The 72,089-nt window shown below is 32.2% G+C and overlaps 2 protein-coding genes, 3 non-coding genes and 1 pseudogene across 5 annotated transcripts in view; 3 read left to right on the plus strand and 3 right to left on the minus strand.

Annotated features, from left to right (window-relative positions):
• LOC114189743 (uncharacterized) overlaps positions 1-1,408 on the plus strand; it is a gene marked incomplete at its 5' end in the record, with an annotated part of 1,671 nt that extends 263 nt beyond the window's left edge. Inside the window, 2 exons of the mRNA XM_028078417.2 lie at positions 1-5; positions 624-1,408. The exon at positions 1-5 is cut by the window's left edge and continues 263 nt beyond it. Of these exons, the coding sequence (XP_027934218.1) occupies positions 1-5; positions 624-1,228 (610 nt within the window). The remainder of the gene's footprint in view (positions 6-623) is intronic.
• Positions 1,409-16,001: 14,593 nt separating this feature from the next.
• TRNAK-UUU (transfer RNA lysine (anticodon UUU)) lies at positions 16,002-16,074 on the minus strand. Its single transcript has one exon. It is a non-coding gene; the product is annotated as a tRNA-Lys (tRNA).
• A 4,378-nt stretch (positions 16,075-20,452) lies between these two features.
• Positions 20,453-20,525, minus strand: TRNAK-UUU (transfer RNA lysine (anticodon UUU)). The gene has a single exon. It is a non-coding gene; the product is annotated as a tRNA-Lys (tRNA).
• A 2,664-nt stretch (positions 20,526-23,189) lies between these two features.
• Positions 23,190-23,411, minus strand: LOC114165468 (small nucleolar RNA U3). Its single transcript, XR_003599715.1, has one exon. It is a non-coding gene; the product is annotated as a small nucleolar RNA U3 (small nucleolar RNA).
• Positions 23,412-30,143: 6,732 nt separating this feature from the next.
• Positions 30,144-32,912, plus strand: LOC114185653 (cytochrome b-c1 complex subunit Rieske-4, mitochondrial-like). Its single transcript, XM_028073517.2, has 2 exons — positions 30,144-30,425; positions 31,963-32,912. Exons 1-2 carry the CDS (start codon positions 30,254-30,256, stop codon positions 32,604-32,606), a joined length of 816 nt encoding a protein of 271 aa, XP_027929318.1. The 5' UTR covers positions 30,144-30,253; the 3' UTR covers positions 32,607-32,912.
• Positions 32,913-70,244: 37,332 nt separating this feature from the next.
• LOC114162158 (phloretin 4'-O-glucosyltransferase pseudogene) lies at positions 70,245-71,803 on the plus strand (annotated as a pseudogene).
• The last annotated feature ends 286 nt before the right edge of the window (positions 71,804-72,089 follow it).

A 72,089-nucleotide genomic window follows, 5' to 3' on the forward strand; every position in this document is an offset into this window, starting at 1 on the left:
TCAAGGTAAAAAATTTGCCAGGTTCATGCACTATCTTTATATTTTTCAATTTATATATTCATCTATGTCATACTATGCAACCCTATTTGTCAAAGATTTCACCAGGATCACTTTCTGTTCTCCTTTTTCAACTCCACACATATCTATATAGAAGTAGATTCTACAGAGATCTACTTATTTAAATGGGGTTTCAAAATATTTATGATTTTTTTTTTTGGCATCACTAGCACGAGTGCAATTTCCAAATCTGAATTGAAAAACAGAAAAAGAAAAATGAGGACATGTATGTCTTCTCTTTTTCTAAAAGGGTTGTTGGTTTGATGCACATGTAAAATATGTGTTTTAAACTTGCAAAGATAAACCAGTTGAAATGACACTCTCTAACACTCTCTTTATGTATCGATCTTGATCCCTTGAATGTTATTCTACAAGGTTGGTGTGGTGTGTATGTTGTTATAATGATTGTGGGGACAAAGAGTTAGGTATTTTCAGTGAGCAATATTTTCCATTGGTGCTTTAATTTGTTAGGGTGGCTGTGTTTTGGTAAATGAGAAATTGGACGAAACGAAAAGAAAAGTGTGTGTGTGTGCCTAACCAAAGCATTGTTGTGCAATAATTGAAAGGGAGAAAAAGACACTATCGTGGAGTTCGGCAGAGACCGTGGGGGAAATGGGCTGCCGAAATCCGCGACCCTAAAAAGGCTGCTAGAGTGTGGCTTGGCACGTTTGACACGGCAGAGGCTGCAGCTGCTGCTTATGATGCTGCTGCTTTGAAGTTCAAAGGATCCAAAGCAAAGCTCAATTTCCCTGAACACCTTCTTCTTGCTTCAATACCACCTTCTTCACCTTCATCTTCACCTTCACCTCAAACTATTAACACCAATAACAGTTATTATGCTTCTTTTTCTTCACCTCTTGCACCTCATGCACCAACACCATCACCACCACCACCACTTTATCAACCACAACCCTTACCATCACAGGAAGAAGCGTTTCCAAACCTAATGCAGTACGCACAGCTTCTTTGGAGTAGGGACGATGATGATCTACAACGTGTTGCTTCAGGCCTTCACCATGACTCTTTCTACGATTCCAGTTCTTCAACTTTGTTCTCTTCCTCCTCCACTTCTTCTGTTGTGACTGAATCTGATCAACGGATTGGAGGTGACACCAGTGGCTTCAAGGATTCTTGCTTTTCTAGAGGGAGTGATTTTCATGCCAAGAATTGAACACAATGCTGTGCTGTGTGTTCAAAACCTAGCTGCTTTTTCTGTCTATTGGTTTCATAATTCAAATAATGGTTCTTTTACTTCAGGTAAACTCACATTTTCACATCAGAAGTGTCAGTAAAGGAGTCATATATATGTTTCTGATATTATATTATATTATATTATATATGTTCTTACAAACCATGGTTGGTAAATTGATTAGTGTGTGTTTTTAAGTTTATCTGTTACAGGCATAATTATTATCATGTTTCTGACCAGATAACTATATGTATAACTATTTCAATTATAAAACTTGGTTTTTCAGTTATTTATTAGATATGATACTTATATAATAATTTCTACAACATTAGTTTTCTGTTTATATACTCACATAGAAATTGACACCTAAAGAAGAAATAATAATATAAAAGTATATTGTATGAATTTCTGTAAAACATATATTTCTCTTCCTTTTTTAGGCCAATGGTTATAAAATTAATGGAAAAGTATTCACACTGAAATTATAGAGAAAAAAGAAACACTGATATCATTAGTTGTTGTATTAAAAAATGAGTTAAATGTGTTTTTTGTCCTTAAGTTTGAGTAAATTTTGAAATTGGTTTCTCTTCAAAATTTTATACCAATTTATTCGTTCATCTTTTGAAATATGTAAATTTAGTTTTTCTTACCAAATTTTATTATATTTATTTGACATTTTAAACGTATTTTATGATAATATTTGAGTTAATATTGAAACAAAAATGTGTCAAACAGTGTAAACAATTCAAATACTATCATGAAATGCACTTGAAATGTCAGATAAACTTAACAAAATTTGGTTAAAATGACTGAATTCACGTATTTTTAAAGATGAATGACTAAATTAGTCAAAATTTTTGAAGAGATACTAATTCTAAATTTCATTGAAATTTGAGAGATCAAAAGCATATTTAACCCTTAAAAAATGTTTGTCGTTTAAAATAAGTTCACTGATCTATACAAATTGATTATATGGATTATCATCATAAAACTTCATTTTTTATAAACAAAAAACATTATTAAAAGAGTTAAAATGTGTAGTTAATCAAGTATTTGAGTATGATATCAATAAGTTTTTTGAGAAAAATAATTGAAATGATATGAGTGGATATATATATATATATATATATATATATATATATATATATATATATATATATATACACACGTGTGTGTGCAATGAATTTTTTTTGTCATACTTGGAATCGTAAATATTATAATTATTTATTCATGAATTTCTTTGTATTGTTTGCAGCCATATATCCCTGGGCATGATCCAACTATACATATAAAATTTCAAAATGAAAGAAAAAAAAAAGAAAGAAAACACGCAAATAAAGACTGTGAAAGGCCAAAACGAAAGTGACTCAATCTTTTGATAAATTTTACGCACACCTTTTTCAATATGAGTATTGCGTACATATGTATCATATAAATAAGATTCAAATAAATTGATTTCATTCAATAGTAATATATATATATATATATATATATATATATTAATATTATGATATATTTAATTTCTGTATGTGTGTGTTTTACGATTCTCTCAGCAATGTAGAACAAAAATTGGGTATGTTTAATTATGATATATTTAATTTAAATTAATTACGTGTTGATATGTCTTTACTTTTTCATCTCACACACTTTCTCATTTTGAAAGAATCAAATTTAAAGCTTACGTACTTTATTCAAATTCTTCACGATATCATGATAATTAGGTGATGAAAATGAAATTTTACAATAAAAATGAGATTCTTTTTCAAAGAGCTGTAATAGTTAAGTAAAATATTAAAAAATAAAGATATCAATCCCGATTATTGTGGCATTATACTTTTATTTTTACATCCTTTAGGAAAAATAGTTCTGTTTATCGAGACACGGCTCCTTTCAATTAGCAGCCTTTAATTTTGATCCAAAATTAATTCAGATTCATTACAAAGAAAACACATGGAGGTGAGTGACTTGGTGCATTGAATATTGTTTTTATCTAAATTTAGTTTATAGCACACGTTTATTAATAGTTTCGATTACTTGTTACGATTTCATCCCACATTGTTGGTAATGATTGTTGAGAGAAAAGTTAGGTGTTTGGCCTGTTCAACAAAATCAATCGTGTGATATCATTGGGGCAGGTAAGGTATGGGTAGTAGCTCTCTCGTACCTTACCTGCTGGATAAACATATATTCGTCGGGATATTCATTGTGTGGGTATCCACTTATTTTCTTTATATCCACGGGTATTTGCAAAATTATTTGAAAAATAAATATTTAATCATAAATTCAAATAAAATAAAATACATCACTGTCATAAATTTTAAATAAAGTTCAAATAAACTCAAGTTGATACAAGTCCAAATAATTGTAAAAGTAAATATAAAATGACGTTCAACACAATGGAAATTCTTTAATTAGTGCTTTGATCAACAAATTCACTTTCTCCGATTAGTTCCTGAAAAATAAACAAAATAACCAAATAATAAACCTCAATCGTCACATGCCAAGTATTCTTATTATGATTCCATCATTTGACAACAAGCATACCATAAACGTCATTGTCTATATAAGGTTTGATATATATGTCCAATTTCAAAGAAAGGAAAGAGAAGAATGTCATGGGGGTGTAAGTTTAGCAGGTACAGTATCCATGGACAGAGGCGGAACTACCTTAGGACAAAGGGGAGCCATGACCCCCCAGTTTTTTTATAATTATATAATTTATTATATAATTTTAAATATATATTTTAAAAATTTAATGTTTTTAATATTATATATATATATATATATATATGATATTCTAATTTTTTTTATATATTTATATTAATATATTAGAATTTTTTTTATTATCCAAATTTATTTTTTAATTTGACCTTTTGAATATTTTTTAAATAAAAATAATTATTTTCTTAATATTATTTTTAAACTATCATTTATTTAATTTAACCATCTTTTTATTTAATAATTTTTTTAACTTAAAATTAATTATAGTAAAATTATAAAAATTATTTATATTTAATTTTAATAATTATAATAATAACAATAATTATAATTTTATTATTTTTTATTGTCTTAAAAATAAATATATTATTTTTACTAGTTTATATAAAAGATTTAGGATTACTCTTTTGATTTTTATTTTAGTTTAAAAAATATCAAATTGGTCCTCTAATCCTTTTTTTTTTAGTTTCAATTTGATCATGATTTTTGAAAAAAATAATGCTTCTTGGTCTTCTTTTTTTTGTTAAATTTCTTAAATTGGATTGTGATTTTTTCATAAAAGTTAAAGTTGTGAATAATGATGGTTTTCTTTGTTGATGTAATTGACATAAAATCTAGTGTCAATTTTGATGAAATATCCTTACTTCGTTTCAAGAAATTTAACGAAAATGATCAAATTACATTAATTTTTAAAAAATCGAAACAAATTTGAGACTAAAAGACTAGATAACCAATATGATATTTTTGAATGAAAAACTGGACGAAAAGAATAATTCAACCAAAATTTTGGCACTCTCAAAGTATTAGCCAAAGATCCGCCATTGTCCACGGGTACGGATACTATGATACCCGTACTCGTCCCGTTAACATGCGGGTATCAAAAATACTTGTACCCGCTGGTAGTGGGTATCCATTTTTAATATCCATTTTCCACCCGTTGCGAGTTTTATTCGCAGATACCCACGGATACGGATTTTTTTGACATCTCTAGTGATGTCTACCTCTAATAAACTGGACTTTTGGAAATGTAATTTCTACAACTGTTATCCTATTAAGGATATTGTGGAGCTTCAAAGCTTCCTTAGATATTTTTTCCTTAAAAAATATTGTATTTGATATAAATTTCATTATAAACTCTTTTAATTTAATCTTTTTGACTCAGAATATTTCATACAATATTTTTTTAATCAAGTTTCAAATAATTAATATCAAAATATTCGACTTGTAATTTCTTAAATATTAAGAAGAGACTCTTCTAATTGAAAGATTGGTATCATATTTTAAAATAGGTGAAAAGTTAAGTCAGTGTTACTTCCTTCTAACTTAAATAATCTATTATTATTTTATTCTTCATAATTATATTTGAAAATAAAAAAATAGGACTAAAAATTTAACTATCAAAATCTATTTATTAACAGACATAATTACTAAAAGAAAAATCTATGACAATTAAGTAACAATTAAAAATGTGTTATGAAAGAATATAACAGTTATCTTCTTCTTCTATGTTCATACCAAAATTATTATATAACCAAAAGACTCATGAGATAAAAAAAATATGAATACAATATTTCACCATCAAGTGGGAAAAGAAAGAAGAAGAGGTGAACACAAAAAGTAAGTAACTTAAAAGAAAAGAAAAAAGAAAAAAAAATCTTAGTAAATTTTTTATTGTTTATTGTATTTAATTTTATGTTTTACCATTTATTAATATTAAATTATTCACTTTATTAATCCGTATAATTTAATTATCACAAAGTTCTATGTTATCACAAAAAATCTATTATACATAGGTAAAAATTTTAAAATTTGTGTATGGGGAAGCGGGCCATGGTCCCCTTGAATCCTAATGAAGATCTGTCCTTGAAAATATCAATGATACATAAGCTTAATCTACATGAGGAATTGATACCACCTTTCGTATTGTTATTCATCAAAGGGACAAGCTTACCTGAATCCTATGTCAGGAAAATTTTCAATACAGGAACCATAAAGTACTTGTATGAGCTGCTCACCAAGACTAACCATCGGCTCTAATACCACTAATGAGTTTTTAGGATCATCAAGGAAGAAAAAATAATACCAATGATACCTGAGCTCAATCCATATAAGGGATTATCCTCACCTTCAACCCAAATTTTAAGACAATAGATGTATGAGTCTTCTACCTTATATAGTGCTAAACTTTCTCATTTCTATCTAATGTAGATTGATATTTGGATTAGTAAATAGTTGATGAGTTTCTTTTAGCATAATAAGATATTTTGACTAATCACAGCCAAGGTACCCTTTCACGTACATGGCCCAACCGGATACATGTCAACCTTGTTGGACGACATGTACTCGAACCATACCAACAAGTCAAGTCAGCATAACTATCATCCAAAGAAGGTAAATCACAAGTTAATTAACTTAGTCTGATTAGTAGGTAATTAGGTCAACTAAACCAAAACCCAACTAGGTAAGACCCATGAATCCTAGTATAAGAGGTACATTTTACGAAGTACACATTTACGTTTTTCTCTGACATTGATTCCCTAACACCTTAAACTAACTTTGACATCTAAGTGTCTTTTGCAGGCACCCCCTTCTGTTTTGTAACTTTAGTAGACGAGTCCCCTTTGGAGTCGAGTTCGTGGACACATGAAGTTGTTTAGGAGACTTTATAGAGTATACTTCAACCTCATAAGAACACTCATCGTGGGGCCGACATATATTTTGTAAAGAGGAAGTTGTGAAGATTCGAAGATTTAGGAGATAGTGTCCACCAGGAGAAAAATAGTGGAAGCAAGAGGAGTTGGACCCTTCATTGACTTGGTCGCTACACTAGAAGCCTATACAAAAATGCAACAGGAGTTCCTTGACTATACAAAACGCTGAAGAGATTGAGGCCTTAAAGGATGAAAATGCAAGATTGAAGAGGAGGATCAAGATCGAGAACCAGGTAAGGGAAAGGAGTTAACTGTCTACGTGGGGTCGAGGATCCTATCCAAGGGAACAACCCCTAATGAAACGAGGAGGAAAGTGAATACAACTCAATCCCAGGATTAGGGGTGTGACCAACAATTCATCAGCAACAAGAAACAGTTGTAGGCATCCTTTCATTGACTGCATCACCAAAACTCATCTTCCCAAATAATGAAAGCCCCATAGTTTGTTATGACGACACCTTAGACCAAATTATCATATCAATTTCTGAAGAAAAATATATTATCATTCTTTACTTTTGGAACTAAACATATGATGTAATATTTGGATTTTTGTTCTCATATGAGGTTTGACAACGTTTTAATTTGTCGGGTGTTCGCTTGAGACTTACAATTGTCAATATACCTATTTTTTTAAGTTTAATATTAAAAAATAATTTATCATAATTAAATCAAAAATTCAAAGACACAATTACTAAAAAAAGACTTATGATAATTAAGCCAATTAAAAACGGTTATAAAAAATGTGTACAATATGTGATCAACCCAAAAGACAATAAGAAAGAAAATCAAACATATCTTATTAAATATTTGTATTCTTTAGTATACTTTATTTTATATTTTATTATTTATTAACATTAAATATTGTGTTATAAGAACTAAAAATATATCTAATTTAATTTTCATCAATTATCAATATATACACTACATATAATTTAAATTTTTTTAAAAATTTTAGTTTTAAATATACAAATATATTAATTTTAAAAATTTCAAAAAATGTTATGGGAGCCATGGCCCCCTCGAGTCCCTTAAAAGATCCATCATTGCTTCCAACATCTTTGAGAGCTTGCCATAGTCTCGGTGGTTGATGCTTGAGTGACTAGACGTCACTTGAGTGCCTTTAAAGGTAAGTGTAATACTCTCTCATTTTATCTTCTAACTCCACTAGGGCAAAAATAACTTTTCGTGACGTTTTATTATATAGGTTATTATCCACCCAAATAATAAGTGATGTAATACAGAGTTGTAAATATTATAAGACTTTCTATGCCGGTTACCACTAGACCCAAAATAGAAAATGGGTGTGGTAACAATTTCTTAATAAAGTAAAAGACTTTCTACGCTGGTTATATCTAGAACCGACATAAAAAATTGGAACAACAACAATTTTATAATAAATGAGAAGACTTTCTATGCTGGTTAGACCTATAACTGGCATAGAAAGTGGGAGGGCAACATTTTTATAATATATTATAACAAAAAATTCCTTTAGTCTTTCATAGTTCACTCTCTCACCATTTCGAAAAATTTTCCCTTTTTATTTTTTTTCCTTCTTGCCATGACCAACCTAATTAAGAATTAAATCTCTGACGAAGCCCTTAACCCTAGCATCATCGAACAATGCCAATCAAAGGACCTATCACCACCGCACAAGTCACCACCTACCATTTTCCAATCTCCCTAAACTGAAACCCTAACCCTACCCAATCTCGATCCTCAATTTTCCAACCCTAACCAAGATCATGATTCTATGATGTGTGACCCGATTCCTATAGTCACCTTTACGATACAGAGCCTAATGATCAAAGCCCAATGCCCGTGACGCCACCACCGGAGGAGGCGGTACCACCACACGACACTCAGCCAAGAAGAAGAAAGTGGGTAACAAGAGGACCATGAAGGAGAGAAAATGTAACATCGTAGTCGGGTATTATTATTTAAATAAATAAAATTAGAAATAATAATAGCTCGGCAAATTAATAGATACTCTTTCCTAAAGCGCGGGAAAATCTAAAATTTATTAAATTCACCATAATTCAAAATTTAAACTAAATGTTAATGATTTTGATTCTCATCATATGTTCTCAATTGTTTGTGGCTTTACCATTGTTCTCTTCTTGTTAAATGTGTTGTGCCTTCTACATGATCTCATTCATCTTCCATTTTGGAGTACTTTCTTGATATCAGATGCGATTTCTCCTTCATGAGGATTACATTAGTGGATTGTTCTTAATGCTTCATTTGATGTTTCCTATTGTGGCATAAATTTTTGTAACATAATGCTTTTGGGACCGCATAAGTTGCATAATGTTGGTAGACGAAATACACGACTTTTAACTTAGCAAGAGTGACCAACATGTCTTTCAAGCAACAAAAAACGCAATTCATCTTTTCAATGATGAATTATAATTATCATTTCTTGTCCTCTCCCATTATAATGGAAAATCCTAAAAGCTTACCTAGATTGGAAGGAAGCAAACGAAATATATTTGAAGCATTAAGTTTTAGATCAAGATATCTGGAAGAAAGAAAGAACGAAACTTCTTAGTTTCATTAAAAACCCTTTATTTTCCATACGTGGTTTAATAAAGATCAATTATTGTGCTTTGATGGAAACGGGACAGAACTAACTAGTGAACAAAAAGGTAAAAAATGCTACTTATTTAAATAATGAAAAAAAAGAACTAAGTGAGTGAACGGACACATGTGGAACCCTCAATGAGCTTCTTACTTTGTGGCTTGCCAAATAAAAGCTAAACCACAAAAAGAAGAAGTACTTCAACTCCACTGTGTGGCCCCTAAAATTTTGAGTTGAATATTTGAAATTGTTTTTAGTATTTGAAAAAAAAAATGCCTTTTGTTTTTCAAAATTTAAAAAGTATAACTTATAATTTTATAAAAATTAACTTTTTTTTCAAACATAAATAATCTAAGAGCTATTCTACCATATATTTTATATCAGCTTATAGTACAAAGAAAAGATTGAGTAATATGGTGGCTGATAGTGGCAGCAGAAACCTGTCTGACGTTGAACTCCGATGCATAAGCGTGGGATTGAGGGCACTAAGCGACATGCATGCGACTTCAGAAGTGCAATAATTAATAAGCTATGTACTAGAATCTGATTCATTGCTGAAAATGAATGCTAGCTACGTTATCTGCTTTCGGCTCCATCATCGTCAATTTTTGCGGCTATCATGTTATTCTCTTTTCCCTTTGTCTCCTCCACTTTCTTACACCGTTTTTCCTTCCATACCATCTAATATTCACAAATTTAATTAACTCAACTTACAAAATTTATAACAGTGGATATATTTTGTGGTCACTAAATTTTAAACCGATATAATTTGGTTCTCAAATGAATAAATATAGTTATTTAATTAAATTGTGTTAAATCTGTTTGATGTGTCAAGTGATGTTTTGAAATAACATTTAAATTGTTTATACTGTTTGATACACTTTAGTTCAAATATCAGTGTAAAACACCGTTTGACATGTTAATAAAATAAAAATTTTTGAATTAAAAATGATTATATTTATTCATTTTTAAAGTTTAAAGACCAAACTATATCATAATTTCGAAGAGAGACAAATTTTAATTATTATGTTAAGGATTGAAAACATATTTAATCTTATATTCATTTATACAATATAAATCGATCATATTAGATGTTATTAGATGAAGTAGAATACAAATTCTTACAAAAGTATGTGTATCTTTGTGTGACTGGATATTTATAAATGATGTAATAGTAATTAGATTACATTATAAAAAAAAAAAAACTAAAAGTTCTAATACCATATTAAAAATATTAATAAATAAATATTAAATTTAACTCAATTTGATGATATAAAATTAATTTATAAAATGAATTTTATATATATTTATATATTATAAATTAATTTTACCTCTGATCTATGTAAAATATTTTACATTATATTTTCCTTCTCTTTCTTGTCACCAACAAAGGGATTATTTTATTAAGTTTTACTATTCATTTCTCATAGCCAGCATTCGAGGTTCATGAGGGTGAAAAGTTTAGAAGAATTCTCGGTTTGGTCCTGAGATGGGAAAGCTTGTTGAAGAAATCTTGAACGGATACTCATGACCTAGATGTTTTGTTGGACTCCATTTTATATAATAAAGAAGTGCCTTTAATTAATCCTCGTTTAATAAAAGATTTAATCAAGTCTCTCTCAATTTTAAACATGTAAAAGTATAGTCCTTTCATGCTTTAGTCCATTTTTAAAATTGTAAGATTATGCCATTTTTGTTTGTTAAAATTTTATTATGTGTAAACTAAAATCATGAGTTTTTTTTTTTTTTACTTATTTAATAAATAATGATGATGTCATATCAAATCATCATATACTATTAAGAAAATTAAAAAGCTTAATTAATTTTTTATATTAATAATGAGAAAAAATAAAATATATAAATACATAATGAAACTAACACACTAAGTAAATCATTTGTGATGTTACCAACTCACTGGACCCTAAATTATGTACATTTACAAGTGTATAAATTTAAGGCTCCTAAAACAAAAGTAAATGTAAATATAAATATTCACGTAATGAGGAATTTAATTAAAACACATTAATAATGTAAATTTTTATTTATTTTTTTAATTATTTTGATTTTTTTGTTTTATTCTCGAAATATTTAATAAAGTCTCTCGATTTAAAAGTGGTAAAAATATAACCCTTTTTTTGAAGGTTCAATTAATTCTTAAAATTGAAACAAAGTGATATTTTTGTTTGTTAGAATTGACGTGATTAGTCTTCTTATAAACTGTGACCAGGTGTTGCACAAAAAATATATATTATGTATAAACTAAAATTGTTCATTTTCGTTTTCTAATGATTTTCTACTTATTAAATAGACAGTGATGACATTTTACCTTTTTAAAATTAAAAAAATTATTAAACTTTTTTATTAATAATTAAATTGAATAAAATAAGTAAATATGAAACGAAAATAATAAGTAAAGTCATTTTTTTTTTTATTTTGCTACCTCATTAAACACATATCATTTTAGTTTTAAACACATACAAAAACATTTGAAACGTTTTAAAATGGTTTAATTATTCGGATGGTACCCACCACTTTGGTACAGATGTGTCAATCTGGTACCCGCTTTTAAACAAGTGTTAGTTGCATCCCAACTTTTGAAAAAATGTTTCAATTAAGTATCTTTCAGACGGAGTTGACTAACGTCGTTAATGACGTACCACGTGTTAGTTTGTGGGTTTTTTTTGTTTTTTTTATTTTTTTGATTTTTTTTGATTTTTTTTGATTTTTTGAAAAAAATAAAATGCCACTTGTCAGGTCCCTGTGTGTGACACGTGGCATTGTTAGTGTCACGTGGCATTGCAATGCCACGTGTCAATGTCACTATCATATGTCATTGTGTTGATTTCGATATAGTTTCCATATATGTCTTTTTGTTTCAATTTAGTACCTATTTATGTGTATCTGATTCAATTTTGACCTAATTTTTTTTAATAATTAAAATTCATTTTTTATAAAATTAAAAGTAATTAAGTATAAAATTTTTACAAAAATTAAGTATTTGATATTTATATTAAAATTTTGTGGTAAAATTCATTTTATTAAGTCATTTTTAATAAAAAAATTTAATATAACATTCATACAAATAGAAATTTTGGTTTAAAATTAGTAAGAGACAATATTGTTATATTTTGGAAAAAATAATAATTAACAAAACATGAGTACTTAATAAAAAAGTAATTAATAAAGTAATATGTTAAAATGTCATTTTTAATAAAAAAATATTAGTAAAACATTTATACAAATAATAAATTTGGTCTGAAATTAAGGAAACAATATAAATATTAGTTCTTAATTTTGTAAACATATTTATACTTAATTAGTTTTAATCTTATAAAAAATGGATTACAAAAATATTTTAATTATTACAAAAATTGGGACTAAATTGAATCAGATACACATAAGTATGTACTTTACTAAATTGAAACAAAAAGACATATATAGGGACTAAATCGAAATCAACACAATGACATCTGATAGTGACACTGACACTTGGCATTGCAATGTCATGTGGTACTGACAATGTCACGTGTCACACAAGGGACTTGACACGTGGCATTTTTTTTTTTTTCAAAAAATTAAAAAAAATTAAAAAAACCACAGACTGACTAGTGGCACATCGTTAACGATGTTAGTCAACTATGTCTGAAAGGGACCTAATTGAAGCACTTTTTCAAAAATTGGGATGCAGTTGACACTTTTTTAAAGGTGGGTACCATATTGACATACCTATTGACATACCTGTACCAAAGTGGGTACCATCCGAGTAATTAAACCTTTCAAAATTTACTAAATTTATCGTTCAAACAACACACTTTCTGTTCCAACTACAGTAAACACTCGCTTAATTGGGATACACACACTTATGAAATTTTAAGAGTTGTATTACAATATGAAATATTATGGATCACATAATTACGACATGGAATATTATGAGTGTTGAAAATTTGTAGAGATTATAAAAATATGAGAGATATAAGATATATGATAAGAGATATCTTACAAAAAGAACTTATTATTTTATTTTATTCATATACTTTATATATATATATATATATATATATATATATATATATATATATATATATATATATATATATACTCAGATAAATAATTTTGTGACTTTATTTTCAAAAAAAATTACATAAAGTCATTTGAGTTTTAAATCTCTTACATTTTATTTTATATATATATATATATATATATATATATATATAATAAAATGTAATAGAATACAAACTCAAATGACTTTATATAAATTTTTTTGAAAATAAAGTCACAACATTATTTATCTGAGAAATCTTCCTTTTCAAATGTGAATTTAGACGGGATGCGGACTTAAACGAGTGTTTAGTGTATTATTTGTAGAGTGGGTCAAAAAATTTATTTGAATCTATTGCAAAACATCTCTTTACTGATATATGTTTTTCCTTCTCTTACTTCTTTTAATGATTTTTTTATTTAAATATAACAGACTTTTTGTTCTTGAGTTTGTTGGAATGGTCCAAAAGTAGGGGTGACAAAACAGGCCAGTCCGACCCGTTTTGGCATGGCCTGCCAAAAATTAGAGCTGTCAAAATGGGTCGCCCAGCCCGACCCCACTCGACCCACCACGAGTTGGCCACTTAGTGGACCAACCCAACCCGGCTTACTTATAAACGAGCCGAAAAACTTCGAACCCGACCCGACCCACCACGGATTGGTGGGTTAAACGGGTCGGCTCACTAGACCACTTAATTAAAATAAAATATAATTTTTTTTCTTAAGTCATAAATTATAATTCGGATTAAAATTTAAATAAACTTCAATATAATCTAAGTACAATCCAAAATGATGTTAAACACCAATACAAACCAAAACTAAAAAAAATTACTATCTAAGATTAAAGCATTCTTGTTACTTATCCAACTATAATATTAGAGTCTTGAATGGATAAATCCACAACATTTTCATATCTTGAAGCATCTTCTTTATCCCCATCCATTTGGAGTTGAAGCTAGGTTTCCATTTGCCAACCCACTAATGTGTTTGGTTAAAATAAAATAGCCTAACATTGCAAAGCCCAACATAATGTGTGTGACCATACGGGTTGGTGGGCCAACCCGGCTCACCACGAGTTCAACCAATTGAGCCGGGTTCTTGGTGGGTAGGGTCAAAAATTGACCCGTACTGACATTTGTAAAAAAAATTCAACCCAACCCAGCCCAAACATGTGGTGGGCCGGGCTGGCCCACAAGTTCTGACCCACTTTGACGGCTCTACCAAAAACGGGCCAAGTCGGGTTGGTCCACCACTAGCAAATGGGTTGGATACTGTAACCCGTCCTGCCTCAGGACGGGTTGACGGGCTGGGTCGCCACTTTTTTTTAATTTTCTTTTAACTTTTTTTAAATTTTTGTTTATAAATTATATATATATATATATATTTGTTTATATAATATAAAAAATTATATTTTTAATTATTTTTAATTCTAAACATAGGGGTTGGCAAGCTAGGCTGACCGAACTATAGCGGGTTAGCAAGTTGAAAACTCCACCCCGACTCATTCTTTTCTTGGTAAGTTGGCGGATTGACTTGGCGGGCCTGACCCACTTCCTATCCAAAAGTTTATCCAGATCTACTACAAAATATCTCTTTAATAGTGATAAATATTTTTTTCTTTTCTTATTTCTTTTAATGACTTTCCTACTTATATAAAGAATGTTTTCTTTGATATCTTCTATTATGTATTTATAGAACGATACTATTTTTTACATAATAAGGATGTATGTAACTTCTTCAAAATGTTATCTTTGAAAAGTGATTGAAGGACCATAAGTTAAAAGTAAGAGAATTAATTTTAACATGTATAAAATAATTATGATAACTTTAATATATTTATAATATAATAATTATCTTATTAGAAACTTATGTATTAAAGTTATTTTATAAATTGCATGAGTCAATATTAAATTAAAAATAATCTAACATTCCTCCACATGATCATATAATGATTTAGAGATTAAAGAATAAACTTAATGTTTACACTATATATATATATATATATATATATATATATATATATATATATATATATATATATTTTTGAACTTATCAAGTTATTATCCTTTGTTTAATTATGTCAGAAAGATGTATCGGGATATGGATTTCCTTGAGTCCACACATCCAACAAAATCTGAATTTGAATAGTCAGTCACTTCAAAGTGATATGACCTTTTACATGTAATCCTTTGTGTCTTGCAAATGCATAAGAACTCTCTTTGCAAATTTCCAGTTTTATATTCCAGGATTCCTTTAATATTGATCCAACCTTGCTATGGCAAAACTAATTTCTGATCGAATACATGTTTGAGCATACTTTAAACTCTCAATTACTGGATGCCCAAGGAAGAGATCTCATTTCATTCCAAATAAATTTTGAGACATTGCATTTGATTAAATTGGACACTTTTTGTATCGGAGCAATGTCGTCCTTCTTTTTAATTGGAACTAAATTTATTATTTACATAAATATTGATATTTGATTTAAAGTTGACTTTTTATTAAATATTTCTGGAATTATTTTTAAACCATTTAAATGGTTTGATTTCATTTAAATTAATTAGTTTTAATGTTATGAAAAAATATGGATTAATAATATATTTTAATTTTAAATACTTATTCTATTTTGTAAATGAAAGTTAAATTTATTCAATAAATATAATATACAATAATGTATATAATAAGGGACGTAAAAAAAATTCGTACTTGTCGCCGTCTGTGGGAATCGAACCCATGACCACATGGTTAAAAGCCATGCGCTCTACCAGCTGAGCTAAGACGGCTTGTTTTTTATAAATTTAGATTTTATTTTATCACGAAAAGTAATTATTAATTATTTACAATTTTGGAATTTCTCTTTAATTTTAAATTTTTTAAACTAATTATTTTCTTCTATATTTTTTTAGTTAAAGAATACTTAAATATGATGGGTTTTTCACCAATTTGGGTTAATTTGCTATTGAAAGTATGTTTCTAGGTCAAGTTTTAAAAAATTACGTTTAGGACTAAGTCATGCCTTGTTAGCGTGACTTCATTGTGAATAAGTTGTCACCACCATTGACAATTTTTGACATGTGGTGTTGAAGTCATGAGAGCACATGATGACTTTTGGGTAACTACCGAAGTCGTGGGATGAAATGCGACTTCCGTTCTGATTAAATATAATTAATTATACCCTTAATCAAAGTCGTGGAAGGTTTGGACAACTTTTGCTTAAGCTAAAGTTGTGCTTGGGTTGAGTGACTTCTTCCAAAAGCAAGCTTCTAAAGTCGCACAAGGGTTGAACGACATCTTCCAAAAATAAATTATATTGAAGTTGTGCAATGGTTTGACGATTTCTACAAAAATGACTTGTGCATATGAAGTTGTGAGAGCACATGACAACTTTTGTGTAACTATTGGAGTTGTTGGGATGAAAGACGACTTCCATTAAGATTAAATGAAATTATCATACCCTTAATCAAAGTCATAGAAGATTTAGGCGACTTCTGTTTAAGCTAATGTCATGTTTGGGTTGAGTGACTTCTTCCAAAAGCAAGTTTTTTAAAGTTGTACAAGGTAGATTGTCAAAATGGGTCACCTGGCCCAACCCACCACGAGTTGGCCACTTAGTGAGTCAATCCAATATGGCTCACTTATTAGCAAGCGAAAAAAATTCAAACCCGACCCAATCCATAACAGGTTGGTGGATTAAATAGGTTAGCTTACTGACTCACTTAATTAAAAGTAAATACAATTTTTTTATGCAGTCCAAAAAAATACTAAATTATAATTTTGATTAAAATATAAATAAACTTCAATACAATCAATCCTAAATGATATTAAACTCTGAATACAAACCAAAATCACAAAAATACAAATTACTATCTAACAACAAATTACAAACAACTCAACACTACCCAAATGCAAATTGCATAATAATAAAAAACACTTATGTGACCCTTTATCTGCGGGTTGGAACCAACCTGATTCACTACAAATTTAACCTGAATGAGTCAGATTTTTTGTGGGTTGGGTAAAAAATTAACTCGTACTAAAATTTGTAAAAAAATTTCAATCCAACAAGACATAAACATATAGTAGGCCAAGTTGACCCACGATTCTAACCCATTTTGATAGTTTAATATAATGGTTGATGACATCTTCCAAAAATAAATTACACTGAAATTGCAAAAATGAGTTATACTTAGTTACACTCAATTGTGCGATGATTTGGCAACTTCTTCAAAACTATTAAAATAAAAAATTATTTTACAAAATAAATTAAATAAATTTATAACATAAAGAAATTAAAAAAGTTGAAGTCGTATGATTCAAGTGTAACACCCCATTTAATTTATAAGCGAAATTAAATGTAGTGTCGCATGAAATAACATACAAGCGCAGCCCGAGAGTTTGAAACTAAGCTCCCAACGATCCATGGCACACCACGATGCCCAAAAGAAAACGGGATAAAGAGTTAACTAAAAGTATATAAATCTAAAACCATCTATTTCGTGGGTTGCAGCCCTAGATGAACTCATACAGAAAATATAAACTAGTCTAGGCGGAATCTCCATTTCCTTGCTGACCTCTGGAACCTCGCCCATCTGCTCCCATCAATTAAATTGATAATCATCGCAAGAAAGAAGAACCACATACAAGACAACCATACAATAAACAGGGTAAGCTAGAGCCAACAACATTTTTATCATACAGTCAAGATATATTTCTCACCATTCAATATCCAAACATCAACCAAGCATGTTATGACTCTCAATCAATACACTACGACTCGACTTGACTCATCCGGATACATATAACTTGGTCGGATTTAGCGGATGCTTGCACTTGTGGTGGATACCTCTGCTCACCCCCGAGCTGCTCACCCCCGAGCTATGTGTTACAAGTGTTACAATGAGTCAAATTTCCCTCACCACAAGGTTAGCCCTTGATGAATTTCAGGTCTCCTACTACTCTCACCACAGGAGTCAGTCCGCTCTAGGTGAGACTAACTGACTCCTCAGAGTGTCAGGATGCAACCTTACCTTAAATCCTTACCTAGCTATACAGATGGGGCACCACCATGAACACCCACTAACAGGGGCCATGGAATTACGTCCCGACCACTGAAGCGCGACCCTGAAAGTCTCACCTAGAGACCCCAAGGAATTATGCACTGACACAGACAAAATACAATCATACAATCAGATAATATTCGTTATGCAAAGTTACCCTCATTATATCAACCTTTAAAGTCGTTACCTTTAAATCTCCATATCCAACCCATTCCAACTTATCATAACCCATTCATGTACACAGAGTCCAACTCATCTCATTATCATGCCACTTTAACAACACCAATCTTATTTAGTTCACATGTCAATACTCATACCAAACCCATCATTTAAAATTCATGAATCGTGCTACGCATACATCGCACTCCATTATATACATGTCCCTCATCACAACATTTATACCCAACCAAAATAGATCATCCAGCAATAAACACACATCCAAACAAAGCGCTGTCTCGCTCAGACTGAGGGGTCTCGCTCAGGCGAGCTCCCCCTTCGCCTAGGCGAGGGCGCGAGAAGGGAGCAGAAGCACTCGCAGGATCTCGTTTAGGCGAGACCCATCTCGTTTGAGCGAGATGCTCGCTCGCTCAAAATCACAATGGGTCGCCTGGGCGACCATTCGTGGAAAAAGGGCTTAGGTGAGCCTCTGTTAATCTCGCCTAGGCGAGACCAGCTCGCTTGGGCGAGTTTATCAGTGTCCGCCACTATTTTCACCTGCAACAGATGCGAAGACATACCACAAGCAACAATCCCACTGTATCATACATCCATATCAACAGGCAAACACAAAAAACTCACCAACCACATAAAATAGCAGACTCGCACCAAACAAATAGGAGGGTTCTAGCTTCCCTTACCTGGAAATAAGCTAGCAAAACGACCTGACACGCCCTCGATATCGAACGCACGAGCACAACAGCTCAAGGAACGCACGGACGAGCTGAAAATATAGCGGAACAGAAGCATGATCTGGGTCACTTGGAACCCTAGCTGGGAAAAGAATGAAATGAACAATAGAGACGAGTTTGGGCTAGCCACAGTACTTACATGGAGTAGGAATCAACTTCGAACTAGCTTGAAGACGACAGGAACCTAACCCTAGCAGAGCGTATTTTTGGCGCACGGGGAAGATGACGGCTACGTTTCTGAAAGTGAAAGAGAGTGTGGAATTAGGACAACGTGAAAGGCTTTTATCTTATGGACCGACCTTTAGGCCCATTACTGTAGGGCAGCCCCTTAAAAGGGAGCAGAAAAATAAAAGGAGGCCTTACATCAAGTATTGCTTTATCATAAAAAAAAAATAATAAAAAAGTTATAATTAAGACATACGACTCCATTCTTTTTTATTCTGTAAATTTATTCATTTTATTTCATATAAACAAATTTCTGGTCTTTAAAAGTAAGATTTTTTTTTCAATACATATCATGTTATTTTAAATTTTTTATATAAATATATATTTTTTAAAAATTTTTCAATTTGATTAATTGGTTTTTAATTTCTTTTATGTCTTTTTAAAATTTTTTATAACTATATATTTAAATTTTGATATATTGCTTTATTAATTTAAAATTTTTATATATCTTTAATATTTTAATTTTTTTTTGAATAATTTGATTAGAAAGAATTTAAATATTTTATGTATTTTTAAAATTTTATATAATATCTATTTAAATTTTGATATATTGGTTTTATTAATTTAAAACTTTTAGACATCTTTAATATTTTAATTTTTTTGAATAATTTGATCAGAAAGAATTTAAATATTTTAGAGTTTTATATAACTTTTTTTTTTATTTTGAGATATTTTTTGATAGTTTGATTAATAAACAAAAAAAATAGTTGTTTATTACTTTTTTAAGGTTTTTTATGTAAACCTTTTATGTAATTTTTTTTAATAATTTGGTTATTAAATTTTATACGTATTCTTATTTAATATTTTTAAAAAATATAATATTTCTATATTTGAGAAAAAAATTATTACAATAAAAATGTATTAATATAAGACAAATAAATTTACAGTAAAAGTAATTGAAAACGTTTGCATTTTAATAGATTGGAAGAAGTGGTTAAAATATAGTCAATTTAAATTAAAAAAATCAGAATCGCCGTCTGTGGGAATCGAACCCACGACCACGTGGTTAAAAGCCACGCGCTCTACCAGCTGAGCTAAGACGGCTTCTCTTATTTATTGTAAATTTAATATATCCAAACAATTAGGTTTGGAAAAAATTCATAGAAAGTACACAAAATTTACGGTGTTCGTAATTCCAGAATTTTATATGCTGCGTTTTGCTAATTATAACGATACTTATTTCATTTTCTCCAGTAAGAAAAATGTGTTCTGGAGTGGGAATATGAACTAAAATGCATTTTAAGTTGGAAAATAAAGGATGGCCATTCATATGTTATTTTATATGCTCATAGAAACAAAGATAGGAAATAATAGGTCAGTATTTAGAAATTTCAACAAATTTAGTCAAATTTTACATTTAAGCTATAATAAAGTAATTCATCTAATTTTTATTTTTATTTTTAATATTTGATTTATAGGTTTGTTAGCTAAAGTTTAATGACAAGACAATTTCAATATTTTACTATATAATAATTTATTTAAAGGGTAAATATATTCTTTTTTCGTAAATTATTGTCGAAAATTATATTTCATTTTTAAATTAAAGTATGTATATATTTTGTTTCTATATTTTATGAAATAAATGTAAAACATTTTTGACAACAAAGATCAATAAATTATTTTTTATGTGGCAAACAAAGTTTCACAGTGGATTATAATAAAATGTTCACATATTTGTATGTAAAATGTATGTGGTGACATGTTTGTACTTAGAAATTGTATATTTGTTTGTCTCATTATTGTAGGGTGGTTTCATATTGTTTTGAAATCAAAGATTGAAAGGAAGTCCACACAAAGAAAGGTTTTCATGTTACTGCTCTGTGTGTTGTCGTTGTTTGTCTAATGTATTGGATTGTTGTTGTTGCTATAGAATAAAAGTGACATTGGTGGTGTAATTTTATTTTGTACATTTTTCCACTAGGTTTGGGCAATCTAGGTTAATTTTTCTTTTTTCTTCGTCCCATTTTCAAAAATTGGGACTTTTTATGAAGAGTCATAATTACAATTTAAGATTATTGTTTGCTTGTTTGGAATTACATTTCATTGAAAATTTATGAATGATAATAATGTTAGTTTTTTGTTTTTGTTGTTTGGGTATTTTGTTTAGTTTAAATGAAATTTTGAATAAAATTATAGAAGATTGATTCTCTTTAACATTTCATCATATATTAAGAAGGTCTCTAGTGTTGCATTATGCGGGAGGTGGAAAACATGTTTTGTACAGAGTGGATTTTCATATGTGATCGTATTTTGAAGTAGTGAGGATAATGAGAGAGTTTTGCCCATATAATTAAGGATGTTATAGAATTGGCAAACTACGTACAATATAATAAAGAAGAAGAAAATTATGTTGGATACTTTGTCACGGAAGCTCAAACAATTGAGTTTTTTTTAAGGTAATACAATTAGCAAAGTGAATGTAATAAGAATGATGATGTAGCTTGTAATGTAGTACTTGTCACCAACATGGTCACAATCTTAGACGTTGCAAAAATGAGACAAAAAAGACTACGTTGGTAATAAACCCCTAACCAGTCATAATAATCATGTTATTTTTTACAAATACTATATGTTATTTTCTACAATATATGTAGGAGAAAAAGAACACTCCAAAAACTAGAGTTATAATGACAAGTATGTACAAGGAAATCGATGAAAATCAATGGAGATTTTGGAGGTTGATTTGGTTATAAAATTGAAAGGATAAAATTAGATTTAAAAAGAAAATGGGAGTGTATGAGGAAAATATGTGCATACAATAAGTAAAAAACTTTTGAAATTATAGAAATACAGAAAGAAATGATCTCTTCCGTAATGTGTTTTCTAAAAACCTCCTCCAAATCCAAGATATGAAAGACAATCCACAACTATTAAAACAAAACAACCGATTCATATCTTCTCCACGTACCTAAAGTTAATGAACTTTAAATCACTATTACTATTATTAAAGCTAGTCAAAATACTTCTACTTAGACTATTGGTGGAGAAATATCACGGAAGAAAACTGTGAACAAGGAGGAGATGCTTTAAAATAAAATTCCAAGAAGTAAAATGAACATTTCAAAACTTATAGATGTATATTTAGCAATTATGGAGGTGCAAGAAGTAAACAAATTCTTGTGTGTTTGCATAAATAGCGTAATTTACAAAAAAATGGTAAGGTGAGTAGTATTGATAGGGGTGCATATTGAAATTATGTGGGTAAAATAAGAAAAGCCCCATCCTGAAGCACCATGATCTGTATAGTAAATAAAGTGATATTGCTTTTATTATATGTTTAGAATTAGTGGACATTATGAGTTTTGATTGCTTTTATTCTATAGTAACAAAATTGGTTGTGCTGCATTAAATTCATGTTCTTTATTATATGTTTATAAATTAATATTTATTTCATTATCAATTTCTTATTTATTAGTTTTATATCTTAAATCTGACATTTTTCCTAAATGATGGGGAGGATATTTTTAGTAAAGTTTTGTCTAAAAATCTTATTTACCCATCTAATTAAAAGAAGTTTTAATAAAAATTTATTTTTAAACCAAAGTTTTGGAGGAAAAATTAATATTTATTATGTATTTATTGTTGTCGTAGAATATAAGAAATAAAAAATATATAAATAAAAAAGTAATCAAGAGATGACAGACTTGGGTGTCCTGTATCGGAAAAACAAAACTCTAAAATATTCCAAAAATTAAAATTATTTTGAGGAATCTGTCAGACAACTCTGTGACCATTCCAAGCCATTGCCGACCAGGAACGATCCTCTAAAGCTGAAGAGTTTCCTAATCCAAGGAGAAGGTCATCTAGCCGTTAATCACGCTCTGATCACAGAGTGATGGCTCATCCACCAGATTTCAGTTCCTGTCTCCTTAGAACTTAAGGATGCAGAGGTACGAGCCTATAGAACAGATCCTGTTCAAGTAAGGTCGTATCCAGAGCTCTTTCGCAGTGGTTTATAAACTTGTGTAATTTTCAAAAAGTTTCCGATGTGGGACAAACTGGCTTTCCGAAATGCAGATTGTTGAGGCAAACATGACGCATTGCTTGGGTGCAGTGATGTGTGTGTGCTGAAATATTTTATTGATAACTTCTCTCGAAACTACATGCCATCATCTCTATATACTAAAATTATCAGTTTATGAAACATTGAAATCACTTAAACGTTTCTAATGTTTCCCATCATCATATATCTTTTATATTTGTTCATCTGTGAAAGTATGCACTTGCTTGTTTAAGGATAATGATTCATGACTAGTAATTAACCTTAGCTATTCTGAAAACAATCTCAAATCATGGAATAAAAGTGTGAATAGGAACCATGTGCTTATGCAAAAACAGTTATTGAATCAGAATGAAACTTTTGTTGCAGGTGCTTGTAGAATCAGGGATTTCTTATTTGTTTAATATTTTAATGTTTACTCATTGGAACTAAGACATTATAATTGTTGCAGAATGAAATGTACATTGGCCAAATCAGCCACATTGGTTCTTTCCTAAGCATGAGATAGTAGTTTATTTTGGGGTTAGTTTGGTGGCATAACTTTAAAAACGGAATCCAAACTCACGGATTATTTCTGCTTGAAAATTTCTATAGAAAACTGATAAACCTATATCATTCACCCTTAGTTTTAACGATATGGTAAAGTTACATGGTTTTTTCTACTTATTATTACTCTTTCTAGCATCGTATATATGAAGCTTATATTTTAGATTTCAAACAACCGCAGATTCTGTCGCAGCTCAATTTTTGCTGAAACATATACACTCTCGGATGAGGAGTGCTGCTTTTCATTTAGTTGGGATCCTCAAGTCTTCGATCTGGCTCTTCAAAGTCCAATTTGTTTCAAATCTTTAATTTCCACTCATATAACCCTCAAATCACATTTGGTACTTTGTACTGGATTGTACAATTACCTGGTTCAGTTATTGCACATGTCTTGCTGAAACTGTAAAAGTTTAACTCAGTTTTATGGAAAAATTGTGACTCAAAGTTGTTCCAATTAAAATCTTCATTTTCTATATGATTTTAAATCTTTTATATTTTTAAAGTGAGTGTTTAGATTTAATATTCATCTCAATTTACTCTTTGTTTTTTTACTTGTATTTTCAATACATGGTCTTTGGGGTGGACAAAAAATCCAATTTTTATAATTTAATTCACTTTTTCTCTGATCCAATTCATTTAATATCCATTTTATTAAAAATCTAATCCATTTAAAATCCATTTTATTGGATATAGATTTCAATCTGATCTACATTTTATATATTTTATGGATTGGATATTCATTCTCTAAATCTAGATTTTCAAAATGGATAATCCAAAATATCCAATCCAAATTTTCAATTTATATTTTTTGTTAAGTTAAAGTTCGAGACGGACTAGTCCAAATTTAGTCGTATTTGACTGAGTTGGCGTGATCCTATATGAATTTTGGCCGAATTCAGTCAAGTCAGTCCCGGTCGAAATTTAGCCCAACCGGTCCTGGACAAAATTTGGAAGTATTCGGTCGAGTTGACCCCAACCCAAATTTGACTGCATTAGGCTGAGTCGACCCAGAATTATTTTACTGTATTCGGCCGAGACAACCCTAACCAAAAATTGGCCATATTCAACCGAGTTGGTCCCGACCGACGAATTTAGTTGAGTCAACCCTAACCGAAATTTGAATGATCAGACCCTGGCCCAAATGTGGCCATATTTGGCCAAGTCGACTTTGGTCAAAATTAGGTCGTATTAGGCAAAATCGGCCTTGGCCGAAATTCGGCCAAATCCAATCAAGTTGATCTCGACTGAAATTTTGCCGAGTCGACCCTGGCCCAAATTTGGTCACGTCGTCCCCGACCGAAATTCGTTTGAATTTGGTCGAATCGACCCTAGCTAAAATTCGGCCGAGTCGACCCCAGCCAAAATTTGGCCGAATTTGACCATGTCGAGCTCGACCAAAATTTGGTCGGCCCCGACCAAAAGTCAGCCGAGTCCGTACCATGTTGAAATTTGGCCTCGTTGGCCCCGACAAAAAAACTGCCAAATTCTATGGTGTCGGGCATATGGACACAAGTTTTAAAAAATTTAATTTAAATTTATTTTATGAAAAATAAATTTTGGATTTTGAACTTGATCCACATATTTGGATATGGATTTAAACTTGATCCAAATATTTGGATTTGAACTTTAAAAAATTTTAATCTACTTTTTATAAAAAAAATGGATTTGGATCGAAAATCTAATCCAATTATTTAGATCCAAAATGGATGTGGATTGGATCATTAAAAATCCAATCCATGATCACCCCTAATCACATTTTTTTTTTCAAATTTTTCTCTGTCATTAATCTTCAACTTATCATTCTCTTCTTCTCTTCTTCTCTTCCTCAATTGTCTTTTTCATCTTCACTTTTGTCGTTGCCTCTTGTCGCAACCGGAATCGCGACGGGAAGGCGAACCGAAAAAGAAAACGAGTTTAAAAAAGATTTGGAGTCGCCACCATAGTTATTCTGGAAAACCATGGAAAACCATAAAAATAAAATAAGCCTACGAAAAACCAGATTTTTGGATCCGGGAGTCGGTTACGCGTAGAGAAGGTGTTAGCACCCTACAACGCCCGCCCGAAGGCGGTACCTTTAATTAGAAATGCAAAAGTTGATGTGGTTTTCAAAATATTGATTTTCCCCAAAAATAATGAGACAAAAATAATACTAAAAAGAAACAAAAAAAACATTTTTTTAAATTTTTTGGGCCCGACAAGGATTTGACCTTGGTCCTACGTATTCTCATTAAAAATGAGAAATCAGGGTTACGTAGTTCTTTAAAAAGATATTTGAAAAAAACAATTGAGAAAAAAGGTTTGATTTTTTGGAAGTGAACCTGACAAGGACTGACCTTGCTCCTACGTATCTCACAGTGGAGAATCAAGGATCACGTAGTTCTTAAAAAAAGACTTTTTGCTTGAAAATGTTGATATTTTTGTACTTTGAAAATTTTGTATATTTTTTTTGGTATTTTTGAATTACTTGAAAATATGTGTCATACGACGCGAGCGGTCGAACAGACACTAAAAGGGAAATGAAATTATTTTTGGTATTTTTTAGAAAACAAGTGTCACACGATGCGGGCGACCGGACAGACACTGAAAGAGAAAGAAAATTATTTTTGTTTTTTTGAAAATGAGTGTCACACGGTGCGGGCGACCGGACAGACACAATAAAACAAAAGAGAATATTTTCATTTTTTACATTTTTTTTCTATTTTTTTGTAATTTTTATAATTTAAAAAAAATTGTTTTCTCTTTTCTTTGGAGGGAAAAAAAATAATAATAGATAAATAACAAAAAGAAAGGATAAAATAAAATTTAATAACAAAAAGGACAAAAGTGAAAGAAAAATAATAATAATAATAATAGGATACATAAGTAACGTGTGAGGTGCATGAAGTAAACATAAAACATAGGCCCAAAACAAGATAAACATGAATAGGGGTGCAAGGTTATCAATTATGGTGGTACACAAAGTAAAACATGAAACAAGGGTGGTAGAGGTGCGAGGTTAGTAAAATCAGGGGGTACTCGTAGATAAAATTAAAACAGGGGTGTGAGGTAAAGGAAAAGGGGGTGCGCAGAGTAAAGTATGGAACAAGTTAGGCAGGGGTGCGAGGTTAGTAAATATCAGGGGTACTCGCAGCAAAAATTAAAACAGGGGTGCAAGATAAAGGAAAAAAAGGGGTGCACAGAGTAAGACCTAAAACAATACACAGAAGGGTGAGAATATTAAAAATGGTGGTGCAAGAAGTTAATGGGAGCAGATTTAAACCTAAACCCAAAAATAACTCTTAAACATAGAAAGCAAAACCCTAAAGAGAGTTTCTTCTCCTTCACACCAACCCTCATTCACGGCCAGACAACTTCACTGCCTTACAGCACCAACAAGACAAACCCACCTACGCTGCACTCGTTCCGGCCGGCGAGGGGGCCCTAGCGACAACGTCGACCACCGCCAGGAGCCTAATCGGCGGCGCATCTCTTTCTCCCTTTTTCTCCAACGCGCGAGACAGATGTTGTTTCTCCTTCAAGATGCCGCTAACGAAGCGTATGTGACCACCGCCGTGAATGTCGATGCCGCCAGTGCTGCTAAGCTTCCCGAATCACCACTTTTTCTTGTTTCTTCTTCCCGTGAGAGAGAAAGGCGTCCTAGCCTCTGCCACTCGCCACCACCGTGCCAGTCACACTGTGACTAGGTCCGCAAACGTCACGCGATCACCGCCGCCGTTTCTGTTTTTTCCTATTTCTCCATTTCTGATTTGATGTATGTGATCGGAAGAAGATGAAGAGTGGCGGTGAAGTGGGTTTGCTTGATTTTTCTGATTGTAGGTTGAAGGTGATGGAAGATGATAATGGAGAAGAGTGGGGACGGTGATGATGGTTAATGGAGGTGGTGATGATGCACGGTGGTATTGGGTTGGGTTATATGGTGTTGAGAATGTTAGGATGAAGGTGTTGTTTTTGTTTTTTAGAGAACAGAATGCGGGAAAGCCTCCATGAGTGAAGAAGTTCCAATCTGCTGAATGAAGGGATCCCTGATGATATTTTTTGTGCATCTGCTTTGTTCCTTTCCCACCTCGAGACGTACGTGGGATAAGCTGAAAGCAGATGTTGCTTCCTGCTCCTTCCTTCTTCAGCCATCATGACCATGGCTAGCTAGCTACCACCCATAACCATTAGAGACCTTACGTTAACCTCTTGGTCTTCTTTTTTTTCATTTTTTTTTCTTAAATAATAAAAAGTAAAAAAGGAAAATAAAGAAAATTGTACATAAAATAAAAATAAATAAAATAATATTAAAACAAAATAAAATAAAAATAAAATAAAATAAAACAAAATAAAAATATAAAACAAAAAAATAAAAATAAAATAAAAATAGAATAATAATAAAAATAAAAGTAAAATAAGATGAAAAGAAACAAAAAAAATAAAAAATAAAAAATAAAAATAAAAAATAACCCGGACAAAATTGGGTGTTGACATCTCTAACACCTCTTCATCCTCCTTATCCTCTTCATTATCCCTCTCCTTTTTCTTCTTCTCACACATCTCTAATTCATTTATAAAAAATATTTCATTAGATTTAGCGAAAATTACCGATGAATTTTAAAAAAATTCAAATATTGAGATATTTACCAATGAATATTCAAAAAATCCAATTACCAATGAAGTTAAAAAAAGTCCATTACTGAAAATTTTGCCAAAAGATTCTAAAAAAAAATCAATTATTGAAAATTTTTATCACAAAATAGTGAATACTCAAAGCAGAAACTTTGACACAATTTATCAACATATATTTTTGTCGAGAGTTATGAATTACTAACAAATATTAGCAACAAATAATTATGTCAATAGTAAAAACTTATAATTTATTGATAGATCTATTACTGATATATGTTTTCGTAAGTAATTAAATTTCTAAAATTTGTTGCTAAAATCAATCTATAAATTATGTTTTACCGATGTAATTTTTTCTATCGATAATTTAAAATTTTCTTGTAATGATAGGAGAAGAGGTTGAATTGTGTCTTTAATGATGCATAGTGAAACAATAGTTTTATATGAGAAACAATTTGTCAAGATTTTCTAAAATCTTAGTTAGTAAAACTCTCATATAATGAAAGAAAGAGATAAAAGGAAAGAATGACTTACGCTTGAATTTTTACACGGGTTTGCTTGATAGCATATACTCTCTCAATAGTCATTCAATCAAGTTCTCTATATAAAGATTAAACTACATCTTACATGAGTATTTCTTGGACTTTAACAACTTTTAGCTAATAACAACCAAATTTTCGTGTGCCATGGCTACAAACAGCACGATAAGGAATAATAATTCCAATCCAAAATTTGGAATCCTTTTTTTTTTTTTTAAATATTCAACATTACCAATTTAAACCATATGCAACAAGAACAACAATTTGACTTCTAAATTACATAATTCAGAAGTGCAAAATTGTATTATAAATTTTGTAATTTGAAATTTCTGGATTGTATAATAAAAATTCAAATTTTTGTTTCAAATTGAGTAATAGATAGCATAATTTTTACTTTTGAATTACAAAATCTAAAACTTCATAATTATATTCTAGATACACAACCTAAAATATAATTTCTAAAGTAAAATTATTTTTCCTTATTATTTTCGAATTTTAGATTACAAGATCTAAAAACAAAACACTTTTCTCTTCTGGATTACACGATCTAAATGACGTATGGATTGTACCATGTAAAAAGAAAAACTCCAAATAAACAACCCAAATATCTTTGAAAGCAAAAATGAAAATGCCAATACTTGAACAATTATTCCCCCTTCAAGCTTAAAGTAAACTAATTTTTAGTTTAGCTTAGTGTTCCAAAATCTTGCTCTCAGAAACTCTTCCATGAAAAAAAAAACGCAAATGTAGCATATTGGTTCCCGGAAAAACCTTCATTGCCATTTAATGGAAGAAGAGCAAAGTGTGAGAAGTTTAAAATTTATAGGTGCAGGGAAGAAGTTATGAGGTGCAAAAAGTAATAGCATGAATCCAAAAACTACAAACCGAAAGCCTTTCGGGCTGAACATAAGATTCAAACGAGTTCAGCCCAGCCCAAACTGGAGACAAAAATGGCACTGATTAACCACATTCGGACACATTTTTGTTTTCTCTTTAGAAAGTTTCGTTGTTGTGTAGAAGAGTATAATCGCAGGGCGAGAACCAACGAACGAACGAAAGAAAGAGAAGGGTGAAGAAGAAACATGTTGAGGGTTGCAGCAAAGAGGCTTTCGTCTCTCTCCTCCTCTCCGTGGAGGGCCAACCACGCTGCCTCAGCGGTTCTCTCTCAGAGCCCCGTCGCGCCGTCCCTTTCCTCGGAGGAGCGCAGATCCGACCCGTTTTCGCTCCGACCCGAATTCTTCCTTCCCGTCAGAGGTTAGGGTTCCCTTCTCCTATGTCTCCCTTTATGGATTCATCGAAGCTTCGAAATGATTCGTTTCGCTCGTATTTTTTTTTTGTTTGGATCGTTCTGTTATTTGAATCTTAGGGTTCCTCTCCTTATGATTATTATCCTTGATTGGATGCTTTTTGATTCTTATGCTCATCTGTAAAGCTCAAATTTGTATATGATCGATGTACTTTTGTCTGATTTACTTAAGTAGGTTATAGCATCCGGAGGCAGTTCGCTTTTGTGGATTGCGATGTTATTTGTTCCTTTTGGATGATAGTTTTTGGATTTTTCATGGATATTTTTTATTAGAAGATGGTGTGCGATTCGTTCTCGTGTTTTCCTGTTGGTATTGTGAATTTGGATTCCGAGTTTTTTTTTTCTCGTCTGTTATTTGATATCTTGATTTTGTTTTTGTACATTTTTTTTTCTTTTTAATTGGATGACATTTGGTTGGAGTTTTCTATATTTCATTGCTTTGAGGAAATTTATGCTACCTCGTTGTAGCTAAATTTTTCAAGGTCATATATTCCCTGTCTATGCAATTTTAACCCATTCTGAGGAAGGTAACTTATTCTGCTTCTATGATGGAAGTTTAGTTGTTTTCTGATGACATTGTTCTTCGAAACTTGAAGGGGTATCTATACAGATAGTATAGGTCGTTTTCTACGCCATGGAGTTTTATTGAAATCAAAGGGTGGTAATGGTTATTCATTTAGGTAATGTAAAGAAAAGTGGTGAAAATAGAACTTTTTTTTTCCTAGTAGTACGGATGTAATCTAACAAGTCCTAGAAGTTACTACCTAACTATTTTTATTCTTCTATATACGGTACTACTAATTGCTAATGTTTCATTGCTATCTCGAAAAATATAAAGGAAACTATGTAAATAGTTATTAAGTTCTGATTGTTCTGTGTGTACCATGTGGTATCTATTGGTATCATCACTATACTTTGGGATTCTTGTATGATTTTGTTTGAACAAATTTGTTCTGAAGTATTTAAAGGAAAAGATAATATGATGGAAACTGAATAAGCTTCTCCTTTAAGTTTATGCATAAGTTAATTTGTGGTTAGTTTCATAATTCTAGCTACTTTAAGAGTTTATGTTAACTTGAGCATAGAATTTATTGGAAAATTTTATTTTATTTTTTCTTCCTATATTCCTCTCCTATAAGTGTACTATTCAGATATCTATCCAAACAGGGTCTATATTACTGGATCAGTGATTATTAGCAGAATATTTATGATTTCTGTTACTTGTTAATTATGCTTATGATTTACCACTCTTGTGTCACTGGATGAATACTTTCTTGCAAAGTATTCTTGAATTTTTTTATTTCTTAAGAAGATTTGTATATTACGGTGGGCCTAATATGCAGCTGTATGTTATGTTATGTTAGTTTAGGGTTTTGTTTTTGTAGTTTTAATTGAGCTTTGTGCATATGTTGATTCTTTGGGTTATGCTCTTAGTTTAAGGCTTACTTTTTCTTGGGTCAATTGGTTTCATTTTATCTTGTCCAGGTTATGCTACTGATTCTCTGTTCCACCCTAAGGAAAACAGCCTTATTCCTGAAATTCCTGCAACTGTTGCGGCTGTTAAAAACCCTTCTTCTAAGATTATATATGATGAACACAACCATGAGCGATTTCCTCCTGGCGATCCAAGCAAAAGGGCATTTGCCTACTTTGTACTAACTGGTGGTAGGTTTGCTTATGCGTCCTTGATTCGTCTCCTTGTCCTCAAGTTTGTGCTCAGCATGTCAGCAAGTAAGGATGTTCTTGCCCTGGCTTCACTTGAAGTTGATCTCTCCAGCATTGAGCCAGGCACTACTGTGACTGTTAAGTGGCGTGGAAAACCCGTGTTCATCAGGCGCAGAACAGAAGATGATATTAAGCTGGCAAACAGTGTTGATGTTGCATCTCTTCGTGATCCCCAGCAGGACGCTGAGAGAGTAAAGAACCCTGAGTGGCTTATTGTGATTGGGGTGTGCACACATCTGGGTTGCATTCCCTTGCCAAATGCTGGTGACTTTGGCGGATGGTTTTGTCCGTGCCATGGTTCACATTACGATATTTCTGGCAGAATTAGGAAGGGACCGGCACCATACAATCTAGAGGTACCAACTTATACCTTCTTGGAGGAAAACAAGTTGATGATTGGTTGAAAACCTTGGATTGGTTCTAAGTGGAATGAGTCCACAATTTTTTTGATTTATTGGATAATGTCGAAATGTGCCATGGATATCTTTGGCCATGGACTTCTCATATTTTATGTTTAGCAAGTGTTATGTAACTCGGAATTTGAGTATTACTGCTTTACGAGACTTGTATCAATAATCGCCTGACTTTTTTACTTCTATGGATGCTCAGAGTCTGATGCCCTCGGGCATATTGCATTGTATTTTTCGTATCATGAATAACATTTCGAGATCTGCTTAGCAAGTAGGTTGGTTAATACGACATTTTTATAATTCGTTATGCGTACACTTACAACATTGTTTCTTGTATAGTTAACTCGGTTATATTCCTTTACTTTATGGCATGCCGTATGGGAAAATGGAGTTATTTTTTTTTTGGCTTAATTTGAGTTCCTTAATTGTGTTTTGGACTTATGCACCGTCGTTTGAACAACGATCTTTGATAAGGTTCCATCATCCAGAATGGTTACACCATACCTGTTTGGCCAATCCTGGAACCATCATGTCTTCTTAGAGCATTTATAATGCAAAAGCTCTGATTCTATCTCAATTAATTTTACTATGTCACATTATATTATATTCTTAAAACTTTTGGAACAGTTCAAATTTTTAAACTTAATTTTGAAATTAATATTTAAGTTGTATATAAATTGCCACATCATAACGAGAGATTTTTTAGGTTATGTCTAACGTAAGAATGATGTCAATCATAACTATTATAACTTTTTGTTATTTCTAATACAAGAATCATTCCGATTTTATTTCATGTAAGTTTTATATTATAATCTTATTTTATTTTCAAGAAATTTTACAAGACCTTGAAACCTTTTTTCTGATAGAAAAGTTTTATACTTTAACCTTTATAAAAGCTCAGTGAAAACGTGATTAGTGTCTTGTTTTAATTAAATCGCGGGACTACTTAAAGTTATGTTTTATTTAAATAAAGGGACACGAGAGTTCACTTCCTTTGAGATTTAATCAAAAACTTTTTCAGTTGTAAATAAAGAGACGTCATGTTTAATCAAGTGACTTATGCCTCTTACAAGATAACAAACATTAATTAAAATATGATCATTAATCAAGTGACTTATACCTTTTAGAAGAGAAGTAAAATTATCTAACTGCACTGCAGACCTAAGATTTGGAGTGTGTGATATTTTCTTCACCTAAAGTCTCTTTGGATGGGTTTATGTAAATTATTTACAAGTTTTTATTGTTAAAGTTCCTTTTAGATAAGATAGTTTAGTGTTTGGATTATATATAATTAAGCGTTTATTTATGAAGAGCTTTTATCAGACGTGGTGTTTCGATAAAATTCTTAAAATGCTTTTATATAGTTAAGATAAATACATAAGAATTAGATTATTTAAATTTTTAAGTCAAGTACATTTCAAAATAATAAAATTGATTTTCCCTTTTATTAATAAAATTGATTTTATAAAATGTATCTACATTATTTTTTATAGAAAACGCTTAATGATAAAGTATTGTTTGTTATTGGTTAAATTACTCTTTTGGTCTCTCTATTTGTCATGAACTTTCAGTTTGGTCCTCAAATTTTTCGTTGTCTCAATTTGGTCATCATTTTCTTAAAATGACTCAATTTGGTCATCACCGTTAACTTTGACTAGACGGTGTTAAGTCAACGCCACGTGTTAATTTCTGGTTTTTTTGAATTTTTTAATATTTTTTTGAATTTGTTTTTATATTTTTATATATTTTTTTAATTTTTTATTTTTTATGCGTGTCACTAAACAGTTGTGCCATGTGTCAAAGTGACTCAATTTGGTCCCTATATTTGTTTTTAGTCTCAATTTAGTCTCAATTTTTGTAAAAATAAAGCAATATTGTCCTCTTTAGATTGAGACTCAATTTAATCTTTGTATACAACTTATGATGATATTCTTAATAAAATTGACGTTTTTATTAAATATTTGTAGAAATATTTTTAAATAAGTTTTTTTCTTAGTTTTATTATTAAACAAAGTTAAACCCCAAAATTAATTTCAAAAGTTAACAATTTTGTCATCATATACAAAGGCATCAAGTGTATATCATATTATACAAACTTAGTAAAAATTAAAAATCAAATAATTTGTCACACATAAGTTTAGGAACTAAATTTCAAGTTCAAAACAAAATCAAAGTCTAATGTTTTGTATAGAATTTAAAGTTAATTTAAAATAGGCTTAATTATCATTTTGGTCCCCTAATTTGTTGGGTTGGTTCATTTTGGTCCCCTTATTATTTTTTGGTTCAATTTGGTCCTCTAATCTTTTGAAAGGTACAATTTGGTCCCTGCTGTTAAGTCAACTTTAACACCGTCTTCGTACATGCCACGTGTCATTTTGTGGAATTTTCAATTTTTTTTAATTTTTTAAAATTTTTTTTTTAAAAAAATAAACTGCCACGTGTCACCTTATGGTTGTGACATGTGTCAATTTGAGATTTTTTTATTTTAAAAAATGTATTGCCACGTGGCACTGACAATGCCACTTGTCACACACAAGGACTTGACACGTGGCATTTTTTTTTTCAAAAAATTAAAAAAAAAAAAAACCACAAACTGACACGTGGCGTTAGTCAACTCTGTCTGAAAGGGACCTAATTGAAGCACTTTTTCAAATGTTGGGATGCAATTGACACTTTTTTTAAATCAAGTACCTATTTGACACCCTAGCCCCAAACTGGGTATTATACGACTAATTATACCTTTTTTTTACATGTATAGAAAATTTCAAGTGTAAAAAATTACAAGTGAAAAATGTAAGAAATGAAATAACATGAGTATTTAGGGAGTGATTTAATGTATAAATTGTAATTAACCTTAATTATTAATTTGGTATCAAATTAGAGAGGACAAAATTGAATCATTTTAAAAAATTGGGGGACTAAATTTAATCAAAATTGTAAATAGAGGGTCTAAATTGAAAACAACCAATGTTAGCTTGACACGTGACAAATCGTGATCTGCCACGTGGCACAATCGTGACCTGCCACGTGGCAGTACATTTTTTAAATAAAAATTACAAATTGACACGTGTCACAACCATAAGGTGACACGTGGCAGTTTAATTTTAAAAAAAATTAAAAATTTGAAAATTCCACAAAATGACACGTGGCATGTACGGAGATGGTGTTAACGTAGACTTAACGGCATGGACCAAATTGAACCAAAAAATAATAAGGGGACCAAAATGAACCAACACAACAAATTAGGGGACCAAAATGGTAATTAAGCCTTTAAAATATTTATAGAAATATTTAATAAAACATTAATTTTAGTAAGAATATCACCATAAAATTTATAAAAAAGTAAATTTAATGTCAATTTAAGGAAGAATAATATTGCTTCATTTTTACAAAAATTGGGACTAAATTGAAACTAAAAATAAATATAGGGACCAAATTGAGTCACTTTGACACGTGGCACAATTGTGAAGTGACATGTGTCAAAAATAAAAAATAAAAATAAAATAAAAAATATTAAAAAATATTAAAAAAATTAAAAAAAAAATAGAAATTGACACGTGGCGTTGACTTTAACAACGTTTGGTCAAAGTTAACGGTGATGACCAAATTGAGTCATTTTTAAGAAAATAAGGACTAAATTGAGACAACGAAAAATTTGAGGACCAAATTGAAATTTCATGACAAATAGAGAGACCAAAAGACCAATTTAACCTTTATTATTTGTGTAATTATATCTAGGTTAAAATACCTTTTTGGTCCCAATTTTCGTCAAGTTTTTTCAAATAAGTCCTAATTTTGGTTTTGTGTCCAAATAGGTCCCAATTTTCGTCAAATTTGTTCAATTGGGTCCTTTTCTTGCTAACACCGTTTAAATCATTAACGACCATGAACAGTGACTGCCACGTGTCACTTCGTGATTTTTTTGAATATTTTTTATTTTTTTTTAAATTTTTTTTAAAATGTTTTTAAATTTTTTTTGAATGTACACGTGTCAACCTAGGAGCGTGTCACGTGTCACTTCGTGATTTTTTTTTATTTTTTTAAAATTTTTTTAAATTTTATTTTTGAATTTTTTAAAATTTTTTTTAATTTTTTTTAAATGTCCACGTGTCAACCCAGTAGTGTACCACGTGTCAAAGTCAATGTTCTAAATTCAATTTGGTCCCTATATTTGTTATTTTTGTTCAATTAGGATCCAATTTTTGTTAACATTAACCAATTTGGTTCCTTTCCAAATTAAAACCAAATTTAATTTTTATATTAAAATTCACATTTTTTATTAAATATTTTTATATAATATATTAAAATTCACATCATTATAACTTTGATATAAAAATGAAATTTGGTCACATCTTCGATAGGGACCAAATTAGTTAATGTTAACAAAAATTGGGACCTAATTGAACAAAGATAACAAATATAGGGACCAAATTGAATATAAAACATTGACTTTGACACATGACACACTACTAGGTCGACACATGGACATTTAAAAAAAATAAAAAAATTCTAAAAATAAAATAAAATAAAAAATTTCAAAAAGACTACGAAGTGATACGTGACACGCTCCTGGATTGACACGTGTACATTTGAAAAAAATATTTAAAAAATTAAAAAACAATTAAAAAAAATAAAAAAATTCAAAAAAACCACGAAGTGACACGTGGCCGTCACTGTTTATGGCCGTTAATGATTTAAACGATATTAGCAAAAAAAGACCCAATTGAACAAAATTGACGAAAATTGGGACCTATTTGAACACAAAATCAAAATTAGGACTTATTTGAAAAAACTTGACGAAAATGGAAAAAAAAAAGGTATTTTAACCTTATATTTATAACCTATAAGATTTAAAATGTAATTAATATTAGTACAAATGTATCCATGAGCATACAACGTCATCTTCTAATAAAAAAACAAAGGATATAAGTATTGTAGTTAATTAACAAAGACATAAAGCAATTAATTATATGTTGGGAACATATTTTTAATAAACTTTGACTTGTTGGATTTGTAATTCACTTTGAAAATCACGTTATTTTTATATACTTACTGGTACTAGCTTTACGAGGCAAAATGACAATAACAAAAAAGCTAATATAGTCATCTTACACAAATTTAGGTTTTAATATTATTTTTAGAGGCTATAAAATGATAATAACCAGAAATTTTAATTTCTTTTCTTGATTTAGATTTGTTTCTGAATTGTGGGAGGTTTTTTCTTCCTGCACCCCCAAATTTTCTTCCTACACTCCCAAATTTTTTATAATTCCATTTGTAGTTACCATTTTTTATAATTTCATATGTAGGCTACCATTTTGGTTTGTAATTACCGGTTTTCAGAAACCGGAGTTACCAGCTTTCAGAAATCAGTGTTATCGGCTTTCAGAATCCGGTGTTACCGATTTTCAGAAATCGGTGTTGTTAATTTTCAAGATACGGCAATGGTAGAACTTGAATAAAAAATTTAGGGGTGCCAAATTTAATTTTTTTATATATAAATTACTTTTTTAGTTAAATAAAAAATTCTTCATTTTCTTTACTTAAACCATTTTCATAGAGTGATTCACGTATGCACTTTTCAATTTCTAATATTTCTAAATCATTAAATTCATGCAACAAAGGTATTCTATTTCTATTCCAATTCCAGGTTATCCAACTAATTCATTATGTGCAGCGAAATTTGTAATGCAACCCAAGATATATTCATAATTTTTACCATTTGCAGCATAAAACACAAAAACCTTTAAATTTCATAATTTAAGGTTGTACTAATTTGGGTAAAAATAAAATTAAGGTTCATGCCAATTTGATAAAAGAATTTCTAAAATCATAATTAGGGTTCATACTAATTTGGGTAAAACTTAATTTGAAAAGAACATCATAAGAGAATCATAAATTTAAGATACATAAATCATAATAGAATACTAATGATTTATGAGAGATATTGTGATAATGTATTCTTTAATCTCTCTATTCTTCAATCCCGATTCTCCATTTATCTCCTTACTTTTCTTTTTTACTTTAATACTTTCTTGATGACTTATTGAGAAATAATTTTATTATGACTAGAGATAGAACCCTAATCGCTTTTATCAACCAACATCCATCAAATTGATTTTTATTTTTAAACAATAAAGATATACAACTAAAAATATATAAACAAAAGTATTAGAAATTTTCTTAAACTTAATATAAATAATATAATTATATATAAATATAATTTTAAAATATATAAAAATATATATAAAATTTTTAAAAAAAATAAAAAAAAATTGGGGGAGCCATGGCTCCCCTATGTCACAATGAAGGGTGTACCGATTTGCGAAATTCTGTTTGGACTATTTTAATTTTTTTGTATTTTTTTTTGTTCATGGTTGGCAACCATGAGCCCTTGTTGAGAAACCACAAGTTGTTGGAGAAGTGAAATAGGAGTACCAAGAAGGATTTGAATATCCTCGAGACGGGTTTTACTATCCCATACTCATCTCTAATCTTTATCTTTTTAAATTATAGTATTTCGTCATGGTTGTAGTATGTCACGAAGTTTATTTTATTAAACTATAGGATCCAATGTTACCGGCTTTCATAAACCAATGTTACCGGCTTTCAAAATCCGGTGTTACCAACTTTCAGAAACTGGTGTTACGACTTTCAGAAATCGATGTTACTGACTTTTAGAAACCGGTGTTACTGGCTTTCAGAAACCGGGATACCAAATTTCATTCTTGAGAGTGCCGACTATGAAGATATTTAGTTTATAATTTATTTTTATTTTTTTGAAGGGCATAATGGCGGTCAAACTTGGAGGTGCGGGAAGAAAAATTAGGAGTGCAGGAAGAAAAACCCATTGTGGGATCATAATTATTTTTTATCCGATAGCCCTAGAAAATCCAAAAAAATATGGACAATAAGATAATATTTCCCTAAAAGTTAAAATAACATCTCAAGTTAATGTGTGTCTATATACTCTAAATTATGATTTTATTAAACTTAGTTATGCCTTTTGTAAGGACAAGCAATTGATTCGAAAAAATTAAATACAATTTATTGTGTGAGATAACATTTCCTTCGTCAGCTCTTTACGTTAAATCATGAGTTTCTTTCTTTTTCTCTTCTATTTTTTTCTTGATCTTAGTCCCTCTTCTTGACTTCTCTTTCTTGTACTCTTTTTAATTTTGTCTTAATTTGATTTTGATTCACTTTTTGAGATATAATGTCTTCAGGGAAATTTTCTTATACTTCATATGCTCTAATGTAAATTTGTTAGTCAAACCATCTTAAATAACATGTCTATATCATAAATCTAAGACCTTTCTAACTAGGTATGACTAGTATAAAGACCTAGTTAATTGCTTCCGAGTGAAAGTGATATAATTAAGATGAAGTATGAATATTTTATTATTTAGGTAAAATGCTTATAGATAAAAATTAATTATTCAAACTTCATTTTAGAAGAACTATCATTTCTTTCAATTATCTATCTTCTCTTTATATTTCTGAAGGATATGTTCATCTTTGGTAGATTAGAGCCCATCTTAGGAATAATGATGGAGAATATATAAGTTTGTCTAATTAGAATTTGTTCTAGAGTAAATTTCTCTTTGCCCATTTTCTTAGGAAGCTTTGCATGCATGAGTATTAGGGGTTGCATGTTGTCCTTCTAGAGTGCAAATGAATCTTTATTAGTCTATATAATGGTGTATTTGAATAATTGATTAAAGTTTTTTATATACAAGTTTAGTTTTCTTATGTGATAGAAAGAGTTGGAAGCTTGACTTTAACTCTAAATAACTTTTAGTAGGTAAGAAAGCAATTAAGTTTGGATAATACATTAGGTTAGATAGTTTGGATATGAAGGTGACTGGTTACAATATTTGATTTTATGGGATTATGTGTTGTTTGAATATTCAAATTGTTTTAATCTTGATATGAATGTTTGGTGTTATATTGTAAATTTTAGTAGCAAAAAGTTATAATATTTCAATCGAGTCAAATTGGTTCAAATTTTTATTATTTTGAAACGAAATATCCCATGTTAGGCACAAGACATGTTGAAAAAAAAAATAGTTTGAACCAATTAGAAACCCTATTATTTTTGGCAAAACTTCTTAATTATATAGTCATTGGACGAGCCAAATTCGTTTGACGATTTGTTTAAATAAAAAATGCCAATTATTTGGTAGTTGGACAACCCAACTCTCACTAGAAAAAATCCAATTAATTAAAAACTCGTGAATTTTGGTTGTTGGATGAGTATATTATCGATCAAGAAATTGTTTTTGTGAAAACTTCTAATGGTTTATTCATTAGGAGAGCACAAATTTTTTTGGGAGACTATTCTTTGGGTTGCTGACGCCTTTGGTTGAATGAGTAGAATGGTGGTTGAGTGAATTGTAACATGTGTTTTATATACTAGGTGAGTCAAGTGTTGTTAAGAAGGAGCATGTTTTTTAAACTTTGAAAATATGTATTTTTAAGTTTCAAAATTTTAAAAATTGTTTATCTTTCACTAAATTGTTATATTTGATCAATATGTTGTATTTGACTATCATTACAAGGTAATGGATAACTAATTGTAATTTATTAGCATTTAAATTGAGTTGGATGTATATGTGTGAATGAAAATATGTGATGGTATGATTGTGATATGACATGTGGTGTGTTGTGAACATAATTATTTTCAAGAAAGGAGTACTACGATGGATGTTTAGGTTACGTATTGAATTTGGGATTCTGAAGGAGATGATACTAACTCAACTGATATTGGATTCATATAGAGGAAAATATTAAATGGTGAGAGTTAAAGAAGGTTTTTATGACCTAATTATGGTGAGAAAAATAACTATGTCTAGTTGGTCATGGGGTTTACCGTATCATATGAGTGGATTAAGTTCCTATTGTGTAACTTTGTTGTGGTGAAAACTTAGTGAAGGTAATATAACAAGTGGAACTCTCGAAGTCTCATTCAACGTATGCAGTAGCGGATCTTGACCAAAATTTCTGGAGGAGTCAAAATAATATACTTAAAATTTACATATTTAATATTACTGTCACTCATTCAATAAAAATGAATAATACTCTAGTATAGCTATAACTATAAAACAAACTACACTATCTAACAGATTGTCCATCACTTTTTATATTCTTGAACTTATCAAATAATTCAATCATAATTAAAATTTTCAGCTATTTTTTTTCAATATAAATAATCACATTATCTGCAAAATATTCATTTTCCATTTTTCAAATATGCACATATCGATTCAAAAGTCGTATTTCATTTCATTGTTATGCGATGAGCTACCATATTGTCATGTTTTGATCTTCACTCATTTTTATCAATTCTAAAAAATGAATTTATTATTTTATTTTTCATCAATATACCTATTTAAAAAACAAGTTTAAGACTAAAATATAATTTATTTTAATATAATCAATAATTGAGAGACATAATTACTAACAAAAAATATGATAATCAATTCACTGCCAAAAATGAGACAGAAGAAAATTACTTTTTTTTCTTTTGTGGTAATGTAAGAAAAAGAAATCAGGTAAGGGTAAGAGATAAATACAACATGTGAAAAATTAAAAAGACAATGAAAATAAAAAATACAAATTATCTTAATAATTTTTTTTCTTTATTATATATTAAATGTTATACCTATAAAAGAAATAAAAAATACTTAATTTTATTTTCATTAATTTTTCAATATACTATTATCTAATTTAAAAATATACATATAATTTAGAAAATTTAAAAACATAAATAGTTTAACAAGTTTTAAACATATATAATTTAAAAAAAATAAAAAGGTTAAATTTTTTTGAAAAAGTTGGGGGGGGGGGGGGTGGCGTGGCCCCCGCCTGCTCCAACAATGATCCGTCGCTGAAGATATGAGTATTTCAGAAGTAGAGTCAAGTATTTGTGATGTATGATGTTAGAAGCTCATGATAGATTTTTGGTCAAGAGATAGACACTTGAGTTCCGGTGAATGTTTAATTAATGAACTATGATTACATCCATGAGCATATGTAGATGAAATGTGGTTAAAATGTATGAATGAGTTCCTTCAATATATGTATTTAGTTTCAATAAATGCATCTATATTAAGTTTATTTTTAAAACTCTTTCTTACCATTTTTGTGTGTTTGTATGCCATTTATCAACTATGATGATCATGTGTTATACAAGATCAAATGATGTTGCAAGGAGGATCATCTCAAAGAAAGATAGGTTGAGGAGATAAAAAAAAATTAAATGTTGTCGCAACCGGAATCGCGACGGGACGGCGAACCGAAAAAGAAAACAGGTTTAAAAAGAGATTGGAGTCGCCACCACAGTTATTTTTGAAAAACTATGGAAAACCTTAAAAATAAGGCAAGTATGTGAAAAACCAGATTTTGGATCCGGGAGTCGGTTTCGCGTAGGGAAGGTGTTAGCACCCTACCGCGCCCGCCCTAGGGCGGTACCTTTAATTAAAAATGCAAAGTTGATGTGGTTTTCAAAATATTAATTTTCCCCAAAAATAATAAGACAAAATATTAAAAAGAAACAAAAATATATTTTTTTAAATTTTTTTTGGGCTCGACAAAGATTGACCTTGGTCCTACTTATTCTCATTAAAAATGAGAAATCAAGGTTACGTAGTTCTTTAAAAGACATTTGAAAAATAATTGAGAAAAAGATTTGATTTTGTTAGAGGTGAACCTGACAAGGACTGGCCTTGCTCCTACGTATCTCACAATGGAGAATCAAGGATCACGTAGTTCTTAAAAAGATATCTTGTTTAAAAACGTTGATGTTTTTATATTTTGAAATCTTATATATTTTTTCGGTGTTTTTGAATTATTTGAGAACATATGTCATACGATGCGAGCGATCAGACAGACACTAAAATATAAAGAAAACTATTTTTGGTTTTTTGGTATTTTGAAAATGACTGTCACACGGTGCGGACGACCGGACAGACACAATAAAGCAAAAGAAACTATTTTTCATTTTTTAGATTTTTCTATTTTTTGTAATTTTATATAATTTAAAATATTTTCATTTTCTCTTTTTAAGAAAAAAAAATAATAACAAAAAAGATAGTAAAAAAAGAAAACAACAACAATAGTAGGGTGCATGAGTAATGTGGGAGGTGTAGCAAGTAATGCATAAACACAAGCCCCAAAAATGAGAAATAGAGACATAGGGGGTGCGAGTTATCAGATACGGGAGGTGCATGAAGTAAACAAGAGGGGTATGTAAAGTGAGGCGGGGGTGTAAGAAATAAAAAGATGTGGGGTGTGTGCATTAAACAAAGAAGTGCGTTGTGTAAACCTAAATAGATCCAAAACACAAACTAGGAGTGCAAAGATTGAAAGCGGGGTGCGCAGAGTAGAAAGGTTGGCCAGTTCAAAGAAACTCGTGGGTGTGTAAACAATTAATGTTGGGGGTGAGCAAGAAAAAACCACATGGACCTAATTTTCTGTAACCCTAATTAAACTAAAACTAATTAAAAATTAAACCTTCTTCCACGATGCAGTAGCCTCTTCTTCTCGCACCAACACAACTCCAACCCCGTCACCGTTCGCCCCCATCTCCGCTTCACCACGCCACCGCGCCGCAAACGCAGCTACCTTGCCGGCGACACCAATTGACGCTGGAGACGTCGCCATCCCTCTCAGCAGCTCAACCATTTTGTTCTCGCGCACGCACCGAACCCCGAGAGGCTGTCTCCCGCTGCAACCAGCCAAAAACGCTACCGACGACGGCGACACCACCATAAATCTCGAAGACGAGGGATATGCCACCTTCACTCTCCCTCCTCTCAGGCACGACTCGAACGGCCTCTCCTCCAGCATCCAAGGCCGCTGTCGACAACGCTCAGATCGCCGCGACCCAGACCGCCATCATAGCGCCATTGCCGCTTAAGCTCCGACTCGGCGTGGCCGCCGCCGGCGATGGTTTTATCCCCTTCTCACTGTTTTTCGTTTTTGATTTATGCTAGGTTGCGATGATAGATTTGGGTGTTCGCTGTATCAGTGGCTCGAGGATGATTTCGTGTTTATTTGGTGATGAAGCAAAAATGGAGATGTCGATGGTTTTACGAATGGGGATCGAAAGTCAAGGTTATGATTAGTAGTTTCTAGAGATGTTTGGTGTATGTTTGTTTTGTGCAGGTGAAATGGTGTTGATGATTCATGGTGGTATTGGGTTGGGGTCATGTGTTGTTGACATCGTAAGGACGACTCTCTTTAATATCTTTTCCCCTCCTCCCTCAAAGATGTTACTTCTCCCCTTTTGTAGTAACATTTTCTGTGTTTGTTTTTCAATTTGATTCTCCTCTGTGTGGTTATCATGAATTCCTGATGCCTGTATTTCTTGAGCCATGCGAGAAATGGAAAGGGGTTGCTTCCTGCAGCATGGCTACCCTATCTCCTGTTCACCATAGACACCAGCTTTCCATTGAGTTATGCAATCTTCTCTCTCTTATTATTTTTTAATCCCTATTTTATTTTTTTCTTAAATAATAAAAAGTAAAAAAGGAATATAAATAAAATTTTAAATAAAATAAAAATAAATAAAATAAGATTAAATAGAAGAAAATAATAACAATAATAATAAAAAATAAAATAAAATAAAAATATAAGATAAAATAAAAATAGAATAGAATAATAATACTAAAACAAAACAAAATAAAATATAAAATAAAATAATAATAGAATAGAATAATAATAATAAAATAAAAGTAAAGTAAAGTAAAATAAGATGAAAAGAAAAAACAAAAGAAAAGTAAAATAAGATTATGAGGAAAAAAGGTAAAATACATTATAACCCGGACAAAATTGGGTGTTGACAGCTGTCCCTCTTTACTTATATTTTATTAGATAATATGAAAATGTGACATTTGCAAATTATCGTATTAAAAGATAAGTAAAGATAGAGACACTAATTTTGTCCGAATTTTCAAGAGGAAAAAGATGAGTAAAAACCGACTCAAATATGTCTGACGACCAATTCCGTGAAGAAGGTCATGGTTTGGAAAGTAAAAAAAGACTCAACCATTCCATAGGAGAGGGTCTTAACGTGACAAAAATTAATGACCATTCCATTGGAGAGGGCCCTGATGTAAACATAAGAAAATCAATGACCATTCCATCGGAGAGGGCCTTGATGTAAACATAAGAAAATCAATGACCATTTCATCGGAGAGGGCCTTGATGAAAGGAGGATCTAGACTTGACCAATCCCAAGGAGAGGGTCGTTGTCCGAAAGGAGAACATAAGAGTTGACCATTCCTAAGGAGAGGGTCACGAGATAGGCTTAGCGGGCCAAGTGAGATGGGCTTGGTAGGCTAGTACGGAGCTATGGTTTATGGCCAGTGCAAAACTTGGCTTGGTGGGCCAGTACAGAGCTGGGCTTGGTGGCTAGTACGGAGCTGGGCTTGGGCCAGATAAAACTGGGCTTGGTGGGCTAGTACGAAACTGGGCTTGGTGGGCCGGTGTGAAACTGGGCTTGGTGGGCCAGTACGAAACTGGGCTTGGTGGGCCAGACAAAACTAGGCTTGACGGGCCAGTACGAAACCGGGCTTGGTGGGCCAGTACGAAACTGGGCTCAGAGGATATATAGGACTTTGAAGATGATCCTTAATTTGAGAAAACTCAAGATAATTTTTGTAGATTGATTCCTTCAAAAGAAACACTGGTTGAAGATGTATGATGCATGAAAATGATTGCATGTTCATGATGTCAAGGTTTTTGCCTTTCGAATCTGGTGTCAACACACGACATGATGATATGACATGCAAATGGTTATGCATGATAGAAAGCATGTTTTCTTATTTTTAAGCACAAGGAATCAAAACATTATTGTAGAGATCAAGATCATGAAATGCACGAATGCATGATGAAAAACTTGTTATGCTCTGCATTTTGAAAATTTTTGCTAGAGTCAATTGTCCTCTTTTCAATCATCAAACTCATTGCTGTGGAGATATGTAGGATGAAAAACTACCTATTTTGAAATGGAGTAATGATCGCAAGAGATAGTTGACAAGGCGTTCAAACATTGGTAGCCATGTTTTCAAAGAGAAGAAACAAGTTGTTGAAACTTTGATAGGGTGTTGAAACCCCAACTTAATAAGGAGAAAAACAAGATGTAGAACCTTGGCAAAGCGTAGGAACTCTAACTTAAACAAGAGAGACCAGATGTCGAAACCTTAGTGTAGGGATCATGGTGTTGTAACCCCGATATGTAGGAGACACAAGAAAATCAACGACCATTCCATCGGAGAGGGCCTTGATGTAAACATAAGAAAATCAACGACCATTCCATCGGAGAGGGCCTTGATGTAAATATAAGAAAATCAACGACCATTCCATCGAAGAGGACCTTGATGTAAACAAAAGAAAATCAACGACCATTCCATCGGAGAGGGCCTTGATGTAAACATAAGAAAATCAACGACCATTCCATCGGAGAGTGCCTTGATGTAAACATAAGAAAATCAACGACCATTCCATCGGAGAGGGCCTTGATGTAAACATAAGAAAATCAACGACCATTCCATCGGAGAGGGCCTTGATGTAAACAAAAATCAATGACCATTCCATTGGAGAGGGCCTTGAATTAAACATAAGAAAATCAACGACCATTCTATCGAAGAGGGCCTTGATGTAAACAAAAATCAATGACCATTCCATTGGAGAGGGCCTTGATGTAAACATAAGAAAATCAATGACCATTCCATTGGAGAGGGCCTTGATGTAAACATAAGAAAATCAACGACCATTCCATCGGAGAGGGCCTTGATGTAAACATAAGAAAATCAACGACCATTCCATCGGAGAGGGCCTTGATGTAAACATAAGGATAACCATGACCATTCCATTGGAGAGGGTCTATACCTAAAAGGATGAACCTGAAGATGATTTTGACATGTTGGCAAACATCATGTGAATGCTTAACATCGGTGAAACTTGTACACAATATTTGTACCAATTGAAATTTTTTTTATCTTTTTGAATGATTTTTTTTAATGACTCTCATTGATGATGTATGATGTGACACGGTGAAAGTGCATGATACTGGTGAAATATGTCAAAGGGAATCTTTTGCACTTTCATTTTTTGCATTTTTTTTCTGAACAACTAGCCTAGGACGCCACGCGACTTGGGCTTTGTAGGGTAGATTAATCTGAATCAATGGGCCATACAAAGCTGGGCTTAGGCCAGATAAAACTGTGCTTGGGGGCCAGTACGAAACTGGGCTTGCGGGCTCAATGAGAAGAGCTTAGGGGGGAACCAATACGAAATTGGGCTTATTGGGCCAGATAAAACTGGGCTTGGGGCCAATGCGAAACTGGGCTTGATAGGCTAGACAAAACTAAGCTTAGGCCAGATAAAACACAGCTTGGAGGCCAGTCAAAGTTGGCTTTATGGCAAGCACGAAACTAAGCTTGGAGGATATATAGGTCTTTCATATGAATAAAGATGACCATCGATTTGAGAAATGTCAAGAAGATGATTTTTTGTAAATTGATTCCTTTAGAAGAGGCAATGCATGAAAATTTTCACTAATGTCATGATGTCAAGATTCTGTTGCTTTTTGAATCAAGTGTCAACATACGACATGATGATATGACATGCAAATGGTTATGCATGACAAAAAGCATGTTTTCTTATTTTTAAGCACAAGGAATCAAAATGTAGAGATCAAGATCCTGGAATGCATGATAAAAAACTTGTTATGCTCTGCCTTTTTGAAGTTTTGTTTTTTCATGTTATGTCCTCTTTCCAGTCATCAAACTTATTGTTATGGAGAACGTAGGATGAAATTCGAAGTATTTTGAAATGGAGTTTTTAAAAAGAAAGTAATGATTGCAAGAGAGAAGTGACAAGGTGTTCAGACATTGGTAAGCATGTTTTTAAAGAGGAGAAACAAGGTGTCGAAACCTTGGCATAGTGTTAAATCCTTGACTTAAAGAGGAGAAAACAAGGTGTAAAAACCTTAGTAGAGTGTAGAAACCTCGACTTAAACAAGAAAACAATGTGTAAAAATCATGGTGCGGGGATCAAGGTGTTGTGACCCCAATATGTAGGAGAAATCAAGGTGTCAAAATCTTGGTGCAGGGATCTGGGCGTCGTAATCCCGATGTGCAGGAGGAATAGGGTGTCAAAACCTTGGTGTGGTGATTGGGTGTCAAAACCCCAATATGCAAGAGAAAACAAGGTGTCCAAACCTTGGTGCAAGGATCTAGGTGTCGCAACCCCGATATGCTGAAGAAAACAAGGTCTCAAAACCTTGGTGCAATATTTAGGGCGTCGAAACCCCCAATATGCTAGAAAAATTTGATTGATAAGGATTTTGTAATTTGAAGGAGGGAACATGAATGTATGTTGATCTTTTTGAGTTTTTGAAGGAGAAAGATTCGATAACCATTCAGATGAATGCAAAGGGCTTCTATCCGAAAGATTTTTTTGACTGAGGGCAACATATGTTATAGTTGTTTGTGCAAGATGCATGTCATTATGGCAACTCATGAATGATGAATGTATGTACAACCCTTTTTTCATTTTCTTGTTACTCAAGGTGTTAAAACCTTAATGCCAGAACCAGGGTGTCGAAACCCTGATATGCATGAAAACTTGAATGCGTGATGGAAAAAGGTTGGTTGTGTCTTGTCTTTTGATTTTTCTATGCATGCTTGAGTCAATTGTTTTATTTGCAATCATCAGACTCATTGATTTTGAATGTTCGATGAAAGTGAGGGATGTCACACATCTCGAGGTCCAACATCTGAAATGATTATATTTTTAATTTTCTAGTTTGCGACATTAGTGCACACATGCTTGAATTCATAAGTGAGTGAAAGGTCAGGAATTTTTAGAAGGAGTTTGAAGGAGACCGAGGTAGCCATGTGGGTATGTTGTTCCTCACACACCCCTCAAAGGAGAAGTAATTTGTGAATGTCAAGGCGAAAAACACAAGAGTTCCTAAAAAGGTTGCCCCAATTTTGGTGTTTTAGAACAAGTGCTTGAGAATATGGACACGCAAATGTTAGGGCGAGAAACTCATGAGATACACAAAGTTGCCTTAACTTTTGCGTATCGAGAAGAATTTGAATGAAGTATGAGTTTTGTGTCAGAAAAGATAGTGGATATGGAAGGGATTGGATTAATCTAGTCAGTTTATTTTCCTTTCCCTTGCTTTTGGTTAGATAACAGGGAATTCCCCTCTTCCTGAGACATTATTTTCTTAATCAATTTTCACGTTTGAGCAGTTTATTGAAAAACTCTATTTTTGTATCGTTTCCTTTGAAGCATCATCTAAATAACATGCATAAAATTTCCAATGGCTTAGAAAGGGTTGGACGAGATGACGAGGACTGACTAGGGAGTTGGCCTAGTTTGATTTGGTATCAGGGCACCATATGTTTGGGCATGCCCCATCTGTTGATGACATGAAGAAAATAATAGGGGCTTCAAAAGTTTGTCCAGCGTGAGAGTATGGATTGGTATAAGGGCACAAAATATGTTTAACTTGCCCAAGTTTATTGAAGGAAGGACTAGAAAAAAGGAGGGGACTTCAAAGGTTTCTCTGATTTGAGGATCTGGATTGACACACTGCCTCGGTCGAGAAGGAACAAAGAGGTTGAAAAATGATGGGGACTTAGAAAGCTTCCCTTATTTGAGGATTTGGATTGACACACTGCCTCATTTATGAAGAGGTTGAAAAAAAGAGATGGGGACTTCCAAAGTTTTCCTTATTTGAGGACTTGGATTGACGCACAAATTGTATTTGGTCTGCCCCAATTATGGTAAGGCATGAAGAAGTTGAAATGTGGTGGGGACTCTGGACGTTGCCCCTAGTGTAACCATGATAATTAAGGTGAAGTTGCACTTTCTTTGGATAAATGAATAATCATACAAATGGTAAAATGACGCAACTGCCCCAGTTTGGATTTTGGAGAAAAAGGTTTGACAATTGTATGCAAAGGTTGGACAAGGTTTAGGTTGTGAGTAGAGGATATGATAGGAAATGAAGATGAAACCCATGAAGAGGGTGAGAATGAAAAAACGAAGGAGGATGCCCCATATTTAATTGATTAATCATGCTTATTTTAAGGAGCTTTTGGCACATGTGAACCAAAATACTATCTTAGTCATTGAAAGCAAATCTCAAAACATGTTTTTCAATTTTTATTTTTCCTTTTAAAAAAAAAAAAACCACCCCTTCAGGTTTTTAATTTAGCATGCATTTTTTTTACTTTTATTTTCATGTTAAGAGATTTACTCACAATTTGCCTAGGATAGGATGCTCCTTTCATGTTGGTCCTCCATGGAATAAAAGAAGCAGGCTTTGTGGTGGAATGGTAATGAAAAAAAAGATGAGTCTGAAAATATCATGTTATGCAGATTAGACAAATACTTCGAAAGATATGATATCAAACATTATCTATTCATTTAACTTACCGATGGACCAAAGAATGTTTTTTCTTCTTTTTTTTTTTTTGCCTAAACTATCCACTCAAGTTTTCAGTTTAATGAACTTTATTTTCTACTTCGTTTTTCCTTTCTTTTCTTTTTCTTTTTTATTGAATTTTTTTTTGTCTCGACGGAATCAGGGACCACCCAACCAGTGCAGGTAATGATAAACTAGTCAAACCTACCCAGCGTAACGATTTGTGTTTATTAATTTGGGTAATGTTAGTGTTGACAAGGCAAATCATTCATTCTAGGAAAGCTGAAGGATGGAACTTTTCAAACCATGCGCACGCAAACGTCTAAAAAGAAAAAGTTAAGTTATTGTTCTTAATTAAACAAATGACCCCAGAAAAGCGTGACACCCCCTTATTCTCTTTTTTGTTTTTAAAAGAAGTGAATTTGACGAATTGCGAGAAAAACAAGTGACTTGAAATGTGACAATCTTGTTTTATTTCTTTCTATTCATTTTTAGAGACACCCCTGATTCATATGGGATGAGATGAATGTTATGGATTAAGACAACAATTGAATGCAGCACAAGTTTGTACACCAGAGGTACTTACTCACTCGTATGTCGATGTGATTGAAGAGCATTATGCATGATATGCAACCAATTGAAAAAACCTACATGAGATGTAATGCATGTGTCTCAAGAGGCATTTATTCTCATGATATGATGATGAAATGTGATACACTTATTTGAAAATACCATGCATGATATGTAGAGTGACATAATGAAATGCATGTTTACGCCTCGAGAGGCGCCTATTTTCATGAGATATGATGTATGATATAAAAATGCTATGCATGATTGTGCCTCAATAGGCACTTATTCACATGTACATTATGCACACAAAAAGTGAGGATTAAAGCAAGCAATCTCTCTTTGTGCCTTAACAGAGGTTTAGCGCCTAATGGATCTAAGGTAAAGTACATGCGCTCACCAGGATGGTTCCTTAAACTTAAAGATCTAGGTCACTAGAGCTATGGCCCATTTCATGATATTATCCACAACAGTTGGTATACAACAAGGAGTGAGAGTACCAAGGAAACAAGCAAACTCTAGCTGGGATTCTCACAATGATCATTTGGGAAGTTCATCCATTGTGGCATTGCTACACAATACCCTCTAATTCTAAGTTACACAGACCCGGGTATAAGGCCCCACTCATGATATGCACAATGTGTGTGTGGAGAGAGAGTGATGCATACCATAACCGCACATGCAAAATAAAAAAAAAAATTCCCAAACAGATATGTAACAAATAAGCAAAACAATTCATAAACAATTATTCCAAGAGACAAATATATACACATGCAAATAAAGACAATAATAAACAAATAAAAAGAAAGAGGAAAGAAAACATAAGGAAAAACCACATCAAGTTTGCATATCTAATTAAATGGCTTGACTCTCTAGCGTCCCCAGTGGAGTCGCCAGCTGTCGCAACCCGAATCGTGACGGGACGGTGAACCGAAAAAGAAAACAAGTTTAAAAAGAGATTGGAGTCGCCACCGCAGTTATTTTTGGAAAACTATGGAAAACCATAAAAATAAGGCAAGTCTGTGAAAATCCAGATTTTGGATCCGGGAGTTGGTTACGCGTAGGGAAGGTGTTAGCATCCTACCGCGCCCGCCCTAGGGCGGTACCTTTAATTAAAAATGCAAAGTTGATGTGGTTTTCAAAATATTAATTTTCCCCAAAAATAATAAGACAAAAATATTAAAAAGAAACAAAAATAGATTTTTTTAAATTTTTTTTGGGCCCGACAAGGATTGACCTTGATCCTACGTATTCTCATTAAAAATGAGAAATCAGGGTTACGTAGTTCTTTAAAAGACATTTGAAAAACAATTGAGAAAAAGATTTGATTTTGTTAGAGGTGAACCTGACAAGGACTGGCCTTGCTCCTACGTATCTCACAGTGGAGAATCAAGGATCACGTAGTTCTTAAAAAGATATCTTGTTTAAAAACGTTGATGTTTTTATATTTTGAAATCTTATATATTTTTTTGGTGTTTTTGAATTATTTGAGAACATATGTCATACGATGCGAGCGATGAGACAAACACTAAAATATAAAGAAAACTATTTTTGGTTTTTTGGTATTTTGAAAATAAGTGTCACACGGTGCGGGCGACCGGACAGACACAATAAAGCAAAAGAAAATATTTTTCATTTTTTAGATTTTTCTATTTTTTGTAATTTTATATAATTTAAAATATTTTCATTTTCTCTTTTTAAGAAAAAAAAATAATAAAAAAAAAGATAGTAAAAAAAGAAAACAACAACAATAGTAGAGTGCATGAGTAATGTGGGAGGTGTAGCAAGTAATGCACAAACACAAGCCCCAAAAATGAGAAATAGAGACATAGGGGGGTGCGAGTTATCAGATACAAGAGGTGCATGAAGTAAACAGGAGGGATATGTAAAGTGAGGCAGGGGTGTAAGAAATAAAAAGATGTGGGTGTGTGCATTAAACAAAGAGGTGCTTTGTGTAAACCTAAATAGATCCAAAACACAAATTGGGGGTGCAAAGATTGAAAACGGGGTGCGCAAAGTAAAAAGGTTGGCCAGTTCAAAGAAACTCGTGTGTTTAAAAATTAATGTTGGGGGTGCGCAAGAAAAAACCACACGGACCTAATTTTCTGTAACCCTAATTAAACTAAAACTAATTAAAAATTAAATCTTCTTCTTCCATGACGCAGCAGCCTCTTCTTCTCGCACCAACACAACTCCAACCCCATCACCGTTCGCCCCCATCTCCGCTTCACCACGCCACCGCGCCGCAAACGCAGCTACATTGCCGACGACACCAATCGACGCTGGAGACGTCGCATCCCTCTCAACGGCTCAACCACTTTGTTCTCGCGCACGCACTGAACCCCGAGAGGCTGTCTCCCGCTGCAACCAGCCAAAAACGCTACCGACGACGGCGACGCCACCATAAATCTCGAAGACGAGGGATATGCCACCTTCACTCTCCCTCCTCTCAGGCACGACTCGAACGACCTCTCCTCCGGCATCCAAGGCCGCTGTCGACAACGCTCAGATCGCTGCGACCCAGACCTCCATCATAGCGCCATTGCCGCTTAAGCTCCGACTCGGCGTGGCCGCCGCCGGTGATGGTTTTATCCCCTTCCCACTGTTTTTCGTTTTTGATTTATGCTAGGTTGCGATGATAGATTTGGGTGTTCGCTGTATCAGTGGCTCGAGGATGATGTTGTGTTTATTTAGTGATGAAGAAAAAATGGAGATGTCGATGGTTTTACGAATGGGGATCGAAAGTCAAGGTTATGATTAGCAGTTTCTAGAGATGTTTTGGTGTATGTTTGTATTTGTGTAGGTGAAATGGTGTTGATGATTCATGGTGGTATTGGGTTGGGGTTATGTGTTGTTGACATCCTAAGGACGACTCTCTTTAATATCTTTTCCCCTCCTCCCTCAAAGATGTTACTTCTCCCCTTTTGTAGTAACGTTTTTTATGTTTGTTTTTCAATTTGATTCTCCTCTGTGTGGTTCATCATGAATTCTTGATGCCTGTATTTCTTGAGCCATGCGAGAAATGGAAAGGGGTTACTTCCTGCAGCATAGCTACCCTATCTCCTGTCCACCATAGACACCAGCTTTCCATTGAGTTATGCAATCTTCTCTCTCTTATTATTTTTTAATCCCTATTTTATTTTTTTCTTAAATAATAAAAAGTAAAAAGGGAATATAAAGAAAATTGTAAATAAAATAAAAATAAATAAAATTAAATTAAATCGAAGAAAATAATAACAATAATAATAAAAAATAATATAAAATAAAAATATAAGATAAAATAAAAATAGAATAGAATAATAATAATAAAACAAAATAAAATAAAATATAAAATAAAATAATAATAGAATAGAATAATAATAATAAAATAAAAGTAAAGTAAAGTAAAATAAGATGAAAAGAAAAAACAAAAGAAAAGTAAAATAAGATTATGAGGAAAAAAGGTAAAATACATTATAACCCGGATAAAATTGGGTGTTGACAAATGCTCATGTTTTATTTATTTTTCTTTTCTTAAAGTTATTTAAATGTGTATTTTGATTCCTTATGAAGATGGGAAATTTATTTTTAAAAATTTTAGGAAAAAATTTAAATATATATACACATATATTTTATGTCCAATGATGGTTGGTAGTTAATGTAACTGTTATAAAAGAAAATGGTACAACTAGTCTACGTGAAAATCACATAGAAGTTTATCATTATTCTAGATACAAGGATAGAACAACTTATTTATTTACAAAAGTTTTGCTTTCCTCACCTAGCCATTGAACCTTGAAAGGTCTTGCATGGATTTTGAGGGACAAATTTAATTTTTAAACCACCCACTTGCTTGTGACGTGGTACAACTCCCTTCAATAATGATTTGTTTTCACAACTTGTTGAGCTATCAAAGTACTTTGAATGTGAGACAAAAGTTGACCAAATTTATAATTTTTGTGATTTTTACGAGAACCAAGAATTCCTAATGGCTAGCTTAGAATTGAGGATTTATCTATACATTATTTTTTAGAAAAAAATGCTTAATGATAAAATATTTTTATTTTTTGTGTAATAATATTTATAAGACATAAGATTTAAAATGTAATTAACAATAATTATTGTACAAATGTGTCCATGAACAAAAAACCTTATCTTCTAATAAAAAAGTGACAACACATATTTTGTATATACTTTTATAGTTTTATTGTATTGCACTCTCCAAATACTTTATGTAGATTTCAACTCATTTTCAATTTTTAGCAATAAATTGGGTTATTTAATATATTTGCTTTAATTTTGTATTTTTAACTTATTTGATCATATTAACTGTTATGGTCATAACTTTCTATGTAAATATTTTTTTTTTTAATTCCAATTGGATTTGATTTTACATTTATAGGGCCTAAAAAAGAAGATATGATTTGCTTGATTCAAACTCCTTTACTATTTTCTACAATTTTTAGAAGTTAAGGCATATTTGTTAAAAAATTGTAAAGGGAACCTTGCGAATTAGCTTTTTCCTTATATCTTATCTTTGTAATTGACCTTAAAGACTTGATTGGAGCCCACATTAGACCCCATTAGCTTCATACTTTCGAGCCTATAGTGTGCTAAAAACAATGGACAAAAATGATTTGCAAAGTTTTTAGTTTTAGTTTATTTCCTTTTCTCTCTTCTTTCTTCTATTCTCTTCTTGTTTCAGTTTCTATCCTTCCATATCCTTTGCTGCATTTTTTCTTGTTAAATGATGGAGAGATAATTCTTTGAGGATTAATTTTTGTCTCAAGATGAAAAATGACGAATTTAGTTTCACACAAGTTGTTCTTCACTTCGAGTTTGTTTGGAGAACTGTGATTTTCGAACATAGGAGTAATCTTCTTGTCATTGTCTTCAAGGAAACTTCCTTGAGAGATGAAAATCTGAGTTCCTTAAGGAAGTTGGAGAGTATTAAAAATTTTCTTTCATTGTGCAGTGGAGGAGAATGTGCTTTCCATCAAGTGGCACTAAAATTTAAGAGATAAATCTTCATTTCTTTCCTTCTTATCTTATTTTTCTGTCTTGTTTGTATCTTTTTTGATTTAGGATAGTTTAATTTCCTTTTATGTTCTATGCTTAAATATGTTCTTAAATGATTCAAATTATAGTTCCAACTTCTTGAATAAATTGCATTTGTCTAGGAATCCCTATAAGATGTTTTACTTGTATTTTCTTACATAGTTTGAGGTGCTTCTTTACTTGTTTTCCTAACTTTAATTTTTAGAATCTCCTAAGTTTGTTTAGAGTCTGTTTTAGTCCATCACTTCTTCATAAAATTCTTAGAAGTAGTCCTAAAATTTTATTCAACTTTTTTTAAGCTCTAAAGAATGAAAATTGAACTGCCTTAGCTTGTTTCTTATTGTTTGAGTTCCTCTTTTACTATTAGATCATTAGAAAAAAATATAGAACATTTTTCCTTAGTTTCTAGCTGTGTGCCAAGAGGTTTAGAAAACTTTTCTTCAGCTTTTAAGTTGAATCACTTGCTTGAACATGATACATGCACTTGCTAATTGATTTGGAGTTGAATTTGAGGCTAAGTTGTGAGTTGCTTACAAAATTAAGTAAAGAAAAATTAAATGTATCACCTATGATTTGAAAGTCGCAAAAAAAAAAAAAATCTGACAACAAAAGAAAAATAACATAGTCCAAATCACATACAAACCAAATATAAAAGAATAGGACAACTCACACTACATTCTACACTCCTAGATGCACTTGCTTGCTTTTAGTTGTCTTATAATTTGATTTGCATGTGAAACATCTTTGAGTGATATTTTTCTTCTTAATTCCAATGGAAAAGTACAACGTATGTGTTTTATATGTTTTTGAACCATATTTCTATTTTCTTTAATTACTTATTCTAGACCTATTCACGGGTTCTTTTTGAGTGTTTTCTGCTAAAATGGCCTTAATTTTTTGTTGATAATTTCTTTGAATTCTATCAATTTTGTCATCTATATTCTTTCATTTGAAATTAATCCAAATTTGAATTAGCTTTTATTGATTTTAGATATTTATTCTCCCAAAAGGCGATTTGTTGAGCATCTAAACTCTCAACATAAAAACTTGGTTTAGATACTTATTCTCTCAAAAGACGATTGGTTGAGCATCCAAGCTCTCAATATAAAAACTTGGTTAAGATATCTAGTCTCCCAAAAGGCGATTGGTTGATCATCAAGACTCCCATTATAAAAACTTGGTCGAGATACTCATGCTCCCAAAAGGCGATTGGTTGAGCATCTAGACTTCCGATATAAAATTTTGGTCGAGATATCTGTTCTTCCAAAAGGTGATTGGTGGAGCATCAAGACTCCCAATATAAAAGTTTGGTCGAGAAACTTCTTTTTCCGAATGATAAATAGCTAAGAAATTGAATTCAATCATAGTTTAATGGTTGATGTTATAGGTAACATTAATAGTTTGAAGTCGGATTATGTGAGGCTACATGAATAAAATAATTTTATGTTGAAGTAGATTGAACGGGTAGTAAAGCAAGTTAGATAAGCATATTAACAAGGATGTCAAACATACAAACGCTTAAACAAGGTAGGAAAATAAGCTATTCACATAAACTATTTGAGGATGCCAAATTATTACAACCGAATAATCAAAATATGGACACATGGAGTGGAATTGCCCACTAAAGGATTGGGGGCAATGTTACTTTCTTTGTCTTGATTTTTGGAGGATGATTATTTAGTCTTGGCTCATTTGGTAGTTTTTTGCTTTGAAGTATTGCCACCATTATGAAGATGACATTTGAGAGTGGGGCTTTGGGTCTCCTTGGAGTCAACAATGTTAATAGCAGAGACTTAGGGTTTAGTCTTTTCTTTCTCAGCCATTTCTATTTTGGTGAGTGATGACCATTGTATTCTCTGCATTAAAGGAAAATAAAAAACTTGCACATCAGGTATTTGCATTAGAAAATATAAGAAGTGACAGTACAATAAGGGAAATACCAATGTAGGCTTTAAGCTCTTGGGGGCGGTATTCAAACTTAATGAGTGGAGTGAATTTGTCTAATACAAGACAAATCCCTCTAAAATGTTGGGACTATTGATAGTAGGACGAATTTTTAGAAAGGTTCCCTTGAAGTATTTAAAAGAATATTGAAACAATGACAAAGGCTCTAGAAGATTGTTCACAAAGGCTCTAAAAGATCGAGAGGATAAATTGAATTAAAAAAAGTAAAAAAATAAAGTTCCCGATGTGGTTGATTCCAAATTGAGTGCATAGTATTTGGAAAGCCCTAATAAACACCCAACTTGTTGAATGTAATTGGATTGGAGCGACGTTCATTAAGGTCAAGATTTCTTTTTCTAAAATACTCAGAGGAAAATGTAACCTAATTTAGAGAACACATGTTTTTTACCCTTACATACAAGTTCTTCGGGCTTGCATATATATCAATGCCAATTTGGATTTCGTGACCAAATTTGCTAAGGGCTTAGGTATGGCAAAATATTCAAATTTTCGGACATAAGCATATTTAGTGGTTTCTTTAAGGATATCTAGTTTGGCCTAGGGATAAAGTGTTAAATAGTCCATCAAACGAAATTGCTAGTAAAGGAAAGCGTAAAAGAAATAAGCACCTGAATGAGATTGATAAAGAAGAGCGAAAACTCGAAAGGAAAAAGGAGAAGTAGCGCGAGAAGAGGTTTGAGTGATTTGAAGGCTCTGATGCAATAAATGAAGTGTTTTCTTTTGAAGAAGGGAAATATTATAATAATTAAGTGCACCTTGTTTTAATGTGAGCGACAAGCCAGTGAAATGTGATATTTGATGGGCATGTGTAGGAAAAAATGAAGTGTTATATATATTTGAAGCAGGAAATGACATTTTTAGCCTTATGCTCCTTTAGGCTAAAGCTAAGGGAGTTGTCTAGTGGTAGACCCAAAGTACTTTTAGCTGGTAGGCTCAATACAAATGGTTAAAGAAAAAAAGTGAGTAAATGTTAAGACGAAAGTTAATAATGAAGATACTTGAGAAACTAAGGGATCGAGTAATAAAGAATAAATATTAAAAAGCAATTTATGGTAATAAATAGGAGGTTTTCTAGAGTAAGGATCAAAGAAATTTAGATGGATTTACGAGAATAAGATAAAAAGGGATTATGACAGATTACACAATGTTTTTTGTTGATCGGTCTGAGTACTATTTTGGTGTAAAAATTACAGAAGAACAACAAAAATACTGAGTTATTAACTCTATTTTGCAAGATAGATACTCCTTGTGTCGAGTAACCGAGTATTTTTCGATATTTTAGCGAAATCTAATTTTAATGGATAGTCACGACCAAATTAATTAACAAATAATTACTACTCACTTGGTTAGAAACGGCCACGTTATACGCTAAGCACAGTGCTAAGATAGTAAGATGCACCTAAAACAGCTGGCAAATTAAGCCGACCAAGAAGCATCGTCGTTTATGGTTCTCTTTCCTTCGCCGGGCGATGCGTTGACATATGTCTTCTTATATAACGATATGGACTATTCCAAGAACCTTATTCCGGATTACGGTACACTTATTCACTCTACAAAATACGAATTCGCATCACCACCGATTCGTGAGCATTGGCAAAGCAATATTTTCGCTAATATGTGGTGCACGAAAACCCGGAGTTCTCGCAAAACTGAACCATGAACTGGTTCTGAGTTTGTCGGTAGAAGTAATGGAACCATTCATTGTGCTTGTGCTGTGTAATCAGCTTTTGGATCACCAGCAATGTTAATTGGTTGAATGATTTCAAAGTCTGATTGAGATTGAATCATCAAATTGGTGCAGAAAATAGAAAACGAGGTTTATTTTATTTATTTCAGGAATTTCATTGAAGATTTTTATTGGTGTATTTGTTTGAATTCATGAGAATTGAAGTGCACTCAATTGCTAATCACAAATTCAAGCAAAAATCGTCAGTTTAAATTGCTGGAATATGTTCAAATCCAATCAGTGCCTTTACTTTAGTTTTTTTTTTTTCCTTTAATTGAATTTTGAAAACAGATTGAATCGGTGGCTGCAACATAAACACACGATTTGAATAATTTGGTGGAGAAACTTTACATAGTGGGTCCTTTTGGTGATAATTGGAGAATCTGCATATGGTGGTCCCCACATATTTGCATAAAATCTCATACCAACATGGAGAATTGACTTGACACAGTTCAATTGAAATTGGGATGGATTTTTCACGTGAATTAAGAGAGAAACATGCCTTGATCGACAGTGGGATCCTCCGTTATGGAATCCTTTGATCTTTTTCTTAAAATCAAATTGTGTGAAGTAGCGAGGAACTGAAAATTGAAAATTCAGTGCATCAACCTTTGCACGTTCCAATGTTCGTGTGTTGGTGATTAATTTCTGTATAATACTTGTTTATCAATTTATTTTATTTTATTTTCAGTAATATTTTTAGTTTATTTTCAGTTAATAACTGTTTTTTTAATCCTTAATTTTCTTCACTATTAATTGTGAGAAATAATTTTTAGTTAGATAACTTTTTGGTTTACTTGTTTGGTTTTACAATTTTCTATTAATAATTTTAGATATATTATCTAGATTATGCTTATCTTTTAAAGTATTTTTCTTCTTGTCATCTTTTTAATTTTTTCATATTTTAATTTTATCTTTTTAACTTATTTATTGATTTTTCCTTTTTTCACTTGTGTTTAAATTTTTTATCTTTTTCTTAAAGTTTTTCGTTTGTTTTTATCTTTTGAGTTGAACTTGAATTTGTTACATATTTTATTATGAATGTAAAATTCTTAATGAGTTGATTGATAGTTCTTCAAAAAATTAAAAGAGAATTTGATTTAGAGTGCATAAACTTTTCAAGAGTGATACATAAGTGAATTTAGTGTAAACACTTAAAGATTTTGTGTATAGTTCTTAAAGATTGTGTGTATAGTTCTTAATTTATTTTCATGGATGATATTGCTTGTGAGGGTGTTTATCTTCTTTGTACGGTTGCAAATAGAATAATCAGTGCAGGAATGAGTTTCGATTGTGGTTGTTTTGGCCATTTTATTTCGATTTAAGACCCGAGACATATCAAGTTGAGGTAAAAAAAGGTTGACCTTTACGTCTCAATTATAAACTGAAGCATATTTATCCCTTAATGCATCAGTTCTAGAGGTAACTGATGCCTAAAAGGCACTAAAAAAATCAGAATGATCTTTCTACCTCGATTCTAGGGGCAACTAGCGTCAACTCTAGTGACAGCGATGCCACAACTATAGTGGTAGCGGTGGCACAACTACAGCAGTCTCCCTCCCTCTCACCACCGTCGACACAACAATGGTGGTCTTCGAGTGTAGCGACGACTACAATGTGATGCCACAATAACAGTAGTGGTGGCACCATGCGCAAATGCAAAGTGGCTGACTTGATGCAAGGAAGAAAACGCCAGACGTGATGCGAGGAAGACGACACACATGAGCAATGACGGACGCGCAGTGCAGTGGCTGGCTCAAGGGAGAAGAAAAAAAAATTTGTTGACAACACAAATTTATTTGGCTCAGGTTATCACAAAACCGGTGTAAATAACCAGTTTATGCCTCGGGTCCTCCACAACTGAGGCAAAACTCCTTTCGTTCAAATTTAAAAATTCAAAATAGCGGGAATGGTGAAAATTTTAAGAATCATTAGGCCTCGGGTGTGTGAGAACTAAGGTAGAAAGGTAGTCTCTGCCTCAGGTGTAAGAGTAACCAAGGCATAAAAGATTACATAAATTTTAAAATTGCCACTACTTGTGATATAATCACAGACAGTGAATTGTGCATTTTTTTTCACATTGTTGAAAAGTAGTGGCGATCGCCCAACGACATTAGCGCATGGCAGTATGTTTTTAGCGCCAAGCAATGGTGTAGTAGTAGCTTTTGACACCGCATTTTCCATATAGGTCCACGTGTTTTCATCAGGTCGTGATTAATGGCGCATCTTTAGGGGCTTAACTCATGTTTAGGTGCTTCTTTTCTTTTAAATCATGCATAGCCTTTGCTAAAAATAAGTGGGTTGCATTGTAAAAAACCATATTTGGAATTTACATGCAATAGTGCTTAATGTAATTTCTGGGTGCATGTGTGTGTGAGTTCATATTGGTTAGTAGTTCCAATAGAACTCTTCCACTTATCTCTTGTTTCATGAGTGGCATGGGGAAGAATGATTCCAATTTCTACATGGTTCTACATGGTTCCAATTCCTATACAACTTAATATTGTTCTTCTTAAACCCATACAACTCAATATTTTTCTTACCCTTGAACCTATACAATCAGTATTTTCTTGTGTAAAACCTCTCTCCTAGTTTGGCTTCCTTATTCACCAACTATTCTTCAATTTTATCAAAAAAATTCCATTTGGTATGCAACATGCTCATTTCATTCTAGCTTTTTTATTGGGGGTAGACTTTTTTGCTTCAGATTTGGTAGTGTTTGACATAAATTAATGCATTTACATCGGACTTAGAGATAGTGTCCAACAAAAGTTTATGTTGTATATTTTTCTTGTGATGTAAATTTACGTGCCTTGCAATAAAGGCGGACCTATCTCTGACATAAAATACCCAAAATAATTGGCATTGTGTTAGTGTATCTTGGAGTATGATTTGAGCTAGAATGAAATTTTTGCATTTTTGTTTAACTTTTGGTTTTGGGTATTATAATTGTTTTTTATTTTGTAGTACTAGGTCTTTATTGAGTTTTGTATATGCTTTTATTTTTCTTGAAATTAGATACTTCCATGATGCTATTTTTTTTTAATAAGTTTGTTAGATGTGTATTAGTAGTGTTTGGACCCATCACTACAAGGTCCTTAGTATATAAGGTCTTTTATAGACTTTTTTATTAAACATTTGATGATCCCTAATCCCTACCATGGATGGAGGCACATGTTTAGGAAAAATAAACATGTTTAGAAGGAAAATATCTTCATCATCTCCTTTTTATGAGGGTTTAATTTTTTGTTGACTTAAGTTTAGTTGACCTTATTTACTTGACTTGACTTGAATTGATTTATTGATCCTCTTATTTGGTTGTTTATTTTGTAGAATAAGTTAGGACCATCTTGGAGGAGGATAACACTATTTGGAGTGGAGAAGAGACTCAACCTTGGACCCACATATAGGAGGTGCACAAGGAGAAAGCATGGAGAGCAAGGATTGACCCTCCTTTATAGAAGGTCAAAAGCGCCACATAAGAACCTTGGTGGGCAAGCTAGGTCAGGCCCCACACACCTAAAAGAGTCTCCTTTTGACGACCTAATTTCTAGAAGCATTTCCCATGTAATTTGCTAGTTAGTCTTTAGCTTTGTGTTTTTTGCAAAGAGACTTCCTTCCACCATTTATAAAAGGGGCTCTTCTAGACTTGTAAAAGGATTGAATATTTTGGAGTTTATACACTTATATTTGATCACTTTGTGAGAGTGCACTCCTTGATAATGTCTTCTTTCTTTTGTATTATCTTGAATTTAGAACTCAAGTGACGACATACACCACTAATCTTGAGTATGGTGAGCCTTGTGCCCCCTCAAGTGGCGTGCCATCACCATTGAGTCCTCGCCCCTCTTCTCATCTTCCATCTTTTACCATCTTTCTTTTCTTTTGTTATTTTTATGTTCATTTCAATTTGGAACTTATGTGTTAGTTTGTGTCCTTGTTTTGTTTTCGTTAAGTGAACTTCTCATATTCTCTGGAGCTTTTGGAAGTAAACTTTCACATCTAGATAACCTTTTGGTTATCTTAATGTCCAGTGGGGATCTTCCTTGAATTTTTTTTAATCACCATAACACCATATTTGCTAATTCTAAAATGGGTCTTTATCATTGTTCATTTTAGAATTTGAATTGTTTTCTTAAAGTGAGAATTATATCTTAAGTTCATCATTGGAACTTTTGAACCCTATCTTTGAGTTTCCAATTTAAAGTGGTGGATATTTCTCTACTCATCAATTTTTATTTAATGTGACATCAAATAAAGTAGATTTGAGTTTCTTCATCTCTAATCCCTTCTACATTTTCTATTTTGGCAATCGTTGAATGGTTATTGTTTGAGACAATCTACATAAGGTTAGTTTTCCGTCAAAATATGTTGAAGAAGATAAGTTGTGCATTATTGTCATATTTGTAACATATATGTCTTGGACAATGAAATAAGATTTTGAAATATATTGACATTCAATCTTAATAAAAAGAAACACTCAACTTATTCTAATGTGCAAGTGTGTATTACCCTTTCCATGAATCATAATATATGCAATAATGATGACCCTTGTTCAATACATGATGTCATAACCACGTTCACATGTATCTTCTTTTCTATTACATTATTAAAATGACAATTTTAAAGTTTGTAACTAAAGTAACTAATGTATATGTTAAAAACATCACTAACATTAAGAAAATTTGTTATTTTATTATATAGTCTAGATTTTATGCTAGTTTTTTTATTTTTTTATTGTCTGAGTATTAAGAATACACTGATGTTAATATATTAAATTTCTTTTTAATATATTTTAAAACATTATAATTAGTGTCTATGAGAATATTTTTAAGAATCTAATTTGTTCTACCACTTAAAATGATAGTGTTCGATACAATTTTAATTAAATGAATACATGTGTAAATCAAAATGTAGTTTAGAATGCAATGTGACTAAATAAAATTTAAAACTTATCCTTATAATAAGCTTTTAATTTTATTTGTTGGTTTATATTTTAATGAACAAAACAACGCAACATAATGTGGTCTTTGGATGCTATGGCAATTAAATGTTAATATAATTGCATGCAATGATAGTAACCCAATTAGTGATATAAGTCCGACGATAGCAAAATAAAAAATTATTCCAACTAATATGAAGTCAAATGAAAATGAAACGACTGATTTGATGTGACTCATTTCTTAAAATAAAAATAAATAAATACTAACGCACAATTATAACTTTAATCTCTATATTAAGATACTTAAATTATGATAAGACAAGATTATGATTATTTTTTTATTAGAATTAAAAGTTTTAAAATGATAATTAATCCTATCAAAATTTATTTATGTGGCCATGTAAACAAATTTTGACAAGATTAGTTATTGAATAGAATAAATTTCATAAAATAAACAAAATTAAATATTATATAAAAATAAAAATTCATATATCTTAAAATTTTAAATTGAAATAATATATATATATATATATATATATATATATATATATAATCATAATCTTTCGATCATCATAATTTATATAAAACATATATAAATCCAAAAGTTTCATATTTTTCTAGTCCATTCGTTCAAGCGAAATTGACTTCCAAAAATGATACAGTGAAATGTGGTTACTCATGACACATTAAATGGTTTCCGACTAATTTAGTGTTGGACATTTTAGTTTACATAGTTTTTTTATTTTAGTCATCCCTTTTCCCTTCCTTGAAGGATATTAAGTAGGGAAAATGTCGCCTTGAATAACTAGTTTCCAATGGTTTTCTATATAGTTATCTTCAACTTCAATCTTGCTCATTACAATTTCTCTTGTTTCTTTTTTATTAGTGAAGTATTTTCCTAGTCCATTTGCTTCAAGTGGAATTGATTTCTTATGAGTGAAAATGGTCAAATGAAAAACTGGTTACCAATGCCACATTAAATAGTTTCCTATTAATTCAGTACTGAATATTTTAAATTAATAATTTTTTTAACCGTTCCAGTTTTTACTTAATTCACTACCTGCTCCTTCAATCTTAATCATTATAATCTCCATTGTTTTTTTATCAGTTCAATAAGCATAAATTTCGATATAATCACAGGGATAATATGTGATAACCATTTTCTTACAAGCTATTTTTAAGTAATTAATTTTTGATATTTCTACAAACCGAATTGCAACGTGAAAAAATAAGTATACCGATGTTGATGTTAGGATTATTGTTAGCAAAGCAAAGCAACGTGATTGGTAGGCATATTATTGGAAGTACAAAACCATAGAGGTAACCATATATATATATATATATATATATATATATATATATATATATATATATATATATATATATATATAAGTTTTAAGGGATACTTACTTCTTTTCATAAAATTGAATTTTTGTTTTCACGCAAAGAAATTAAAGATTTCATTTTTGTTGAATTACGATTAAATTGGTGTTTCCATCCTACCTTTTTATTAATTACTAACTTCGTAAATTTGAACCTTTACCATCTTGGTCATCTGAAGTCTTACTTGATTTATGAAAATGGATAAAACATCTCAAAATCAGCCTCAAGTGTATGAGTCTAGGAATTGAGTCTAAATTCATCCTTTTACTAGTTGATATTTTATTAAAAAAACATTATTGTAGAAGAGAGAAGACATATTTTGTGAGTGGATCGGTTATTATTTGTTAACTACTTTTTCCTATAAATTAAATATTAACTTCCAGGATCAAAATAATTATTTTCTTATATCAGTACTCTTTTTTCACATTATGTCAAGAAAGTTCTTTAAATTTTGTCTTTGTTCAAAGACACTGAATTTCTTGCCAAAAAAAAATCATTACTAAATAAAATAGTTATGTCTTAATGCTGTATAATGTGTAACGTCCCAATAAAACTGGATAACCTCAGATCGAATAAAACGCCACATACATGAATATTTAGAGACTTTAAAGTTTGGAGTATGAAGGTACACAGAACACCAAACATCCCCCTTTACATAGAAAGAGGTCTCACACGACCCAAAACAAAGTACACAGGTGATAATAATAGTTCTAGGCCTTGTATAGACAAGACCATCATAACTAATGAAACTCCTTCCGCGATGGGTCCCACAGTGGGCCCAATATCTGTCTATAACCATCAAGCTGCTGCATCTCTACTATCATTGCCACTGCTAGGGGCTCTCACATCTGCTCACATCAATAAAATTGATGATCATCGCAAAGGAGGAAAACCACACACAATCATACAAACCAGCGAAAGGGTAAGCTAGAGCACAAGATAATTACATCATAACACACAAAGTCAAATCACATAGTCAAGCATAGATAATGGAAAACCACACGGGAGATACCGAACCACTACCATCCCAAAACTAGACAATCCGGATACGTGTAATGAGGCACCACCATAAAACAGTGGAATTATGTCCTAGCAGTGAGGCGTCACCACGAAGCCTTCGCGAAATTACACCCTTACAAGAGGCACCACCACGTGGCCTTCGCAGAATTACGTCCCAGCCATGAGGCACCACCACATTATCTTCGTGGAATTACGTCCTGTTGTGTCGGCACCACCATGAACTCTCACCTCGAGGTTTGTAGGATTAAGTCCAATAGATGAGGCACCACCGTGGACTCTCCCTAGGAGGGTCCAAGGAATTACATCCATTAAGTGGGGCACCACCATAAGCTCTCCCTACAAGAGCCTTGGGATTACGTCCTACTCACGCTTTTTACGTGTTTCACCAATCAATTAGAAAGTTTCCATAATACCAACATCATGCATAAACAACAATTAATGTATTTCATGCTTCCCAATTTATACAACAAGCAACCATACCAGTGGGCCATTCACACCTTAGCACAAAAGCTGCCCTAGTGTCGCTCAGGCTAGAAGGCCTCGCTCAGGCGAGAGATCCTCTCGCTCAAGCGAGCTCCTCCTCGCCTAGGCGAGAGCTCGAGCATTTGAACAGCGGCCCCTGCGGATTCTCGCTCACGCGAGTCCATTCTCGCCTAGGCGAGATCACGCTTCGCTCAAAATGAAAACTAGTCGCATGGGCGACAGTTTGCACACAAAAGCCTGGGCGAGCCTCTGTTAGTCTTGCTTGGGCAAGGCACGCTCGCTTGGGCGAGAAAAACAGTGCCCATCACTGCACACACGAGAAAACACAGCATGCAACATCAACAGAAATCATGTATTCACCACTATCACACAATCAACCATGAGCATACATCACGCATATGATTCAGACCCAGAAGCATACAAAAATTACAGGCAACTATAAGCTCAAGCTTCCCTTACTTGGAAAGGGTTTAGCAAACAACTTCGGTACCTGACTCAATGAACCCAACAGCTTCAAAAACGGACTCAAGAGCTGTGAATAAAGACACAAAAATAGCAAGGTTGTTACAGTAAGCCTAGCAGAACCATGAGAACCAACTTAAAACGCGAAGAGCACGGTTCAAGAACAACTTATGTGACAGGAGAACGAGGTTTGGCTAGCTTGAAAGGGGCGTAGGATCAAACCCTAGCAGAGCTTCTGGGGAGAGGTTAGGGACTTGACGGCTGCGCTTTCTGCGAATGAAGAGAAAAGATTAAGCTAAGGCAGACTTAGGGTATGGTTCCCCTTTTTGGGCCAGCCCTAGGCCCAACCAACTTTGGAGCAGCCCTTAAGGATTTAGGCAGAAAATAAATGGACCTTACATAATGGGTAAAAGAAATAAGCACATAAATTATGTGATAACTATTTTCTTGCCAGCTATTTTCAAGTAACTAATTTTTATTTTTATTTTTTACAAATTGAATTCATAAAGTTCAAGGAGATACAATTAATATAGAAAAATACCAATAAATCAAGATCCATTGGACATTCAATTCGATATATTAAACAAAACATTCAATATATTCTTTTTACTCTACATTTCATATTCTTTTATCTTCTTCTTTGTCATAATCTTCATCAACAACCTACAACAAATAAAATATAAAGTGTCATCTTATAAGTTCTACAACATCAAACATGGATAAATCGTACAATAAAAAATTAGAGAAAATGTCTTTATTATTTTTAATTATCCAGAATCATTTATTTTTAATTATCCAAAATCATTTATGCATAACTAAAATATCATGTCTTATAAAAATATGGAAATAAATTAAAAAGCAAATATCTTAAAAAGCAAGTTAATAAAATAAATAAATCCACCTAATTATGAATTTATCTAAATTGATTAATTCAGATTTGTTACTCTTATCCATCATCGATATTTTCCATGATGTATAAACAGTAGAAGAGACCGCTACAAAACATTAGACTTGAACTGAATTTTCCAAGAGTGTGAAAAACTCTTGCAAATTTAAATAGAAAAATGATATAATGACATCCAAAAAATATAACTTATCTCACAACCTTACGTGGTAGTAAAAATTTTATTTTATTTTTTTAAATAAACCATAAATTTAAACAAAAACTTGATTTTAAATTCATCTTCAATTATATCTTTTTCAATTCGTTTTCTTCTTCCTCAACTTACACACTTCATTTGGTGTAGGTTGAGAAGAAGACAGAAATTTGGAGAAGATGCACATATGGATTAAAAATCAAACTTTTGTTTAAATTTAGAGTTTATTTAAGAAAATAAAATAAAATGCTCAACCACGTAGGATTATGAGAGAGGATGTCAATATATATTTTCCATTTAAATATCCTGTCCATTTCTTTACCCTTTAAAATTACAGAAATACCCATAAAATTGACACCGTGTCAGAGGAGTGTCCTGCACTTTTCTGGTGTCAATATAGCACGTGTCAATATAGCACTACTCTTCTATATTTGCGTGGCCCTCACTCTCTAAGCATGTGTATATAAGGACACAGCATCTGGTGAAGGAATCCATTTTTAAGCACAGAAGCTACCTTCACTCCCACCATGGTTCTCCAACGCATTCTCCTCGTCACGTTCCCTTCACAAGGTCACATAAACCCTGCTCTTCAGTTCGCCAAGCGACTCATTTCCATGGGCGCACATGTCACTCTTCTCGTTACTCTCCACCTCTACCGTCGCATTACCAAAAAAATCACCATCCCCGGCCTCTACGTCCTCCCCTTCTCCGACGGCTTCGACGCCGGCTTCTTCCCTGTCAACAACACCGCCGCAGATTACCACCTCTACTTGTCCGAGCTCCAGCGCCGCTCCTCGGATTTCGTGTCAGAACTCATAGTCTCCACCACCGCCGAGGGAAACCCTTTCACGCAAGTAGTCTACACCCTCCTCGTTCCCTGGGTGGCTGACGTGGCACGAAGCTTCAATCTTCCCACTGCGTTGCTCTGGATCGAAACCGCCACGGTGCTGGACATTCTCTACTACTACTTTCACGGCTACGCTGATTACATCAACGAAGAAACCATGGCTGAAGCTTCGTGTTCCATAACGCTTCCAGGGTTACCGTTTTCTCTTTCCCAGCGAGATATACCTTCGTTTTTGTTGCAGTGGAAACCGACCATGTTGTCTTTTACTTTCCCAGCGTTTGAGGAACAGATTCTGCAGCTTGACCGAGAAATAAACCCGACAGTGCTGGTGAACACGTTTGAAGCATTGGAATCCGCGGCGCTGAGGGCCGTTGATGGGATCAACATGATTCCCATAGGGCCGTTGATTCCTTCTGCTTTCTTAGACGGGAGAGACCCTAGTGATTCTTGCTTCGGTGGAGACATTTTCCCTTTGTCAAATGATTATGTTACGTGGCTTGATTCGAAGGAGGAGAAGTCGGTGGTTTACGTGTCCTTTGGGAGCTATCTAGAGCTAAGTAAACGACAAATGGAGGAAATTGCACGAGCGTTATTTGATTGTGGACGTCCATTCTTGTGGGTCATAAGAGGAAAGGAGAATGAAGAAGAGGTATTGGAATTGGGAATGGAATTGGAAAAAAAGGGGAAGATAGTGACGTGGTGCTCTCAAGTGGAGGTTCTGTCACATGGTTCTGTGGGTTGTTTTGTGACGCACTGTGGGTGGAATTCGACGATGGAAAGCCTTGTTTCTGGGGTTCCAATGGTGGCGTTTCCGCAGTGGACAGATCAGATGACTAATGCAAAGCTTGTAGAAGATGTGTGGAAGATTGGGGTGAGGGTGGACCATGATGTTAATGAAGATGGGATTGTGGAAGGGAAGAAGATTAAGAGATGTTTGGATGTGGTTATGGGGAGTGGAGACAAAGCTTGTGAGTTGAGAAAGAATTCACAGAAATGGATGGGTTTGGCTAGGGACGCTGCCATGGAAGGTGGCTCTTCGGAAAACAACCTCAGGGCTTTTGTTCATCATGTCGGAGATAAATTTACGCATACTCAGGTCACTCCAAACTGACTGGGTGTCTTCTAATGCGTTATGCATAAGGGTTAAGTTTGAAAGATAAAATGTTTGATTAATGAATAAAACCCTACCAAAAATATCATTTACTTTACAATTTCGCTTAATTAATTAGAAATTTAAAATTTTATTTATCTTCACGCTTCATTTTAGTTTCTATATTTAATTTCAATATTTATTAAACAAGTGTAATTTGGATGCGTCTATTAAATTCATTTTAACTTTGAAAAGGTGTTACTTGTTAAAATATTTTTTTTTCTTCCTCCACCATATAGTTGAAAAAACAAAATTCAAGTTTTAAATTATCAAGTACAATTAAAAACACAAACTTTAAATTTTAAAGTTAGTTATCTAATTTTATTTGAAATTGCACAAATAGGATT

Source organism: Vigna unguiculata, chromosome 1 (assembly GCF_037176805.1).
Source record: "Vigna unguiculata cultivar grain cowpea cultivar isolate G323 ecotype 2 chromosome 1, ASM3717680v1, whole genome shotgun sequence".
In the NCBI taxonomy this organism is placed as follows: domain Eukaryota; kingdom Viridiplantae; phylum Streptophyta; class Magnoliopsida; order Fabales; family Fabaceae; genus Vigna; species Vigna unguiculata.

Bases quoted from the DNA above. Each gene is read 5' to 3' on its own strand.
- LOC114185653 (XM_028073517.2), top strand. From the start codon at position 30,254: ATGTTGAGGGTTGCAGCAAAGAGGCTTTCGTCTCTCTCCTCCTCTCCG. The intron at 30,426-31,962 runs GTTAGGGTTCCC...TATCTTGTCCAG, and splicing joins ATTCTTCCTTCCCGTCAGAG to GTTATGCTACTGATTCTCTG.